This window comes from Anomalospiza imberbis, chromosome 6 (genome assembly GCF_031753505.1).
Source record: "Anomalospiza imberbis isolate Cuckoo-Finch-1a 21T00152 chromosome 6, ASM3175350v1, whole genome shotgun sequence".
Taxonomy (NCBI): Eukaryota; Metazoa; Chordata; class Aves; order Passeriformes; family Viduidae; genus Anomalospiza; species Anomalospiza imberbis.
This window is the reverse complement of record NC_089686.1, coordinates 8,302,180-8,372,802: the sequence shown is the minus strand read 5'-3', so window position 1 is coordinate 8,372,802 and position 70,623 is coordinate 8,302,180. Positions and strand designations below refer to the sequence as shown.

The 70,623-nt window shown below is 42.1% G+C and overlaps 4 protein-coding genes, 2 long non-coding RNA genes and 1 pseudogene across 12 annotated transcripts in view; 3 read left to right on the top strand and 4 right to left on the bottom strand.

Annotated features, from left to right (window-relative positions):
• Window positions 1–6,153, top strand: part of CLBA1 (clathrin binding box of aftiphilin containing 1) — a 9,927-nt gene extending 3,774 nt beyond the window's left edge. For both annotated transcript variants that reach the window (XM_068192228.1, XM_068192229.1), the window contains exons 3-6: window positions 1,066–1,214; window positions 2,954–3,083; window positions 4,859–4,972; window positions 5,960–6,153. In XM_068192228.1, the coding sequence (XP_068048329.1) occupies window positions 1,066–1,214; window positions 2,954–3,083; window positions 4,859–4,972; window positions 5,960–6,127 (561 nt within the window). In that variant the 3' untranslated portion in view covers window positions 6,128–6,153. The remainder of the gene's footprint in view (window positions 1–1,065; window positions 1,215–2,953; window positions 3,084–4,858; window positions 4,973–5,959) is intronic.
• Window positions 6,154–11,907: 5,754 nt separating this feature from the next.
• LOC137475196 (SERTA domain-containing protein 2-like) lies at window positions 11,908–26,223 on the bottom strand. Of its 4 annotated transcripts, none has more exons than XM_068192231.1 (4): window positions 26,067–26,212; window positions 24,139–24,237; window positions 23,030–23,148; window positions 11,908–15,472 (listed from the first exon to the last, which is right to left on the bottom strand). In XM_068192231.1, exon 4 carries the CDS (start codon window positions 15,466–15,468, stop codon window positions 14,617–14,619), a length of 852 nt encoding a protein of 283 aa, XP_068048332.1. In that variant the 5' UTR covers window positions 15,469–15,472; window positions 23,030–23,148; window positions 24,139–24,237; window positions 26,067–26,212; the 3' UTR covers window positions 11,908–14,616. The 4 variants fall into 4 exon arrangements, with proteins under 4 accessions (XP_068048332.1, XP_068048334.1, XP_068048333.1 ...); XM_068192233.1 differs by lacking the exon at window positions 26,067–26,212 and adding an exon at window positions 24,436–24,964; XM_068192232.1 differs by lacking the exon at window positions 24,139–24,237 and having other exon boundaries at window positions 26,067–26,223.
• Window positions 26,224–32,472: 6,249 nt separating this feature from the next.
• Window positions 32,473–47,632, bottom strand: CDCA4 (cell division cycle associated 4). Of its 3 annotated transcripts, XM_068192226.1 has the most exons (4): window positions 41,148–41,359; window positions 40,325–40,470; window positions 37,610–37,690; window positions 32,473–35,318 (listed from the first exon to the last, which is right to left on the bottom strand). In XM_068192226.1, the coding sequence occupies exons 3-4, from the start codon at window positions 37,646–37,648 to the stop codon at window positions 34,563–34,565; spliced, it is 795 nt and encodes a 264-aa protein (XP_068048327.1). In that variant the 5' UTR covers window positions 37,649–37,690; window positions 40,325–40,470; window positions 41,148–41,359; the 3' UTR covers window positions 32,473–34,562. The 3 variants fall into 3 exon arrangements, with proteins under 3 accessions (XP_068048327.1, XP_068048325.1, XP_068048326.1); XM_068192224.1 differs by lacking the exons at window positions 40,325–40,470; window positions 41,148–41,359 and adding an exon at window positions 47,608–47,632; XM_068192225.1 differs by lacking the exon at window positions 40,325–40,470 and having other exon boundaries at window positions 41,148–41,358.
• LOC137476505 (SHC SH2 domain-binding protein 1 pseudogene) lies at window positions 42,565–44,146 on the bottom strand (annotated as a pseudogene).
• A 2,937-nt stretch (window positions 47,633–50,569) lies between the features above and the next one.
• Window positions 50,570–52,880, top strand: LOC137476616 (uncharacterized). Its single transcript, XR_011000461.1, has 2 exons — window positions 50,570–51,413; window positions 51,499–52,880. It is a non-coding gene; the product is annotated as an uncharacterized lncRNA (long non-coding RNA).
• A 4,258-nt stretch (window positions 52,881–57,138) lies between these two features.
• On the top strand, window positions 57,139–58,716 carry LOC137475193 (uncharacterized). The gene is made up of 2 exons (XR_010999737.1): window positions 57,139–57,686; window positions 57,748–58,716. It is a non-coding gene; the product is annotated as an uncharacterized lncRNA (long non-coding RNA).
• Window positions 58,128–60,445, bottom strand: GPR132 (G protein-coupled receptor 132). The gene is made up of 3 exons (XM_068192223.1): window positions 60,224–60,445; window positions 60,148–60,161; window positions 58,128–59,241 (listed from the first exon to the last, which is right to left on the bottom strand). Exons 1-3 carry the CDS (start codon window positions 60,278–60,280, stop codon window positions 58,128–58,130), a joined length of 1,185 nt encoding a protein of 394 aa, XP_068048324.1. The 5' UTR covers window positions 60,281–60,445.
• Between the last annotated feature and the right edge of the window lie 10,178 nt (window positions 60,446–70,623).

Below are 70,623 nucleotides of genomic sequence, written 5' to 3'. Positions count from 1 at the left end.
CTTGAAGCATGGTCAGAAGTGCAGAAGCCTTCTACCAGCTCTGTTGATTTTGCCTAGTTATCCTTAGATACTCTCTCAGTACTCACCCCACCTGTCTGAGTTCAGTGTAATGAGACTGTGGAAATATTTCAGCTGTTTGAATTACAATTAAATGAAACTATAGAAGTATGGAGTATCCATGCTTAGGGTTTTCAGACTAAATTGTTGATTGCTGGGCAAAAATCCCAAACTGACTGGTTCCATTCTTGAGTTTTCACACAGTGTTGCTGCTCCTGCATTTCAGTCCCTGGGCAGGGTGGTGTAGTTAATTAATTTGCTTTTATTTGTAAAATTGCAGTAATTCCTTCCTTGAAGGAATAAAAGGATACAGCTTCTGAACCAGATGGCATGCCCCTAGGATAGGATGTAAATTATGCATGTTTTCCCTTGTATATGTATTTCTTAGTTGTCAGATAACCCTACTTACGAGTGGTTACTTCCACTGGGCCTGTCTGGATCCCTTCTGTGTAGTGGTCAGTCCTCCAAACCTTCTGCTCCTCATTGCTTGAGGAGGAGCAAGGATTTAAATCTGGCTCTGATTTTTAACATAGTCTGGTGCAAATGCAAGGATTTAGAAACATCCTCACCCCATCTTTTTTGCAGACTTGCACAGTGCAAGTACTTATTGGTAACTGTAGCATTTGGCAGGTGTGTTACATTTGAATTAGGAGTGTTTGAGTTAGCAAAACAAGCTGTTGAATTGATACATCAGATTTGACCTGGACTGAAATAGCTGAGCAGAAGGAGGAGACCCAAGTGTTAAATATGCAAGTCTGTGACTGAGAACCTGGGAAGTTAAAGACTAAGATTCATCAGAAACTCTGGGACTCTTGCTTTCTCTGATTCTAGGTACTCAAAATACTGAAATATGAGCTCATTCCCTCTGCTATTAATATTAATATAAATATAAATTCTAAAAACAATAAAACAATCTCTAAAATTATTGTAGTCTTTGGACTAGGTCCTTCATGAACTATGGGGTTGGCTTGTATGATGAATGTAATAAAAATCTCTTTTTTTTTCTAGGAAGACCACAACTATGAGGAGATATTTAAGTTGGGCTTTCCAGAAATCTTTGTACCACAATCCAGAGAGTGCATAAGAAGCTTAGAGCAAGTTCTTGATTCAAATGATGAAGATGTTTGGATTCCTGAACTTTTGAAGAATCAACTTTGGTAATGAGTTTAGATTAACAGTTAAAAAAAAAAAAAAAAAAAAAAAGTTTCTCATCAATTACACTTTGTTTATAATTTAGAAATTTAGTTGTGCACTTTAAAACCTTTTTAGTACTAGGCCTTTCAGTGTACAGATCTTACCAGTTTTGTAGCACGTTGTTAAAGGAAATGGATGGTGTTTTAGCCATTGGAAAACAATGAAGGGGATATATCAAAATTACAAATTCCTGCTTAGGGTTTTTCCTGCTGTTGGTGTGCCTCCTTATGACTAAGCCTCTGGAATGCCAGAACCCAACAGGCAGCCTGTTCTTCCTGTTTGCTTGTCCTTTCTTTACAGCACATCCCACTTATTTCTTCATCATTGGAGGCTGCTGTTTCTACTAACAACTTGCTTTTTTTTTTTCCTTCCCCCCTCAGTTTTCCCGGTTGGTAAGAACTTCTCATGCTTAACCAGATGTGCTTCAGAACCTGTGGTGCATCTGGCTTCTTTCCTGGGCTATGTTAATAGCAATTAGTGTGATTAACTAAGCTTTCTCTTGCAACAGCTGGAACACTTCTAGCTCTGTTATATGTTTTTTAAGGATCAGCAGCTTCACAGCAGTTACTGAGCAGTGTTGCAGTTATTTTTTTCATAACTTGGAGGCTTTGTGTCTAGAATGCAGTGTCAGACCCTACTTGAGAAATGTGCTAAGACTCAGAAGAAACATAGGTAAAACTTTTAATGTGGGCACCCTTCCAGCCAAGTTTCCTCCATATGTGTTATATTTTAATCAACATCAAACTTTTGGAGAAATATAATGGTAAAGGGGGCTGCACTATTACAGCAGAGTGCCAGGTAAAAACAAAACTTTCCTAATCTACTGTGATGAGTAACTAAGGTCAATGACAACTACAAACTAGGTAAAGCCCAGCTGAATTTTTATATGTGATCAATGCATTGTAAGAATCCAAAGTACCACGTCAAGGGAGCTCTCTCCTCGCTGCTTCAGCAGTGAGTGCCTTTGGCTTGTTTGGTAGAACAGGTGCTGCAGGGGTGAGGTGTGATCTATGGGTTGGAGAAAACTTGAGAGACAGAAAAGGCAAAGTGCAGAACTAACAGGGCTGAACTCTGCCCACATTTCACAGAAACAACTGAACACTGCGAGCTGTTGTCATGTAGCAGTCTCTGAGATGGGCTCCTAATGCCCTTCTTATCTGAGGAGCACAACACTTTGCTGTAACCCTGTTCTTTTAAAAGTTTTAAAGTTCTTCTAAAAGTTTTCTATATCTTCTGATGTTTACATATTTCTACTAGAGTTTCTCACACACTGTCATGTAAATAATGATTGTTTTACATTCTTCTTTGTGGGAGGAGAAAATTGATGAACTGTTTGACCAGTGTGGTTGGAGAGGTGACAATTTCATCCTCCAATCCACTGTCACTTTTAGAATTCTCTATATTATGAGGTCAGAAATAAAGTTCCCTCCTTTTACTTCCTTTTACTCTTTTAATCTTAGAAGTATACATCAATTATTTCGTGTCGTAGTACGACACTTCTGCTGACTTACTGCTTGCACTAATTGTCATGCCAGCTCATTAGTGCATTGGGCTGGTAGTTTGGACAAGTGTAGAAAGAATTTTATGACAAGTTTCTTGTTAGATCAAGGTTAATATACAGCTGTATGTGGTGAAAATAACTGTTGCATATGTTCACTGGAAATCTCAGCTGAAAACCTGAAAAGTGTGTTTTGTTTCCTAGCATGGATTCTGGAAAGGTATGGAGAGCACTCAGAGACTTTGATAATACCCCCAGCTCAAGACATCCCTGGAGTAAATCTCATTGCCAAGAAAACCTCTTGAGAGTTCTCGGAGTAGATGCAAATCAAAAGGTAATTGAACAATGGTTTTCCATTCTGCCAGCATAAACACTGAGTTGGGAATCTGATCTTCTGTAAGCTGTACATGCAGATGCACGAGGGACTAGATCCGTGTGAGTCACAAGGTTTTTATTTTAACAGGGAGCTTTTTAAGACAATAGCTTGGTGTTTTCTCATCTTCATGTGTAAGTAACTATGAAATTGTGCAGGATCACACTTTTGTTGTCTTTACAGTGGAGTCTGCCTGACACAGTTCCCTGTTGTTAGGTGGTACACCCAGCTTTGGTAGAGAGGTAGAAGTAGCTTCCAGGTGGTAGAGATGGAGAATCAGCTCCCTGGTGTGCGTGCAGTAGGATTGTTTACTTTTTTTGCTCAGAGTGCAAGAAAACTGCTAGCCTCTAATATCTATATTCACTTTCTGTTAAGTGAAAATCAGATCTGAATCAGAAAGGATGTTACAGTAATTACTGGGTGATTTTACTGTGAAGAAACTGAAAGTGTGTTCAACTTCCCCTTTCCTCACATTATTCCTGTCTGGTTTTGTGAGCCTTAAGGGAGAGTATGTTCCAAATTGGATTGAAACCAAACCAGCAGTGTTGAAAGATCTCAAATAGAAATGTCTCTGTTTAACAATCTCTTGTTTTGAGAAGGTACAGGTGTCAGGGATGGTTTAGAATTCAGTTATTTACCTGGGATTAATTAGTCACATATAATTTTCTGAAGTAACTATTTCAACTGATTATTTGAATGCTGAAGCATGGGGTTGGCAAGGTAATAATTTTAGGGGCTTATTTGACTTTTTATGCAAGTTATATGCAAACAGAAGGATGGTGCTGAAGGTAAAAACCTATTTTCCACTTGAAAAATCACTTTGTAGAACTGCAATTTAACAGAAAAAGAATCAGACACATTTCTCTAACATAGCTAAACTCCCATTCTGTTCCTTTCTTGCCCCCCAGCATTAAATCAATGCCCAGGCAGCTCAAACTTACATCATTACTTCTTCTCTATTACTGGAAAACTGTATTGCTTTTAACAATACTGATTAAGAGGCATTTCTCAGCAATGCCTTGGTGCTAATTAAGGCTAATACTAATTGGAAATTAGTTTTTTTATTAAAAATGCTTTTTTATTAATTGAAGTCACAGATTCATGTATGTAGCTGATGCCTTGAGGGACTACCTGGAACAGAGGCTAGACAGAGTTAGAGAATGAAGAAGGTATTTATTAAAATGATTTCAAAGGATACTCCTTGGGCAGTGCAAAGCCTTGCAGAGGCTACACCCAAGATGGACAATAGTCATCAGTTTTCTTAGATGGATATAAGTTTGGTCTGTTTGCATATCAGATGTTAATTGTCCAATTATAGCTTCAGGTAATGAAGTCACATTCCCCAGGTTTGCTTCTCTCCCCAATTCACTTTTATTTATACTTTTTGGGCCTGTGGCTGTGTTGATGACCTTGGTTCTCAGGCCTAAAAGGATTGTTTAGTCTGACCAAAATGTGAAGAAAGCTAACTAGCATTCTATACAGAGTTCAGAGTTGTACACTAATGTAGTACAGAATCTGAAAAATACAAAAGCTAAAATGTAAGGCATCATTTGTAGAACTGGTTCTGCCATAAAATTGTTTTAATGCAAAGGGAGACACATGATGAAACACAGCTTCAGAAAGTAAAATTTAGTGGTTGTTATTTGAGGGAAACTTCTCTTTATGTAGTATGCATTGAAATCAGAGAGAAATACATAAACAAATTAATAAATAAAATGTGAATTATGTTTTTTTAGGACATTTCAGAAAACCAAGCTGATATTTTTGAAGAATCAAATGTCAAAGACAATGAGGACTTCAGATTTGATGGATTCAGTGTTAATGACTGCAAAGCATTGATCCAGACCAAGGTAAGGATTGCTCTGGAAGGGAGCACTTCAGAGAACTACGGAGGGTATTTATCATGTTGCTCCCTGCTGTTCCAGCACGTGTTCTCATGTAACCGTTTGGTGCTGGTATAACTTTTGGCTGTGCAGTTGGATTTTGGTCTTTGAAACCTCTCTTACTGCTTCAGAAAAGATACCTTGGCACTGGTTTGTTTCTTGTTGTAGCAATGCAAGTTGGAAGGAAAATTGTGTCATTCTCCATTGCTGTAAAACACCTCAGTCACCTCAGTCTGTTTTTTAGCAAGGTATTTTGGAGGGATAATACTTAACCCAAGGTCCCTTCCTCAGTGCAGAATAAAACTGAGCAGCTGTTGTCACTGTAGAGACAGATAGTTTGAGACACTTTCATTGCTCTGTTTTGTTCTATTTAATGGCTTGGACAGTGAGGGTGTATAAATGTTCTGGGAACCTTGTACATAAGAGATGATAGGCTGGAGAATTCAGAACTAAAACTTAAAAGGACTGTGCAGCTTATTCCTTCATAATTCAGTTCTGCTTTCTTCAGTGAGTATGTGATAGAGGGATCACAGTGGCTGAATCACACTGGAAATGTGTAAAATACAGGGACAGAGTTTAGATAAAGGGGAAGTGGTTTGAGGTAGATAAGGAATAAAAGAAAAAAGAACTGTGGTACAAAATTAAGGTAGAAGAACAATATTTTTCTGGGATAGCCTTTTAAGAGAAAGAAAAAATCCTGCAGCTTGGTGTCTCAAAGAAAAATTCATTAAAAAACATAGGTTGCTATTTCGAATTTAAAGTAAGTAAAATGTTACAAGGGGATGTTTTCCATTCATCTTCATATTTATGTCCTTTTTTACCCTCTAAAAATTTTAAAATAAATTTTTAAAATATTATTTTAATGAAAATTTATAAAAATTAGGTTGGCATATGCAAAGTGATTAACCTCCTATAGGATGGAAAAAATTAACTAAGTTTTTCTTTTTCACTCAGCTTTCTGTGCCACCGGACTCCAGACATGGTCACCTTTTCACCTGTAACCTCTTTTTGAAGACCACATCATCAAATGAAAACACACAGTGTATAACAATCCCAAGGAAGAAACAGATTTTTTCTACACACAACCTAAAAATGAAATTTTTCAGTAGTGATGTTTGTTGAACTAAATGCAATTTTTAGCCTTTTTTCCCCCTTTTTTTTTGAACGGAATGTAGTTTGCTTTCATTTTGTTACTGACTTGGTACTATAGACCACAGACGTTCTTTAGGAAAGTGACATAATGCTGTATATGAGGGACCTAAGGCCATGTTATTAGAAGATATTTCTGTAGAGGAATTTCTGAGAGAAATGGGTCACGATCTGGATGTCCGTGATTTATATGTTCAGAGTGAAGGTTGAGCTACCCCAGCCTAGGCCTCAGATGTGGGCCTGGGCGAGGCCTTGCAGCCTGTGGCGCGGTTAAGAATAAGTTTGTGGCGCAGTCAGAAATTATGTTAAGCTATAACACAATTTACTGAGCTATCTAGGTGTGAATTAGTATAGGTCTGCAGTGTGAAACTTTAGCCACCTTAAGACAGGAACAAACCATGTTTGCTTGCAAGTGAGAGTGTGCTCACAATTGTGAACTATCTAGAAGAGTAAAAAACTACAGTCTGTAAACAATAAAGGGAGAATGTCGGATTAACCATATTGGTTTGGATCTGCGTTTGTTCCTGTCCAGCTCACCTTTTTGGTTTTGGTCCCTGCATCATATTTCTCCTGTTTAGTTGTGAAGTCAAATTTTGTAATTTTGCCCTGCTAAGTTTGCTGCAGAGTTGTGTCTCTTACAGTAAATGCTGCAGCTGCAACCACGCTTCAAGATAACTCTGGCGGACTCTCCTGAACTACTGACCTTTCAGACCTCAATGCCTCTTCAATCAAAACCCTTTTTCCCTGCCAAAATGTACACAAGTCTCAGGTGTGTTGTAATGTGCCTTGTCACCATCTCTCCTCATACTTGCTCCAGTTTGGATCAGCTGAGACCTGTGGCTTTGCTACTGCTGGGTGTGCTGAGAAGAGCCTTTCTTCATCTGGGGACTTTCAGTGGGGTTTAGCAGAATAAAAGTGTTTTAATTTCTGTCTGGTGAAGCCTGCTGTGGTGATAAGGGTGGAGGCAGCAAAATGCTTCATTCTGGGATTGATTTCTGGCTAAAATAAATCACCTTGTTGAAGCTGGTTGTCACAGGACACGTTGGGTCCATTCAGCCACACTTACACCATGCATACCCTGCTTGTAAAAGCTCATCAGTGTTGCAGTTCAGGACTTGAATAATGGTTTAAATTCCTCTTAATTTAAAATTTTATGGAAACTATTGACTGTTGCCCATCTTCCTGCATGCCTGAGTGCCGCAGGGGATGCACTTCACTGTCACTCAGGAGAATGTGTTGGTTCCCTGCCAACTGCAACAGCTTTATTTATTCATTGGCAGTAACTTTTACACAAGTTACTGATCTATTTGCTGCTCTGGCCACTCTGAATATGAAAATTGTATATGGCCTTTTGTTTTAAAGAGTTGCTAAGCATGGCAACTGATATTTTATGTGTTGAAAGCAGCGAACAAAGTTGGGTGTTCTGAAACTAAGTCAGTTAATTATTTAATTAGTTAGTTTAACACATTAGTTAATGATGTGCATACTCTGTTCTTAGAATTAAGAATACTATAAAGCACTGGCAGACTTCAACCCTTGATCTAGTAAACTGTTCAGCAGTGACATAACAGTTGCTGTAATAACTTCAGTAATGCTGATGATACCTCAGTGATCTTAGCATGGGATGAACTCTGTCCTGCTTACTCAGTAGATAGAACAGGGCATTTGGAAAAATGCTCTTTTAAAGTGGTTCTGCAGCTTCCCTGGCCCTGGAGGGAGTCCTGCAATGCCAAACTAGAAACTCCATCTGTATACAAGAACAGGATTAACTTTTTCAGTTAACCTAGATTTGAATTAATTTTCAGTTTCCCTTATATTCTTTCAGAGCTCATAAACCTGTATTAAATAGGTTGTAGTCATAAACTCACAAAATGTTAAATTGCCAGTAAATGGTAAATGAATAGTTGAGGTTAGTAATAAACATTATTAAAATAAATTATAATATTGAAATATTTAATAAGCATAATATATAATTTTTATGCTTTCAGACAAGCAGGGGCCTGCAGAGGGGCTTAAGGGGTCAGTTCATAGTGTGTGTAACATTCACTGATGCATCAGAGCCCTCTTTTCCTCTGGGCTTTCAACTTTGCCTTGGCTTTTGTGAGCACTGGATGAATGTATGGAAAAATGTTTTGCACTGTTACCCTGGGAGAAGGATGAATACGTCATCTTTCCCTCATATTAGCAGATTTTACAGCCCTGTCCAAGGTACAGAATGGAAAGAAAAAGGGGTTCAGCCCTTGTGATTCAGCAGGGAAACAAATTACTGGGGTTCCAAAGGTGATGGGCTCCACCTTCCAGGTTTTTCTCTTTTGGGCAGGTGCTTTGGGCCACCTGAGCCCTCACTACCTGTAAGCACTGGCTGCATAAGACAACTGAGGGACCTTGTAACTCCCATTTCCAATCTGAGATGAACAAATTCACCATTCCAGGGGAAAAGACTAGCAAAACTGGAACGACTAAGTGATTAAATTCAGCTTCGAGGTTGGGCAGTTCTGGTAACCCTCCAGCCCCCATGGGTATTTGGACACGACCGGCACATTTGGGGGTACCCACAAAGACAAAACTGGACTCTCTCAATTGACAAAAGATCAGGGGAACAAACCAAAGCGCAGCCAACCATTTTCAGGCACATTTCATAGCAATGAATGAATTCAGAATTCAGCCTCGCCTTCCGTGGTGATGTTGGGAAACGAGGGGTGCCGGAAGCGCCTCTGACGCATTCTGCACAAGCGGTGGCCGCTCTTTCCGTGAGTCATTTCCTCGTTCTGCTGTCCCTGGCAGCCAGCCCGGGGTGCCAGCACACGCCGTGTCCCCAAAGGCACGGCTGCACCAGAGGCACCCGGTGTCTGTGCTCTGGAAGTGGCACGCAGAGGAAATGTCACTCTGTACCTCAGCACGTTTTAAGCTACACGTTTCACCGTTTCTAATCTTAGTTACGAGTGCTCAGCTGTGAACTCCTGAGTTTTGATGAACTGAACATGTTACTGTACTCAGTGTTTGTGGAAAGCAAACACTGCAGACTTCTGACATTTGCTTAGGATTTTTAAAAGGTGACAAGGAGAGCAAGGCAGGAGTTCTGGACAGCAGCACTAGACAGGAATGCCTCTTTCTTCTGCTGGGATTAGAGGGAAAATATACCCACAGAACAAAGTTTTACAAAGTTCCAATCAGCAGTGTAACTACTGAAATGCTTCCTTTGTGGAAGGAACGCTGTAAACATTCTTCAGACAAAACCCCCTCAAACCATCTTCATTGTGAAAGACTGAAAATTTGACAATGCATATTCTAAAATGTGGAATTTAATTAATTATAAGAATTTTTAAAAGAGTCAAGAAAAAGAGGGGAGACAGACAGACTCCAGGATGATTTCTAACCATACTATAAGCCCACCATTGGTTGCTAATGCAGAGGCTGGAATGAAAAACAAATAATAAAAAAAAATTTTTGTAAAGATTTTTTTTTTTCAAAATGCAAGGTCATTGCAGGATTTAAAAGCACTCTGGTGTTTATTAATGATGAAAATTAGCTTTAATAGTTTAAAAAATGGGACTTCCTGGAGTATGCCTACTCCAATTAAGACAGCAAAGGGAATTGGGCTAAAACTGAGCCACCTGCAAATTAGTTGTGAACTCCCAAATTTCCCTGTGGATCCAAGTTTAACTTTCCATATCCACTCTGGAAGATTCAAAAGAGAAAAAGTTTTTGCTCCTTCTACTGAAATATATCTGAGAACCTCCTAAATTTCTTCCCACAGCACAGCTTGGATGCCAGAGCACAACCAGCTCGGCTTAGTGCTCTGCTGGGTGGGATAAGCAGGCCCTGATGAGGGAAAAATGTATGGAATGAAGTTGCAACATTTTTTTCTTTTTTCAGTCAAGGCAAGATGTCTGTGAATGCTGGGCAAATCCTGAAATGCCAAAAATCCTCCAGCTTCCCCAAACATCTACTTTGTTAACACACACTTCTATAGACACCCTTCTGCATCTTCAGAGCTCAATGCCTCACTTCTAACATTGATTTTGAGCAGCTCAAAAAATTAGTTTTGCTGCTAATTTATAACTGATCTTCCTCACAGAACTTATGGAAAGGTCATTTAATTTTGTGTATTTTACTGTAGCTTGTGCTGGAAAATTTGTCTTTTAAAGTGTCCCTTGCAGCACAGAGATTGCAGAGCTGGACAGAGCACTGCGGGTAGCACCCAGCCCTCCCCAGCCAGCTGTTTGAAGCAGCACTGCACTGAGCTCTGCTGCTCTGAATGCTTTTAAGTTCAGATCTTTCAGCGTGGCTAAAATCGATGCAAGTGTATGAAAGCCTACACCACTGAAAGCTTCAAAAATATTTTCTTAAAACACTGAACTGCAGCACACCCTCGAAAGGCAGTGCTGTCTGCTGCCACAGGCACAGGCTCAGCTCTGTGCTGCAGCATCCATAGCAGCTTCCTCAGGAATGAGTCACTCCAAGAGCTGATGGTGGTCATACCACCAGGTTTCTATGCAGTTCCTTCTAGACCTGTGCTTTTCACACTGTGGTCAGCAGGCTCCATGACAAAATGAAGTCTGTGAGCAGCAGCCAGTGCAGTCTCATCAGTGAAAGTTGTGCCTCAATCTGTATTATATGTTTTTTCCCTTAAAATTGAGGGAACTTGATGTAATTCTTAAAATGGCATATAAAGAGGTTTGTCTCTATTTAAACACCTAAAAATGAGGGGAAGTGACAATTCTGCCTCAATTCAAACCTTCAAAGTTCATTGCAGAAGGGTCAGGATCTCATTTTAGAGGTCTGTAACAGGAAGAGGATGGAAACCTCTAAACCCGAAGCTGCTGGTTTTATTTGTATAAGCAGCCTTTCACTAGCCCTGAGTGGCAGGGCTTTGGTCCAGCCTGACAAGCACACAGGTCTGAAGAGTCACCACTATGTGTGTCAAGGACACTTGTACGTGACACTTGCTTTGAGGCACAGCAACCCCTGAAGGGACACTGAGAACTGCAGGGGCTGGGAGCAGCTCACAGGGCACTGGAGACAAAGCCCAGAGGACAGCTCAGTGCTAAAATCCTGTGTCACCTGCTCCCAACAGGAATCCCCCCCTCCCCACTGGCTGGAAAAATGCCCTTGGTTACAAAGGGGATGTGAGAGTGTAGTGGTTTTCAGTGAAAACTAGAGCCAGAGCAAAGCTGCAGCTTAGGTATTCACAGCTGAAGTAGAGAAAACCTATGGATTGTGGTAAATGAGTGTAACATTATCAGATTCCAAATTCCAAACTGCAGACTCAGGCTCCCAAGCTGGGAGGATGAGATGCTGTGTAAGACAACGACCACTAAGCAATGGAGGAGCAAACACCATGAAAACCCCCAGACCTTATTCTTACTAATAGTCTGAATTATTACTGTTCTAGGCATAACTGCCCAGGAGTTTCAGTGTTCACAGTCCCTCTGTGGAGGCACCCAGCTCAAGCTGTGGTGCTTCCCTAAAGGAATCCATCCTTCAGGGTATGTGGAAACCTCCTGTAGAACCCTGTTATGGGGCCTGGCATGTGTAATTTCTGTACAGGTTTGTAAGGTGTTTATTATTTCTAGGGACAAAGGACGGGGGAGAAGGGGCACGTAGAGAAGGGAAAAGATACAAAGGCCTAGGGAAAACGCTGTGTCTTTGTGAGTGAAAGACCAAAGAAATGGTGGCAGGGTGCCATAGATTTTTTTTTTATGCTTTGTTTTTAAAACAGTCACAGACCGATGGCTCCAAAATACAACTGGTTTAAATGCAAAACTGTGGCTTTTATTTCCAAACATACAATAAATAGGTCCACCACAACTAGCCTCTAACTTCATTTTACATGGAAGGATTTTAAAATTAATTTGTGCATTTTTAAAAATTAAACTTCCCTTTGCACATAATTCCAAACATAACCGGACTGCATTACACACCAGCTCATGGTCTTGGCACTGTGACACAAGCAACCAATTAGAAACAGAGCTCTGTAGCCAGCACTTGTACAAAAATTGCATTTTGAATTGTTGATAAAAGATCTACCAACAATTAAATCTTTTGCTGCAGTATACAAAAAACTTTAGTACATAAATGTTGAAAAGCAAGTTGTCTTCTGTTTCTGTAGAGACTGCAAGGTAAGTGGATTTATTAAGTGTTCACTATTTGCTATATGATACAATTTTCATACCAAAATATCTTTACTGCATAGTAACATTCCATATTTTCAAATGCAAAAAGAGATTAGATGCAGTCTTTTTATTTTATCCCTCATCACTGAATTTAAAGACATTTTTAACCGCATCTCTGTTTCATCACAGTGCAGAAGGCCCTTAATAGTTCAAGGATTTATTCAATCATATTTTAATAAAAAAGTAGAGGCTGAGGAAAAGCCAGAGTAGTCTATACACAATGCACAATCTGTGTACATTCTGAAGCTGTACCTCTTCAAGAACTAGTTATACACTCTTCAAACAAATCCCTTTATCCAGCAATTCAAAATGCTTTAGATCAGAAGTTTTATATTAGAATCAATACAATATATGCATATAAATACATTTATACCCTTCAGTTGCTAAACCCAGATGGCTGCAAGGATGTGACCTGAAATGGTTCTCCATTGGCCTGGGATACCAAATTATGTCGGCAGCTAACTGTTAACCAAGAGAGTCACAGTAAAAAATTGAGATCTCTGCACAAGGTAGGTGTGCCACAGCATCAGTTAAGACTAGAAATACCAGGTGACACCCCGGCCCCTTCAACAGGGCCAGGATCTCAACTTCTGTGAGATGCAACACACAGGCAACATTTTTTCCCTCTGCCGACACTCTGTTCATAAAAAGTCTCAGCAGAACAACAACAACCCAAAAAATACAACAAACCAAAGCGAAGGTTTTACAACTGCAAGTTTCCAAGACAGGTGCTGCAGCTTTCAAGAACAAAGTAAAAGTTTTATAATTAAAAAAAGAAGGGAAAAAAAAAACCCAACAAAATCCAAACCAAAAAGCAATGTGCAAGTGTGAAACTCAGAAGACGATAGCAGGGATCGATCGAGACCTCGGTTCAGGCTGAAACACAGAACCCAAACTGCCTGATGGAAAACCAGTTCTCACTGCAAATCTCATCTCCAGCTGAGCAGGATGTTTGTGTATCTGCATAAAAACACCCCTGCACCACCCAGGACAGCCTGGGGCAGCAGCTCCGGGTTTCAAAGCCCAGGTGGCCTCAGCCCCTGGGAGGGACAGAGCCACCAGCACTGGCTCCCCACAGCCCCCCGGGTGCTCCAGGGCTGTCACAGCAGTGGGGGATGTGTTCTCAGTGTTCTCAGCTTGGCTTCTCAAAGGATGCAGAAATGTTGGCCGAGTATCCTCCAAAGGTGCTAGAGGTTTTAAGTTTGAAGCGTTTCTTCCCACAATGCCAGGTATACAAATGTTTATCTCTTTAAATAATATTGCACATAAAAATCATCTTAAAATTTGTAGTGAAAACAGGGTTGAAGGACAGTGTTTTCCAAAAGAGAATAAAAAGCTACCTGTACATAGTAAATTTTAATTTAAAGAACGCCAAGATTATTCAAAATCTAAGCACATAATACTGACAGAAAAATGTTAAATTGCACAATCTACATATAAATTAATTTGTAAATACTTAAAAGTTTTTAAACATTGAATACCCTTGATTTCACAAATCAGCTAGGTCACTGTCAAAGGATCAACTTAATGAGTTAGAAGTACTTTCCCCCAGAAAGAAACAGAAACAAAAAGATTTGCAGTCTCAGATGAAGCACTGGAAAGAGTTAAAGCATTTCAGCTCAGAGGTAGTGCTAAACACATCCAACTAGAAGTCCATTATATTTGAACTATGATGAAATAACGTAGTAAAATGTAGAAAGACTATAAAATTTACAAAAATAAATAGTTCTGAATGCTTTAGAAAATGCAAGAGACTTTGTTGGTAAGTGTCTTGATCTGCTTTTCTGACCAAAAGAAAGCAAAGCATGTCTCATTTTTAAAATATACCCATCTCTAAGAACGTGTCTACAATCCACACAATCTAACTCTGCAACTTGACAGATGCCAGCTTGGCATAGACTTTGATATTAAAAATAAAGTGGAGGCTTTGTAAAAGATCACCTCATAAGAAATTTGCTTTGCATGTAAATTCTTCTGTCAAATTAAAAATTGCACATAAAAAAGTTTATTGAAAGAGGCATGAGGGGTGATGAGGGTATGTGCCCATTGTTCTACATACACCCTGGAAGGAAAATGATGATTGCACAGTTCTGATAAATAATTTTTCTTTTTTAAAATCTGCCACTTTTTTGGTTTGTAAGTTTTGGAATTGGTTAGAAAATTCTACTATGGACAAATTATTATTTAGTTTGCTTTTTAAAGAATTCTTTACAACTATTCCAGTGGCTTTTATCCTGAAACCAAATGCAAGTGGCAGTCTAAAAGTATCTTTGGGTAAAACAAGTATCAGGATCCAACGAGAATTTCCATGATGTGGTCCAACTCACTCAGATCTGTTCTACATATCTGAATGTTGTTTGCTGAAGAAGAATTACAAGATGGGAAGGTTTTCAATGGTTCTTCTGTAGCAAGAGATGGTGATCTGGGCGGCATCAGGGGAGGGCAACAGAAGTCTGAATCATACATTGAAGTGTCAATATCTTCAAAAATGTCATCTATTGCCAAATCCTTCAAGTAACTGGTTGAATTTGAAATCTCAAAGGAACCAAACACACATTCAGATCCCTTCAAATCTTGTCTGTCATCTTCTAGTTTCAGACCAGTATTTTCTGGAAACTTTGGCTGGTCATCTCCAGTAGGAACCAGACAAGTAGGTGGGCTGATATCTTCTACAAAGTCTAAATCCTTCAGAATAGATGAAATAGCAGATGACATGTCGTCGTCTGAAACGATCAGCAGGCTGTTTTCAATCGGGTCTTCTACAGACCGCAGGTCACAGCAGTGAGACTCTTGCTGACCAACACCTGAAGGCAACTGAAGGGAAATCCCAGGTGACTCCATCCCTGTGTAGCCGTGAGAAGCAGGAGCAATGCCAGGGCAGATATTCACTGGCTGCTGGCTGCTCTCTTGTCTCATCTCCTCCTGAATCTGCCGCACGGTGTTGGCGATGAGCACGGAGCGGTGCAGGTTGGGCTCCACCAGCATTTTGTACGTCTGTAACTTGGTGAGGCACATGTTGAGCACCAGCTGCCTCTTGAGCGGGTAGGGCAGACCTCGACTGGAATCAAAGGCACTCGAGAGACCAGCCATGCTCTCCTCATAGTCACTCAGCTTGCGCTTTAGGCCTCTCCCCAACATGAACCTGCAAGACAAAAATCCTGAATTAACCCTGGGCAGGCCCAACAGACAATTCTGAAAACCCTGTAGTGTACAAGTTATTGGTTAGCTGAGACTTTTGATGTCACAGAACATCAAGAGATAGAAAGAAATCCAAAACAGTGGTACTTCCTTTGAAAATATGCACTTTCCAGCTATACTGTTTCACAGCAACCTTTTTCCTAAACAGAAAACATGGAAGAAGTATACTAACTCTTTTTTTAAAAAGCTATATACTTCTAAGTTTATCTGACTGTCCACATGAAATAAAATAGATGCTTGTATTAAGGATCAAACAATTCTAACGAATATTTCATCATTTCAATTTTAGCATTCATTCTTCGGTACAGCAGATAAGATTTCAAGCTAGTTTTCAACACACATTTTGATCTCATTAAAGCCATTCTAATGTCTTGCTCAGTATCTCTGAGAACATACACAGAATTCTATGTAGAGCTGATTGTTCTCTTTTTTTTCTTTGGTGACCCAAAACTGTTTTACAGCAAGACCAACAGCAGGGCCTCCCATGAGATCCTTAGATCCACTCCACGGCTTGGTAGTTTGGTTAAATGTGGGAGGAAATCTGGCTGGGCCACGGAGCTCACAGAGAGACAATGGGTTCACAACCTGCTACTGACTTCACACTAGGAACATCAGGCGGGAAGCTATCAAACAGCATTTTAAAAGTGACCGATTTTGGTAAAATTTTTAGGAAAAAAATAGAATTTAGTTGCTTTCATTCCGCTTTGTGTGCTCTTGCACTGAAATACAGTAGGTCTAGAACAATGTGGTAAAAAATCCCGTACACACAGATCTAAAATATAAGTGAGCTAAACAAATACCTGCTTGGGTACTTTGCAATTACCATCCCAAGTCTAAAGAGTTTTATAAGGGACAACAAGCCCTATGCAATCACTCATATAAACACAGAAAACGAGTACACTCTGCACAGAAAGCACTAGTAAAAATCTTAGTTACACACATCCTAAAGTGTCCACAAATACAGACACCTTGTTCCCAAACTATTAAAAAAAATTAAGCAATCATAAATTAGACACAAGCGGCAGATGAGGGGCAGATCCTTCACGCACAATGATCCAAACCCTGCATGCTGCTGAGGGCCTCCCAACTTCCTTTTCATGTGAGCACTGGATGCTGCCAGCAATAGCTCAGCTGATGGCCGCAGCTGCCAGCTGCTAGCCTGTTGCTAGACTTTTGGGGACAAGGAGAAGGCAGCAGGATAAAGCCTCTTTTACTTTCAGGATTTCTCCAGATTTGCAGGGCTCCATGACTACATCCATCTGCCCAGACAAGGCTGTTGGAGAACTCGGCTCCTCTGGAGGAACAGAAAGAAAGCAAGCAGTGCATCCTCCTCAGCAAGACACATGAGAGAAAACAGATAGCTGCTACAAGACTTTAGGTGTCAGACTTCTCACCAGTCGACACTTTTTTTTAAAAGGACATATCAGAATGAAATTCAACTTGTCCTAGGACTGCATTTTTACTTAGCAGGGAGTAGACTGGTCTATTTCCGTTCATTAACATAGTCACTCTTGAAACAGCAACAAACTTTAGTTACTTGTAATCTTACCACTTCTGCAACTTTTTAACTTTGCGACTCTGTTTTTCTCCAAAGTTTACTGCTAAAGTGCCATGGCACCAGCTGAATTTCTTTAAAAACCAGAAGGTGTCTGGAAGTGGTGTACCTGTTCACCTGGGTCATCATCCTACACTGATGATGCATCACTCTCCCTCTCCAGCATGCCATTAAGGGCAAACAGACCCAGCCAGTACCAAACACTCCAACACAACAAAATCAGAACAAATCTGGATACAAAGTTTAGGCACAAAATATAAAAGTATTCTGGGGAGGCAGTGTGTGTGTGTCAAGGATCCTCAAACTACTGACAATACTGTCAGTAACTGCTAATTTTTGACACAATCTATGGAAAATCACATTTATGCAGGACAAGTAGACTGCAGCTAAATATACCAACTCTCGCTGTGAAAACAATAATTTATGCAAATCATAAACTCACAATAAAATTCTGAACGCTCCATTTCAAGAAGCATTTAAGTGTTGTGTACTACCTCAAGCATTACCTCACAGCATCACTCTAAGAACAAAAATTATGCATCAAAACAGCTGTTTTTTCACTAAGCACCATCATTCCCATACACTGCATGCTAGTGGGGTTTGTTTGGTTTTCTCTCAATTAATTAAGCAGACCAAAATTTACACCCATAAGGGAATGAAGATATGACCACACAGAAAACAGCAATTCTGACATATCATACATTCAGAATGGTTTTGATAATTTACTGCTTTTAATATTTTTTTAAAATACACATTTATACTTTGTTAGACACACAGGACATACTATTCTTATCTCTTTGAATTATAAAAATGATGTCAATTCCTAACATCTCAAAAATGTGCTAGTATTTAAATTCTGTAAGCAAGCTTAAAGAGCAAGCAGACTATGATATGCAAGGACGTATAATTTCACAGAAACAACTTAATATGTTTTACTTTTCAATTCAATCTGTAGTATCGTTAGACTGAATACTTCATGCTCATATAGGCAGACACCCCTCTTTTCATACCTCAAATTTCCTTCATAAAATTTGTCCCAGAGCATTTTAGAAATATGTAACAATGCTTGAGCATGACAGCACTTGACTATAAAAATGAAGTGCAAGAAACACTATTTGCTCCAACTTCAAAATGTTTCTATTTAACATACTCCCCACTCCCAAGATGTGTTTTTAAAAAAAAAAAAATAGTACTACCCTACATTTTAGAAATTCCATCTAACATTGATTTATTTCCTAACAGGAAGGATCCCCTACTCTCCCTCCAGGAGCTAGATGACATCAGAGGTTACACAAAAATTTGGAAAAGGCTATATAAAAACCAGAGTACCATTGGTACAGTGGATTTAAAAATGACTAGTGTCATGGTTGCTACAGGAGACATTAAATTTCAGTTCTTGTCAAACCCACTCAGCTGCTGACCTACAAAAGACACAAAGCCCCTTTGTTAGCAGCTAATCTACATTTTATCAGGCCTTTTGCTTTACTTTCTAACACAAGAATTCTGATGGGATCAGATCCTTAACAAACAACTGTATATTTTCTAAGTAGCTTGTTCTTCTGTAGCACTGCGATTGACACCTCACCCCAAACCCAAAATTCAGCCAGTAGCTCTCTTTCAGAGCATTGCTTTGCAGCAGAAGATGCTGATGGCATTATTTAATTAGGCAATGCTTATTCCACTTCAATTTCTGGTAGTAAGGCAAACATGCAGCCGTGCACACACAAACCCCCAGTTGGCTGCTCAGACCAGGAGCAGTGTCAGCCCTCCCATCAGCTGACCCGAGGGCACAGCCAGCTCAGAGCAGCACAATCTGGGCACACGAAAGCACAGTCTCCAGAAACTGCACTCTCCTTACTCCAGCCTAATTCCAGGAACCTACTCACATCTCAAAAAACTGGGTCAACTAACAGGATTTTGGGATGTGCCAATCTGATAACTCTGTAATTTGTAGTTAATAAACTGAATAAAAATAAAAAGTTTATGCCAACTTCAAATGTGAGGTCTCCACACAGATGTTCAACTATAAAAGCAGCAAGCTCTAAGTCACCCTTTTCTTGAACTTGAAAAAGTTCCACAACAAAAATTTTTCTTATGTTCAGATGACCTATTTTAAAATCTTTTGTCATAAAAAAAAAACAAACAATGAGGAGCAATACATCTCAACTTTTTTCCTGGCATCTTCTCATCCTCTCTCATTATAGTAATGCAAACTGAGCCACGGGCCATTTATGGCAGAATGCTTTTTTAATTAAAATAATTTTTCAGATATAGAGAAAAGGAAGCAAAGTGAACTCAGAATTCGGGAGTGCCAAACTCTATTCACATCACTGAACTACAATGGAGTCTGTGTAGAAATTCTGCCCTGACACCATGTTCCTCAGTTCCTTCCAGTCCTCCATGGAGGACATTTCATTGCAACTCCTCCCTGCTAAGATGGGAAGAAGCATCCAAGCACTGTAACCCTACACCATACCAGGGTTTGAAAAAACTTGGGAGGGAAGAAGCACGTCTCTGGTTGGCAAATCCACACAATACCAAACAAACAGGCCTGGTCAGGGTGCAGTTACTGAGAAGAAACATTCCAGGCTACCAAGAAAAATTCACATTGCGACGTGTGGTGGACAATACAGAGCCCGTGCCACCATTTCAGCTCCATCTGTCACACGGTCTGACAGTGCAGCTGCCACTGACACATGGCTGAGAAGTACAGCTGGGAACACTCTCAAGGAATAATGCAACATGTGAAAACCCTCAATTACTTCTATCTGGGCAAACTACTATTAAAAACTTTTTTTGGAATATAAGGGAGAACTAAAGAGAAAAGTTAAACAATGTTTAGAACTAAGGACCTCACAGAGCTTTAATTTTCAGCAGAGAAGAGCTTCAAAAATAATGAGTGTATCAAACACAACTGCCACAGTTAGTACTGTCTGAATATGAACTTTTCATGCCCAAAACAAGCACTGCATTGAAGTACGCAACAGTTATTTATTTACCACTAAATATGTTTAAATAGCAAGATCATCAATAAAGTACCTGGCCTTCACTATCCAGGTAAAGATAACTGAATCCATAGTGGTTCCTTTTGGCTTTCCTTTTTAGAGTATTATTAAATTCAAACTTGCTTGATCCTTTCTGTACAGCCACACTGCTGTATTTTTCAGCCCAAGATTGTCTCAAAGTGAAATGCTACTTTTTTTTTAAAGGACAAAAATACCAGCTTTGCAGGTGTGTAAGCACCTCATGAGTGAAAGCTGCCTGTCCAGTTTGCAGTAATGTAACTTATGCGTTAAAATCAAAATTAAGAGACTCCTTGCTATTGTAATTTGGGCAATTCCCTTTCAAAGTCTCCTTTGTCTCGTAACTGTGGAACCCATGTAAGAGTAAAGACAAACTCTCTGGGCTGTAGACCTGTGTTAGTGACTGACCAAGGCTGGCTGATAACCTGGTGCTCTGCTCACCCCTCTCTTCATGGACACATCTCACAAGCACACATGTATCTGCAGGAAGTGCAAAGGAAGACAAACACCCCAACAGTTAGGGCTGTTCCCCAGAATTACTTGATGTATGCTGTACACTATTTTTAATGATAATCCTTCCCCTACCTGACAGACATTTTTAGGCAACACAACTTCACAAGCAGTTTTAATTAAGTGCTGGACTGGCTATTGGCTTGTATTTCACGTAGAAGAAAGTTACCAGGGAAATGGAAAGGCTGAAGGTGCAGTAACAGACACAGCACAAATCCCTTCCTCCCATCCAGGCTTAGGGCTGATCACTTGGACATGCCTTACATAACAGTGTAAGCTGTCAGAGCACACAGAACATCTCTGATCTGGGGTCCCCAGCAAGTGCTGGACATCCCCTCCCCACACTACATCTTGGCTGTTACCCTGAGCAAGTGAGGGAAGGACTAAATACCTTAGGAAACACCAAGTGAAAAAAAGTTTAGACCTGAAGATACTTCCAACTATACAAAAGTGTGTTTAATTCCATTGCCTCCCCACCCCCCCTTAGCCCTGCCCCAGTTTAGCCAAGATGAGTAACTGCTGGAGAAGGCACAAGTGACTAAAAGTGTGCATACAGGGAGGAGTGCAGTCCTACCAGCTTACTCCCATACCTAAAGTCCTATGCAACAACTTCTTCACAGGAGTCACAAATTACCAGAAAATGGCTGCTCAAAGAAAGAAGACATTATGTCAACTTTTTGGTCAACAAATCCTGAGCTACAACACTCCCACAGTCTGGTACAAAACAAGTGGAACACAGAACCAAGATATACTGCTGTTCAGACTCAAGAAACCCCAACAAAAACAACAAACAAACCCCAAAACAAACGCACACACAACAACTCTGAAAACAAAACAGAAAAAACACCACACCTAAGGATTTCCCCACATTTTGAAAGTAAGACTAGCCTGAATAGCATTCATTAGGTACAGGAAAGGAATGAGAGGAAGACTGAGTTTAGTACAGAATTATTCTTGAATTAATAATGTTCCCACTGTCATTCACTATGTGTGGAAATAGAAAATAAACCTGTATCATACACAAATATTTTTGGAGCTGAAATTATGTTTAGGAAGCACTTGGAAGTAAATTTTACTTTGATTTAAAAGTTAGTTTGAAAACCCTCACAACAACCTGTTTATGTTATGTCTACTGGGATCTGGAAAATTCCTGCACTTAAGGACATCTTTCTAAGTTCCTTACTCCCATTTCATTTCACAAAGCACTGATAAGAGCTTTGCTTTACAAACTATGGCAGCTGAGTTTCAGAACATGGCATTTCACTCTGGAGAAGGAACTCCTCTGTTAGGATCTGTACCTTCCACAGCTAAGAGAAGTGGGTTCCAGTGCTCAGTAGAGAGAAACTTCCACCCTTAAAAAACCCCAAACTAAAGCACTATCATTCTTGTCTGTCACTTGTATACCTTGTTCCACATTTGTTAATAAAGCTCATGTGTATACTTTCAATGAGAGTGTGTTTAGCAAGGTTTTTTAGGTATTTTGGGTGGATTTTTTTTTAATGGAAGAAGGGCCTGGAATAATTAAAAGTAAGAATCAATACTAGTTGGCAAAAGCTAATACATAATCAAGAGTTACTAAACCTAGAAACTCCCATAGTAAAACTAAACTATAATTAAATGAGAACGTAAGACTCATAAAGGAAACAAGAAAAACCAAACCACCATGGTTCCACCAAAGCATCTCACTGGAGAGACAAAAGATCATTAGAACTGCAAATGCAATGACAGACCTCTGCACAGCTTGTTCTACTCAGCTGAGCAGCTCTCCATCCCACATTTGCTTCAAACAGAAAAACTAGATGCATTTCCCTACATAACACTAACACACGTTTTAGGGTTACACGATCTAAAAGATCTACTAATAAAGGAAGTTACAGCTCATTAAATATTAAAAATTGGCATGCCCATACTTTAACAGAAAAAAATTGACCATTAACAGTAAAAGCAAACAAGAAAAAAAAGCACTCTTTTCCCGATAGAAGACTGTGCATTTATTATTTCACTAACCAAATCAGTAATCATTGAATTTTCTCTTGTAGTACACAACTGTACTTGAGTATCCAAAGTGCCACCTTCTCACAAGACAAAACTGCAACACTCAATTTTAGCAGCTGAAGAGTGGATCTTACCATAAGATTGGAGTCTTAGTAAAGCAATTTCCAAGAAGAATGTGATCTTAAGGTATTATGCTTTATTGCATTGTAATAATTCCCCCTTATCAAGGAAAAAATATTAATGGAAATTCAGAATACTCAAACCAAAGAGCTTTTACCTTGCTTTATATTATATATCCCATTTTTAAAAGATGTATTTCAGTTTACCATTCTAATCCACATATAACATCTGTAGCCGAGTAACAGAACATGCCCTATGCACATAAGACACAATTTCATAAAAACATACAAGTAGTTACCCTTAGAAAACAGAAAGGAGTCCAGGCAGGAAGATTCTGGATTTTGCATAAAGCGTGGTCATCCAAGAGTCTTGAACTATCCCAGAGGCCAAGCCATCCACCGAGGTAGGATGATGCGACTTAAGAGGAAAAACAAAACAAAATCAGAGTATTTAATTACTATGTGGTGGCTTTTAGTTTTTTTTAACCAGAAGCATTAAGCACACAATTCAACACAACTTTTTAAATTATTTGTGGTAAATTCTATAAAAGCAGATAAATGTGGGTTAAACCGCCTAAAATTCATGAATACACTGAAATAAGATGACGTAACAGTTTTACCTGGGAACACATAAAATGTGGAAATTATCTTTCATAAATGACTACTGCAGAATGCTGATCCTCTAAGCGTTAGGCTTTAGGATAAGGACTTGCACTGCTACTTCCTCAGGTTATTGAACATCAATTTACAATGTAATCATCTCCAAAATTACATAATCAGGAGAGAGACTACCATGCAGTGTGAAGAACTACATTTCAGAATTATCCCCTAATGCTTACAGGCTGCAAAAGCAGTTAGATTTTTCTTTAATTCCCCAACTTTCCTCTTTTTCAGCATACACAAAACCAGTATGAGAAGACAGCTGACAAGGTGTCCTACGATTGTGTCTAATGTTCAGTGTGGCACCATTTCCATCAAACCCCAGATACAGCAACATCTGCAGTATGGCTAGAGACCACATGGATTAAATCATAGATTAGCTCAAGGCATTGGTAACTGGGAAATGTGAAAAGGCTGAAGTGACAGTAAACTATGGGCTAGGCTAGGAAATGTGGAGGGAATCGAATGATCCATGCTCTTGAGGTCTCACCTCCACCTGGAGAACCAAACAGTTATGAATTCCAAGAAGTAAAGCCCTCGCAGGGGCTAACAGCCTGCAGCCAGGACTGGATGTGACATGCCTGTTTGTGCACATCACACACACAGACACCTGACCAGCCTCACAAATGCACCGCAGGAGCAAGGATCAGTACTAGCTTCACAAACACAGTCCTTCGTGATCAAAAATCAAGAGTTCATACATTACTTCACAAATCTTAAAATAATACATAGTGAAAGGCAGTCTTACATTCAGACAGACGGGCAAGTAAACGCCTACAGTTCATCTTACATAGCAACTCATAGCCTGATGCTACCAAAGGGCTCCTCCGCTTACAGAACCTCGGAACTGTAAAAATGCAGTAAAACAGCAGTAAAATGCCCGTGACCTAAGCAAGCCAAATCTAACCCACAGCAACAAACACGTTAACATCTCCCTCCTCCTCCTAGAAGCTGACTTCTTTCCCAGTATAATGATATCCATGCTATCTGTAAATAAATAGGAAAAAAAAAGCCCCAATCAAAGAGACAAATGAAGATTCATAACCTATTTGCTCTCAAACAGCAGGACTTCAGATGGTCACTATTGAGGTTCATTTAAAGTGTACTTGTCAGGTCACAGGGAGAGGTGTGCAGTCACTGCATTTTCTATACACTGAATATAAAAACACACGTTTTAGAGTTTTAGGATTCTTTAATGCTAAAACAACTTCACAAAACTAACAAGCATAGTAAAATGTTGAAAAGTTTTAGATTTCAGCACCTTAGCTAAAAAACCACAAACCCAACAACATCAGAAGCACTGAATAAAAAAACAGTACTGTTACTTGTGTTTTAGAAGTCCAATATTTTGCTAGAAGGAGATGAAGTCAAGAAGTTTTCGAATTTAATTTATTAGATACTTCAAAGGATTCCTGCAGAAGTAACTGTGGAGGTTTTGACTTTTGCCCTGTATGATTTCTGGGCACACTGGGTTAAGTGTCAGGAAGAAGTACAGAAGTAAGGTTATTAGGTTTAATTTTTACAATCTGCTAGGGAAAAAAAAAAAAAAAACAAACCCAACCATAGAAGACACAGTAGTTGCAAATCACTATGAATTACATCTCTAGTGGATTACTTTTTGTCTTCCTTTGCTAGTACGTATTTCGGGGTCACTTTAGAATTTTGAGACGACAGCATCATTTCAATGTTTATAGTATTTCCCACACTGCAGTTAACTGCCTGAACTACGCAATTTTAGCCACATCAAAAATAAAGTGGAAAACTACAGCATAAGGCTTCCACCTATGCTTTTAGAAACGAGCATTCCAACACAGTTTGAAAAATTCCAGGCCTAACTAGGGCAGAAATTATTAACTGCACCTATTTGCGAGCTTAATTTGCAATATGCATAGAGACCAATCTTATGCTCCTCCAGTCCTACCCACCTGCTCGTAGCCCCGACTAACACGCGTTTACCAAGCCAAACAAAACCTGCTATTTCAAAACGTGACTGCAGCTTATACATAGTCGCAACTACCGAGCGGCAGCGATCAGGAGTGCCAGGATGGAGCCGCTGGGATCCAGGGAAAGCCCTTTCCTGCCGCCCTCCCGCAGCCGCTCCCGCGGCTCCTGCCACCATTTGGCCTTTGTGGAAGGAGTGTCGGTGCTTCCTGCGGGCGTCCCGCCCCCGCCGCGGCCGTGGGCAGCGGTAACCAGAGACAACCTTGGGCTTCCCGAGCTGCGAAAAGTTACACTCCTCCCCCTTCCTCCGCCCGGCTCGCTCAGACCCCGGCCGGGCTAATTATAACTGCGCGAACAACTTCCACCGCCGGCCGCGCTCCGGGCGCTCCCCCCGCGCCCAGCCCGCCTCCCCGGGGCCGCCGCACCCGCACCCCGGCGCCGCTGTGCCCCCGGCCCCAGCCCGGCTCCCCGGAGCCGCCGTCTCTCCGCACCGCGCCGCCCCGGGGCCCGCCGTCCGCTCCACCTGTCCCCGCTGTCCCCTCCTCTCCCACCGCACCGCCGGGTGCCCCTCCACCTCTCACCGGCAGGGCCCCCCTCCCGCACCGTCGGGGCTCCCGCCGCCCCCGCCTCGGCCTCCCGCCGTGCCCCGCCGTCACCCCGCGACCGCCGCTACCCTCCCCCTGCCCCCGGCTGCCAGCCCCGCGCCCTCCCGCCGCCTCCCGACCGGCGCCTCACCTGGGAGCAGAGGAAGCCCCGTTCCTTCGCAGCCGGCCGCGCTCCCTCCCTTCGGCGGGGCTGGGACTCGGGCCGGGAGGAGGCGGAGGCAGCGCCACCCCCGCCGGGCCCCGGCAGCCGCCGCTCCGCCCTTCCCTCCGCCCGCGGCTCCCGCGGGGGGGCGCTGCGCGCGCCGCGCGCGCCAGCTGCCCGCCCTCCCATTGGCCGGCGGCCCTTTCAACCTGCCCGGCAACCATTTTCTGACTGGCCGGCGAGCCGGGGGGCGGGGCTACACTTGGTCCCGCGGCGCCGCCCAATGAGAGAGCGGGGGGGCGGGGCCGCGCGCCGGCCTCGCCCAATGGGGACGCGGGCGCCGCCGAGACCCGCGCTCCCCGGCGCGGCGCTCCGGGCGCGGCCCCGCCCGCGCGGCCGGGATGGCGGAGCGGCCGGGCCGGCCTCCGCACCGCACCGCACCGGGCTCCGCACCGGGCTCCGCACCGCTTCACCCGTCCGTGCGGCCCCGCTTTGTGCCATGAAACCACCGCGGGGCCGCCGGCCAGCCCGCACTCAAGCCCACAACCACCCCCGTTCCCCCCCCCCCCCCCTTTTTTTTTTTGGTGTAAACTCGCAGTCCGTCTGTGACCAAAACTACCAAATTTCGGTAAAAGGCACGCCCAGGGCCTCCACAGAGCAGCGTTCCTACAACGCCCCGGTGCCAGGGCGGTTGGGAAATGAGGCGCACACGTCTCCCGACCAGCCCTAGAGCTACGTCAAACATTGCACAATTCTCCCATGAATATTCACTTGATTTTTTTTTTTCTTCAAAGATGAGGTGGTTTTAGCCATGCTCAAACCTCATATTTGCTTTTCACGGGCATTTGCGTAATCAAGTTACATTGGCACGAGTGTTTGTACAAACCAGATTTCAAAATCTGACCTTGAAGTATTCATAAAGATCGATTTTGATCCTTTGTCGAACCCTGCCATGGGTTCGTTACCTGATGCATCCCCTAAAAGCTGCTTGATCTAAACCCATCTCTGGAAGAGCCAATCTCTAGGACATTAAAACCAAACAAAACTCAAGGACATTTTGCACAGAGGGGTTCCTACACTGACAGCAAGCACAGACCAAGTTCACACACAAGGTTCCATGTCGGGCTCATAAATACTACAGAAACATTTGCAATTTTCTGGCGGAGATACACTACAACTTCGATGAAGGATCAGCTGCTTTTTGTGATTATTCAGCAAAGGAGATTTTTTCTTTTAAACCCGCAGGTCCAACAGATTTTAACCCTTGTGTCTCCTGAGGGGCACTTGTGAAGGGGTAGGAGTGTGCAATGGGGACGAAGGGCAGAGAGACAGAAAGCTGGATCTGACAAGGGGATCGTCTCTCCAGGCCGCCTCTCTCCTGCAGCACAGTGCCCCCAATTCCTCAGCCACAGCTGTGCTCTGACCTCGCTGCTGGGGGTCACAGAGCACACAAGGGGAGCGAGTGCTGCCATGAGAAGCACTAATGAATCCTTTTTGACACGCTGCCGGAGCTGTGTCACCTCCCCAAATGGCTGAGGGGTGACACCCCGACCCCCATGGTCCATCTGCTGCACCAAGTGGAAGTGCAGGACCAGTGTCAGCACTGAGGGGGAGGAGTGGGCCAAACACCTTCCCCAGATCCCTTCCTTCCCACCACAAACTGTGGCTGAAGTGGAGGAGTAACTCTGAGATGTTCAGGATTCTTCTGTCTGCTAAAGTCAACCAGGGACAACCAGGAGTATTGCACCAGGACTGACCCCTGCCATATGCTGGGGATTATCTCCAAGGAATAGACACAGGACCGGCACACAAAGGTAGCTGGTGCAGAAGGGACCGATCTGGAACGATCTGGAATCATTATGCCTAATACAGAATATAAAGGGGTAGTTTAACTAGCAGTACCACCGAAGTGTCCCCATAGCTTGAGCCAAGATTAGGTTTTGTAGTCTTGATCCCTGTTGGCCAAAAGTCTGTGACCCCTGGGCAGCCCTGCAGCACCAGTACAGTCCTGGACAATTCTCTCTCTCCAGCTCAGTGCTTGAGCCTCTGGTACAGCCATTCTCCTCCAGTCCAGACCTCCCAGAAAGACACCAACACCAGGTCACCCTGCTCTCCTCACTCTTTCTTGAGTGATTAACCTAAGGTGATCAGCTTGGATTCATAGCTTAACTCTTGAAGAAGTTCATAGAAATGACACAAAATATGGTGATGATTCACAAAGGGTTTGGTCACTTTTTTGCTTGTGTTAACAGTGGGATTCACATAAAAGAACTGGAACCTCATTTAGCTTGGCAATATTTAATGTCTCATTTGCTAGAGAAGCCATGCTTGTCTCACGCAGTGAAGAATTCAGAGGGCTGAGCTCACATATAAGGTCTTTCTTGACAAAAATCTTCCTTTAAAAGGGGCTTACATTCTCAAATGAGGTCATGTTTTAGGAGTCTAATGCTCTCCCATTTTGACTTGAACTAAGCTTGAGGCAAACAGAGGACTGTATATGATTTTTAAATGATTTAAACAGGGCCTTTCAGTATGACTATACTCACTGCAGCAGGCCAGGATGCCATTCTCACGAACAGCATTTTTGCTTTTGCAGCAAGTTTCACATAAACCAGGAAAAAACACAACCCCCAAACCAATCAAGGTCTCTATATAACTCATCTGAAAGGAACACTGGGGGTTTGCTACTTCTTCTTACCTTCGTACTCAGCATCTATTAAAAAGCACAGTTCCAGGAAGAGAAGAACTAATGAAGACTGCTTTCCTATGGATTTATGCCTGTGATTAATTACTCTGTGTCTAAGGTAAGAGCTCTAATTGAAGCTAGTCTCATGCCTGGAAACTTATGTCTCTCCCTTATCTGGATTACTGGTTATCAGTACAGAATGCTGTTTTCTTCTGGTATCTCCACACTTGGAAATATTCTAAAAATGTAGTGACTGTGAGATCTGATGGATTTGATTGAAATGAATTGGCTATTCTAAAGTGGAATGGCAGAATGATCCTGTTATGGCATCCTTCCATAGGGAAGTGAGAAAGGCAGAGCACACTGCACTAAACCCTGGCTAATTTTACCACCTCTTCTTGGTGGTAAAACCTCTGTGAACAAACTATTCCTACACTTACTCAAGTTTATTAGAAAAAGCCCGACACAAGATGGTTATTACAAAACCTAACAACACCTTACTGAATATTTCTCAGAGTAGGAAATTAGCCACTGTTCTCTTTTGTCAAAAGAATCACAATTTACAAGAAAAAGAACTTTCCCCCTATATCTTTCAAACAAAGCAGAGACAAAAAAGCAAATGACAGTACTGAGCTCCAATTTAAACAATTAACCATTCAACAATTTTGTCTTAAACGTCAGTCAGCTCACTGGACACAAAATAATCCAGTACTTTCCAAGTCTAGCCTTTCTCTCAGTAATGATTTCAAACACAGAAAAGTGAATTTGTTACAAGCACTGGGGCTTTTTTCTTTCACATATTAAACTCTTTTGGGTTTTGAGTTTTTTATCAACATATCCACTCTTCCCTTGGAAGTCCTGTTTTGTGAGCTTGCACAACTCCAGGTTGAAGTTGCATTACTTTTTCTTGATTTCCTCTCCAAATCTTGTCTGTAAATGGAACGTGAAAAATAGTATAAACTGTTTCTTTCACTGGAGTACATCCTTGCACTTCCCACTCCTTGGGAAGGTCCATGGGGACTTCCAAATACAGCATACATGGGGATACAATTTCTGTTTAATTCTGGTTTTGCAAGAAGTCATGTAATCACCTGTATCTTCTATTACTCTTCCCTAAAAAGATGACAATTGAAATTACTCAAATGTTTCCCTAGCAATGCAAAGCAGCCGCTAGCATTAGGTTTTCCTGTTGACACGTTTGTCATGCATGAACATTTACCACAATAATTCTTCAGGTCATTAACCACTCATTTTGGGGGAATGTTGGCTAAGCAAATGAATGTTGGGTTTTTTTAAGAAAGAGCTACCATACAAACTTATGAAAATCATGTCAAATAATGAAATTTTTGTATTTTTCACTAGCTTTTTTTTTTTTCCAAAAAAGCACTACAAACTAAAAAAAGCACTAAAATAAGTCTCTTTCCTGACAAATTATTCGATAGGATTTCACCTCTCCATGAAAATTCCTTGGAAAAAAAGTAGGAAAACTCGACTCTCAACTTTGCAAGAGGCACCAAGAAAAGTTCAGACAATCCTTGCAAAACCTTGTATTTGATAAGCCAGACTGACAAAAGTACGTATGTTCCCAAGATGTTTATTTCATTTCTTTGAAACTTGGTGGCTTTGTTCTCTTAGTATTAGTCGGTGTGAAATAACACTCATTTAAGAACTGATGAACAAACAAAATTTGTCATCATCAGTCATGGGGTTTTTTTGCCTATGGGACCACATCTTAGGTCTGAGACACAAGTATATTTTCACTTTGAACAGAAGTAATTTTTGAAAGCATTTTTATTTGTCTTATCATAGATGTCAGAAAGCAAATGTGTTGGGTTTTTTTCATTCTAGCTTTTGACAGCTCAATTACGTATAAGGGAATATGGAATAAGTTGCAGGACTGTAAAGCAGTCACACAAATCAATATTCTGAGACACAAAAATTCCGTAATGGTCTCGTAATTACAATATTATACTATAGTCTCAGTCAATTTACAATAATGCCTTTTAAAATGCTTACTAAAGCAGCCCAGACATACGCAAGACTTCAAAAAAGTCTACGGACAGCTTTGAGAACAGGTAATTCCTGGTGAGTCTGAAGGCTCAGCTCATGTGTGAATCCCTAACCAGCTCCAGGCTGAAACCCTTCACTGCTGTGCCTCCAAGGCAGTCTGGTCAGGACAGGTGCTTTTTAAATTCAAAGACCTCATTCTCTCTTCATTGACCAAATTTGTCTTTTAGGCAAATATAGTCTGGTCGTAGAGACAGGCGATGTCTTTTGCTAGGCAAACTCCCAGAGCTGAGGCAGAGAGAGGGGGTTAAAAGAAACCACCAAACACCACACAAACAGAGAAGCAATAAGCAGACAAGCCATTGTTACAGCAGCCTGGATCCTTGCACTTCTTGCCTTTGCAGAATGCCTGAGCTCTGATTTTCTGGCAAGGGAAAAGGAGAAAGAAAACCACAGGCACGGAAGAAGGGGACAGATACTCAGTGCTACCTGCAAAGGAAGCAGATTGGATATTAGCTGTGTGCCTGACAGTGCTTTCTTTGCTGCAAGTCTACAGCCCAGTGCCATCAGCAGACCAACAGCCTTGTCTGACACACGACATTGATGCTGTGCAAGCTCCACAACTCTCCCCTAGGAGCACAAGAGAAAAAAGACTGCTAGGAGTGGCAGCAACATCTGTCAGAAGCCTTTCCTAATTTAAGAAGTTTATTTTTTTTAAATTTCCCATTTACATGTAGAAATTAATAAAATCCCCAAAATCCCCAGCAGCAAGTATCATCTCTCACCAGTTGTAGTAACAGCTCACTAAAGAAATGAGAATAGCAGTGAGAAAATAAAGTTTCTTTTTTTTTTTTTTTTTTTTTTAACCAGGAGAAGCGAAACATGAGAAGCTGAGTTAGACTGAGACACGTTATTAAAGCAATAAGGAGAGAAGCTGATTTTACAGACTGGTCTCTGCAAATTCAGACCAGTTGTAGGCACCCAACAGTTCTGGATGGTGACTGTGCAAGTTTCAGCAATACCATTTCTTATACCTGCTGAGCCAAGATACCAGGCTTGTAAGAGCACATAAGATTTGGCATAAGTTTTAAGAATGTCATAAAACAGGATATATAGATCTGTTTAAATGCTTAACTCCACAAATGCCTACTTACCTAACAGCTTTTCTGTTAAGCCAAGTAGACTCTATAAATTGTTTTAATTAGGCACAGCTTCCTCAGTAAAGGAATGCACTGAGCTAGATGCTTTTTACAGTAGTATAGAGTTATAAATACACACATGTGCATTTGACATACACAGTTTAACAGTTATGAACAAGTTATACTGATTCCTATCTGTAACATGTAGACTGATGCACACTAAGGAGGTGGGGAAGAGCATTTTTAAGATATCTTAAAATGAAATTGCTCATTTAATGAAAATGGAGGGTGTGGGGCAGAGGGGAACATGCACAGTTACTCAAACCTGTGGGTTTTCAACACAGTTCAGAGCAGTTTTGGCAAAGTTTCTCAGAGGAACAGAAGATATTTTAGTTATTCCAATCAATGCTGATGCTCCCTTTATAAAACTGAAACTGCCTGGCTCTGTTTTACCCTAAGGCATTTGCTCTCCAGTTCCATGGTTCACACACAGAAAAGCATCCAGAAAAATCACCTGCAGATTTATAATTTTTGAAAGAATTTCTGATATTACAACAAACACTACCAGATAAGCCAGCTTTATTTCACTGTGAGATACAACAGTTTTTATCTATATTTGGATCCTCCTGAATCAGCATTTATTGCTGCAATACCTATGAGTGATCTCTCAATTAAGACACGTAGCATGGGCTTCTCTGTGTTCCAGCTGTATCCTACAGACTGAACTTGCAAGTGCCTATATGCTATTTTGTCCTGTAGCATGAAGTTATTAATCAAAGTTTAACTACAGCAACTACAAGTTACCTTATGCCAAATTCAATACAAGAAAACATCTTCTAGTTCACTGAAGACTCACACCAAGTGCGTGGTTTTAGAACATGGAGCCAATACACTTTCAGCTGTCGAGTCTGCAAAATTTAGCTAAATGATACCTTTCCTCAAAGCAGATGATTCTAGAGCACGTAAGCTCAGTGGTCTCCTTATTCTTGAAGTGATACTCAAATGTTCTTAACACCCCTTTGGCACCCCCACCTCCAATCCCCATTCCAGGTCTGAGAATCTGCATCGTAGTTAAGGTCACTTATGGGAAGGCAGAGCCTGTCCACACAGCAAGGTTCTCTTTTCTTGTTCAGCACCTTGCTTGGCTCAGATCTACAGAAAACAACCACGTTACTGACAGATGTCTTCCCCTGGCACAGCCATGGCCAACACATTCTAGAAACCAATCCGTATTTTTCCCCTTCCCTGCGCTCTGCTAGCTTGGGGCTTTTCCCCAGTAGCAGCTTCTGATGGTAAACATTTGTTATTTTATAATAAAATCATAGGCTATACTCAAATTATCCCTTTCCCCCAAAAAAATCTCCGAGGAATAAGCTTAGTTATATACACTCTAAACTGAATATGCTGGAAGAAAACACCACCATCCATGTTGTATTACATTTTTTGTTATTAAAAAAAGCCAAGAGGAAACCCTTGGTAAGAGTGGAGCATATTAATTACGACAAGACATCATGACATACCAACCAGTAAGACTTAAAGGCCACTAATAACACTTTTTGTAGTAATTAGTGCAAGATAGTTATCCCATATAAACAAATATTTGATGGTAGACTTCAATGATAAACAATTCACTTGATGACATTTACATATAAATACACATAAATAAAAACCTGCATCATTTAGGTTTGTAGTTAACAAAAAGTATGGTCTGAAATGAATTAAATGTAGTTGTGTCTAGCTAGATCAAAACTCGTCCTATAATGATACTCAAGTATGTGGGGTATGAAAAGCATAAATGTACAATTCTCAATTTAGTAAAGCACTACTCTATAAAACAGAATCATGAAAACAGCTCTTACATTTTAATGCAAAGTATAAAATTGTATATTTACATTTACATACACTTTACTGAACTACATTGGGTAGCTCATGGTAAAAAACATCCCTTTTTGAAAATCTTGCAAAAAATACATCAACTGCTGATATGATCAAAAGTTACTAAGTTAGCAGCTGACATAACATCTGTAGTAAAAAATATATTTTAGGAAAATACCTGGAAAAATCTAAACACCAATAAGCACTTTAAAACTATTTTTGAAGTAAAAATTGTAGCAAAACCCAGAAGAAGCTAGCAAGGATAACAAGAACTGTTGCATACTGCTCTTTAAGAGCCATGTAGCGACTTAAAACAGAAGCAGCAGGTATGGTAGGAGTTTTGTGGTGTAACAAAGTGGAAACAGGAGGATAACAGGAAACCAGTTATCCAACTTCTCTCTCTGTTTATTACCATTTTTATGGGAGAAGTATAAGAAGATAAGAGAATCCCTCTCCCTGAGGATATCCTCCATCAAAGGCTAAAACAAATTGGTAAAAGGAACCCAATTTCAAGAGCCTTGGACCCCCAACATAGAAACATTTGCCATATGTACTTACAGTTCAGTGGACAATAAATCAGATTATTACACTACAAGTTGCAGGTTAACTTTAAGAGTTAACACTATTTTGCAATATGAAGTGCTTCTTAATGTATGTATCTATATAGTATATAGATATCTATAAAATACTCGTGCAGATTTGATAGAACAAACTGTGGAAATTGCTTTCTCAAGTCTTTTCTCCCATTAACAGATCTTTACCTCCACACAAGGAGGTTCAGGATTCAACAAGGATTTCCACAATATGATCAAGGTCATTAAGATCAGATTTACAATTAGAGTTAGAAGCTGTATTTGTTGAAGAAGAAAATGTTTCAAGGCTATCACAGTGTCCCATTTTTGTGTTGCTCATCATGCCAGTTAACATAGTATCAAGATCATAATAAGAATTGTCAACTTCTGAAAACAGATCTTCAACAGAATTAGGACTTTTGTTCTCCAGTGTCTCAAATATTTGATCTAAAGATTTTTGAAAGTTTCCTTTATTTTCTTGTGGATTCTCCATTTCCCACATGTTGCTCTGCAGGTTTCTTGGTGCTTGCACTGCAGAGGCTGTTGACATAGTTTCTGAACTTTCTTGTGCCTGATCACTCTCAAAGTCTTTATTGAAAGTACCGTAGGCTGGAACATGCTTTCCCTCAGCTTGATCCCTAGATGAACGACAGAGGATATCTGTTGAAACGAGACGATCCAGGGATGCCTGCCCTGTACTCTGTGCATTTATCATCTGCCAAGTCCCGTCTTGAGTCATTTCCTCTTGGATCTGCCGTACCGTGTTGGCTATAAGTACCGAACGACAAAGGTTGGGTTCGACCAGCATGTGACACAGCTGAAGTTTAACCAAGGACATATCTAAAAGTGATTGCCGCTGGAGATTATAGGAAGGAATAGCTTTAATACCAGCCAGAGTCCCTTCAATATCTTCTTCACCATCAAAACATTTTCTCTTTAATCCTCGCACAAACATTGTGTCCTGTTAAAAAAAACAAACGTATAAAAAAAAATAATGGACAACATAAACAGTTCAAGAGGGAGGAGGAAAAAAAAAGCACTAAAAAAGAGAACAGCGAACTTTAATCTTTTATTAAAAAGCAAATTCTTTAAAGATAGAAACATCAGAATTGTCATACCATGTTCTAGAATGGCCAGTGTGGTACAACAGGGGTCAGGAACATGTGGACCAGGTCCCAAAGGCGACATTCGGGAACCAGGGGTGAGCAGGTCCACAAGGCATGGCATCGGAGAGAGGCAGGGGCTCCCAGCTCTTGGCTCCCATTAAGCTCTGCACTTGATGGAAGTCAGGAGCCACTGCCTCGCACAGAAGCAAACATCTCACCGGCTGTATTTCCCCTACTGGAGAGGCAGTTTCTCCTCGCTCCTCCCGAGTTTCTACTGGCATGCTTAACCTCTGATTTTGGAAATAAAAATACAACCTGGCACACCATCTTTGAAAGATCTGACCCTTCCAGAACATTAATATGCCTAACAGAGTAACATGAAAAAAAAAACCCAAAAAAAACCCCATGGGCAGCACATGTGAAAAGATTAGCTTATTACAAAGAGAGTAGTATCTAGATTTGTTCCATGTAACTTGAGACACTCAGCAGAGGTGCCCAAAGCAGTTCTTCTGGTTCCCTTCCTTAGGTGAGTAAGTGAACCAAGTAATTCCAACAAGAACTGGGCAAGTCCAGTAAGGATAATCACAGTCATCCTCTGTATGGGCTTCTGTACTCCTTTCCCAGTTGACTGTAAGACAGGAAAATTCCTGTATTTGTAGCTTAGGTTCATCAGCTAAAAATACACAGGGTGCATGCAGGCTTTTCAGTATTCACACCCAAAATCATTTGCTGAATTCTACAAGGGGTAGCTCTCACGCACCAGCTCTTCTTCTGAATTGCACTAATTTTGACAACAGTGCCCCATGCAAATATTGCAGCTGGTCCCTTGGAATACAAAGTAACTTTTTTTAATGCAGTATATATCACTTCTTTAAGTCTTATAAAAATTGGGCTGCAAATGAAAGCTGATATCTGACCTTTAAATTTATGCTTCTTTCTTATTTTCCTTCTATGTCTTCTGTCCTTAGAATTCCTGTTTGCCCACTATTTGGGGGCTTTTTTCCAAATGAAACAGTCTTTCAACTAAAAGCTGATAAAACCAAAATACTATTGCAGTGTCTTTCTATATAACTACCCATTTTCCTTGATAAGCCCTAAACTCTGACTTGCTTTTCTGGTTGCTACGGTACATTCCACATATTTTCAAGGAATTCTCTCTCAGCTTTTTCAGAGACACTAAAAATCCACCAAAGGGCAACAACACTGTTCCTTTCAAAATACATTACATGCTTATCTGCTGTGAAAACCTGGGGATAGCACAGTAGCTAGATAAACACTTGGTCTGACTCTGTACAACATTTGTTACATTGCTGTATATATATCCATGAAATAACCTTTGTTGGGATTTGCCAACTCTTAAAAGATTTCTTTCCGCTGAAGGTACAAAACTCTTTAGAACTCATAATGTGCAGAGACTACAATATAGAATAAACTTCGTCTTGTAGTAATTTTTCATCTTAAAAGCTATCCATTTATTAACTATGTATTAAACACTTTGGACTTTTCTTCTAAAATTTTATCCTGACACCTAACATATTTGCATTACTCATATTAAATACTTGGTATTGGTGTTGCTCAATAGTTCCTTTTCCAGATTTTCAGACATTCCTGCAAACTTCCTATCAGAGGATATCCTATTTAATTATTCCTACACTTGTATGTACAGTAATTTCTGAACACACCCTTACCCCCCCATGTGAAATAACCTCTAGAAACATCTTTTGGGACTGTTTACAAATCATGCACGATCACATCATCAAACATTAAACACTTGCAGAGTTTGAAGCTTCTTTTATTTCAGCTTACATTCTTGTGAAGAGTAATTAAAACTTTAATTGAATGTTAACCTGGTTTCATACATCTATAATTTGGTATCTATATGCCTTCTAAGGCACACCAACAGAACAGAACACAGGAGAAAACCTGAAAACATCAATACATCACACACACTTGGGCACCTAGAAGCAGAGGAAAAACATTAATTGATTCTTAAAGGTAAACCTTTCATAGCATTCACTGATTTTTTTTCTAAAACTTGCTTTCAATTAGTATCTTACATCATAAAGCCAGTTCTTTGCCATCCTGTTCTCCTGCCTGCACAGAGTACCAGGTTACGGTTTCATTTAAGAAGCAAAAAGTGATGTACCAGGAATTGTGTTTGATGCAGTCCTTCCTCTTCTCCCATGCTACTGAGCAAGAGTCCATGCAGTAAAAGTGACAGCACCACCTGGCAAGCACAGGGAAGCAGGATGTCAGGCAGGGACAGGAGATGCAGAACAAGACAGTTTTGCTTCAGTATCTCTATCCTGTATGATGTGAGCATCATTCCCAGAAACACGAATAGTACTATTAAACCCAGTGCACAGTTAGAGCACAGATGGGATTTGGCCAACAGTACCCACAAAATCTGCAGCAGGAGGAAAATGCCAGTTTAATTCCAAGTCCTCAGCTATTGCCCTGACCTTTGGACCAGCCCCTCCCTTATGCCTACAGCTTTGTCATTTAAAAAGAAAACAAAAATTTTTAATATGAGCATTAAAGTGTACACAAACAAAAGGTAATAAAAGCAAGTCTTCCTTACTTTAATTACAAAACCATAGTTTTCACCTTTGCTGTACAAACCCATGTATATCTGTAGCATCTAGAGGAAATGAGGTGGCACAAACACAAAACTGTAACATAGCAAAACATGAGAGCATTTTCCTTTACAGCATAGAAACTTTATGACTAAGATTTACTTAGCAAGATGACAATAACAAAAGTAATGACAGTAATTAAACTGCTTTAACAATAAAGGCTGAGCTTTTAAAACCCATTTAAAGCATAATAAGATTTGAGATCTCAAATACAACTTCACATCACATGCAACAATTCCCTTAGCTACGGTGATGAAAAAGAATGCTGTTCCAACAGGCTACAAAAACTTTTATAATAAACTATGGAAACAATTCAGATACTTTTCTAGACATGTCTGTGCAGTACAAGACAGTTCTGTGTCTGCAGCTGAAGTGCATACCTGGAAAAGAAACAAATAAAGAGGATGCACATGGAGATCTGTTCTTATTTTCTGTTTTGTGCAGTAATAAACAATTTTTCAAAATTGCTTCTCTCAAATGGAGGGGGAAGAAGATGGATGACAAAGGACTTGGGGGTGAGAGTGCAGAAAATATGTCTTTCCTCAAGAAGCTGCATACTTGTTAAAATACCACAATGGAGAAAAAAAAACACCTTTAACATTCTCAAGCCAAAAACTTTTGACTTGATCCCAGATATTCAAACTAAATTATGTTATGTCATGGAAACTGTATTTCAAACAACTCATAGTCTCTTTCTTTATGGACTGAGCTCGCAGCAACTTTATAAACAGTGTCTTAAGGCATCTGAACTACAACTTCAGTCAGACACCATATCAAGTCAATAAACTATTTCTTATTTCTGGCAAACACTTTATGACACTATAAAAGTTCAGAAGTTTTTGCTCCCCAGGTACACTTTGAACACATTCTATAAATGAAAAGTGATCTCTTTGAGAGCCTGTGTCTGGTAACTATTTGAATCCCAAAATTTCTACTTTATTGGAGGGTAGGTGACAAGGGCATAAAAAAACATCCAACATCAAACACCCCCCACCTCCCTGCCAAGAACTACAGGTAAAGATGGTGCAGTCATGAGAAAAACAAGCTGAAATATTTTCTGAGGCTGTTTGGTATAACTGACAATTTTAGAGGGAGAGGCTGTGGCTGTTTGTCTCCCAAAATAAGGCACAATACAGGAGTGGACGCTGCTGTTGGTAAAAGAGCAATTATCACATCCACAAACTAAATGACAGGGGATGCTGGCAGACCAGTCCAGTCTGTAATCTATTAATGTACTACAGAAGGAAGGTTTTCCCATGCAATATAATAATGTGTAAAACCTTCTGCATGTGATTCCAGGTTCTTCCCTAGGTCAATACCCAAACCACATGGACCTCTGTTAGTATAAATTTGAAGAATATGTCCATCACAGCAGTCATTTATCTGGGTTCTATAAACTGGCATAGATGTGTACCTCAGCAACCAAGTTCTCAGTAAAAGCATATTAACTTCATAGCTATTATCAGATGCAATTAAAACTGTGCAAACAAATGACCTCCCACAGACTCCCCTACATTATCACCAATAAGCACTCATCTCAAGAGACTTCTAAATTTGAAACTTAATTAAAAACTAAGTATCTTTTCCTACTGATTTACCTACTAACATACTCAGAAAGGCATTAGCCATTGTGTAAAAACATTTTGGTACTTCAGAGGAAGACTGCTGCTGCTGCTTCAGAGTCAAGGTGTTCAAAATCCCCTGATAATTTCAAGCAGCACCTTTCTCTATCCAAGAGACAGCATCTGGACGAGCTGCATCATCTCCTTTCTTCTTCTGCTACCTCAGTGTCATGAGCCCAAACTTTGTGTATTCAACTAAGCTGCTGTTTGAAACAGCTATGCAGAAAAAATGTTGTCAAGGAGACAACAGCTAGCTGCACCATAGTGCACTAAGGGAAAAGGAGTTTTGTGGGTTTTGTTGTTTCACTTTTTTTAATAAATAATAGCATAGCATTATGTAATTAATTACAAGTTTTGCTTTTAGGATAAACAAAGTCTTCTTTACAAAAAAGGTGCTTGAAATTTGATTCAATTCTTATTAGAGCATCAACTTAAGACATTCCAAGTTCACACACAATTCAGACTCATATAGTGATATGCTGCCAAAGAGACAGTTAAGTACTTTAGGAAAAAACAAAAAGCTGCTTCCCACTAACTGGGGTAACAGAGAAGATAGGGAATTTCAGCAGAGCTTATCTTTAAGAGAAAGCAGACAAGACGTACCTAGGCCAGTGCTGGAGGCTCAGTGAAGCACAGTGCTGCTTTTTGTACAGCCGTAAGTACAGTGATGATGGTTAGCACGGGAAGGCAAGAAGGGGCCGTATCTCCCCTCTACCACTCTAATCCTCTCCACTCCAACACTGGCTTTTCTAAGAACCGTGGGAAGAAACCAAAGCTCTGTGTAACAGTGGAGAAAAAGACGGAAAAAGAGCTACTCCTCCTCTTTAGCCATGCACGTGTTTCCATACGGTGCTGTCGAGGTATAAGGTGGAATGCAGACACAGCAGAGGGACGGTAAGGCCAGAAGCATCGCTATTCAGACTGGAACAAAGGCCCCTATAAAGCACTGGGGTCTGCCCACCCCCGGGGCGTAGGGGCCTGGCAGGCACCTCTTTGGCACCCGAGAGATTTGGGAAGGGGTTCCAGCACACGGGGAAGGGCAGGCTGAGCAGATGGGACAGGAGCTCGTGGAAACGCAGGTAGGGGCCGGGAGCGCTGAGCGGGGGGAGCCCGCAGAGCCGGGGGGAGAGGCGGGACCGGGGCGGGGAGCGAGGGGGAGCTCCCCGCCAGTGGGAGGGCAGCGGAGTGCCCGGGAGAGGCGCGGAGGAAGAGGGAGCGGGGCTGCGGAAGGGACCGAGAGGAGGAGAAGTGCAGAACGGGCCCCCTGTCCCGCCCGCCCCGGCCCCCTCAGCGCTCCCGGCGGTTACTCATCGCCTCGCGCTCTCGCCGCCATTTTGAATCGATCCCGTCCCTTCCACGGGTTCCGCCGGCACCGGCTTCCCGCGGATCCGACCCAGCCCACCCCGACCCAGCCCACCGTACTCACCGCCTTGCCACTGCTGTCGCCGGCGCACGCCCGCGCAGGAACTCCCGCTCGGCTCCCGCCTCACCGTCCGCTCCGAGCCTGAGGGACGGGCGGGGCCAGCCGGCCCCGCCTTCCCCCGCCCGCCATCTTATTGTCAAAGCCCACAAAGGGACCCGCGGCCGCCGGGGGCGGGCCTTCCCCGGAGACCGCGCCCACCAGGGAGCGGCGGCGCCTGCTATTGGCTGCTGCCCAGCGTTGCAGGCGCCACTCGCCGCTGCGATTGGCTACAACGCCCGCCTGTCCCGCCCCTGGGCTCCGCCCCTGAAGGCGGTGGGGTTGCCATGGCAGCCGGGCCCTTCCCCTCGGCCGTGAGAGGCTGAGGGAGGCGGGGGCGGGGGCGAGGCGGGGCCGCCCCGATTTCAAATCGCAGCCAAGGCCCCGCGGTGCGTCTGGGCTCCCGGCCACGGGCTCCGGCGGGAACAGGTTCAGACCTGGCCGTGCTGCAGCCCGCGGGGAGCCCTGGCGGGGGAAGGGAGAGGGGTGAGGGAGCGTTGTGAGGGAGCGTTGGCCGCTCCGGTCCGGGCGCTCCCCGCCGTCAGGCGCCACTTCCCTCAGGGACGGGGATCCCGGGGGCTGCGCCCCGCGGGGGTGACAGGAGGCCTCAGCACTCCATTAGCAAGGCCTGTGGCATTTCCTGTTCGGGCCCGGCCGCCCAGCCCTAGGTCTCGCAGTCGGAGCCAGGAACCCGCGTGCTGGGGGCGGGGGGGATGTCTCACACCCCGCAGGCAGCCGCTGTCTGAACACGAGTCAGCAGTGAGTGCCCAGGTGGCCGAGAAGGCCGGTGGCATTCTGGCCTCTATAAAGGAATAGTGTGGCCAGCAGGACCAGGGAAGTGATCGTCCCCCTGTACTGGGCACACCTTGAGCACTGTGCCCTGTTCTGGGCCCCTCAATTCGAGAGCACTATTAAGGTGGCTGGAGTGTGTCCAGAGATGAGACCAGAGCTGGTGAAGAGTCTGGAGCACAAGTTTTATGAGAAACAGCTGAGGCAGCTTATGGGTGTTAATTCTGGCGAAGGGGAGGCTCAGGGGAGACCTTATCACTCCAATTTTCCTACAGGAGGGTGCAGCCATGTGGGGGTCGGGCTCTGCTCCCAGGGAACGAGTGACTGGGCAAGGGAGAACATAGCCTTAAGCTGTGCTGTTGGGAGTTTAGGCTGAACATTAATTTCCTCACAGAAGAGGTGATTAGGCACTGTAATGGGCTGCCCAGGGAGGTGGTGTAGTCACCGTCCCTGGAGGTGCTGGAGGAAGACTGGACGTGGCGCTTAGTGCCATGGTCTAGTTGACAAGGTCCTGTTGGACTCGATGATCTCAGAAGCCTTTTCCAACCTAACTGATTCTGTCCTGAAGCTGCCGCTGCCCTGCTCGGTGAAACCCCTCCCCAAACCTTGCCGCTGTGACCCCAGCCCGACGCAGCTGCACATCTGCAACCACTTAGGCCGCCCCAGCGTGTCTCGGTCGCTCTCCCGGCCGAGCAGCTACGTGCCGGCGGCTCCGGAGCAGCCCGGGGGAAGGAGGGGCGGCTGGCCCGGGCTGCCGGAGCGCCGCAGAGGCGGCAGCTGCCGCCTCCCGCCCCCGGGGCGCGGCGGGACGGGGAGGGGAAGGAACTGGAGAAAGGGTGGGATAGGCAGCCGGAGCTGGAGGATCGGCGAGGCTTGCAGCTGAGGTTCTTGCCGGAGAGGCTGGGAAACAGCAGAGATGTAGCGTCATACAGTAAAGCAGGAGGAAGTAACATTTCCATAGCAGAACAAGATCTACTTTTGGGACAAGACTCGGTCATCTCTTGTCACTTCATCTGACTCTTCTTTGTAGAAGTAGCCCCAAATTCATTTGCAATTTCGTAGTTGGCTTCAGTTTGCTCAGAAATGTCAGCTCTCTCCTGAAGCTGTGCATTCAGGCAATTGTTCGTACCTGAAGCCTGTACACAGGCTGGTCATCCCCCACCTGGGTGGGCTGTGTTCCCTTTTGTTCTGGCTGCTGAAGCATCCTTTACATCAGAGACCATCATTGATCTGACCTGGACTATACTATATCCTTTATTATTATGGATCACATTACTGAGCACGGTTACCTTGGGAATACCACAATACTCATCTAAGAAGTTGTCTGTAAGTATTCCCTCCTTGCAGCAGTACATACCATTGCTCAACAAAGTGCATGCACTACCTGGTTATATTTCCACACCATCACCCTTGGCATCACACAGATCTGACTTTTTCATTAATAGCCTGGCTGATGTCTGCACTATTATGCCTCTGGTTTCATGATGTAACACATGATTCTCCAGGGTGGTTTTCCCATGATGAATATTTAAAAGTCCCTTCAAAACTTCATGTAGCACTCACTTCAAACTGGAGATCCTTATGTTGGATTCTGTACAGTCAAGAAAGATGTCTCCTTTCTTTTGTTTATTTTACCACAATATAAAAGCATAGCCTTGGAGTTCAACTGAATCAGCACCGCAGAACAGGCCCTCTAGAATACGGTGACCAAAACAGATGATGACTGTGTCTGCTTCATAACAGGCATTTACAGCTGTCAGTGGATTATGGTGAAACTATATTTCTAGGTCTTTACCACAATCAGCTACAAGCCCAGAATCACACCATGCTCTCAGATGTCAGAAGGCAGCCTCAGTCAAGGCTCAACACATCACACAAAGTAATTCAAGTTATCTTCCTCCTTCTCCCTGTCCCAGTCCTCCAGATGCAATGGTAGAAGAGCCTGACACGCTCTACAGCTTGTGCTGTCTGGTAAAACTCTCCCAACTCATCACATAACCCCCAGCTCCCACACTGGTGTCCCTTAAGCTTCTAGGATCTTCTGCTTTCAGAGCTGAGCACTCCATATCAGCCCCCCCAACAAGAACCTCAAACACATTTGTATGCCAGATTTCCTGCCATCCGCATGGTGCAAAGACTTTGTCCAGGTACTCAGCTGTGAATTGTGTCACCTCCAAAGATTTGCAATGTTAAGAAAGAGTTTGGACCTTAGGTTCCGAGCCAGAGTCAGTTTCTTTCAGCTTGAGGTGGTGCCTCTGGAGAGGGATCCCAAACAAAGAAATCCCTGGGCCTTTATATCCCCACAGTCTGTGCACCTCATCTTCCTGTGCCCAATGGTGGTTTATGGTCTGGAGTCTTGTAACGCCTCATGGAATTCTTTCTCCATGTCCACGTGGGCAGGCCATTAATTGTTCTTATCCTCCATCCTGAGGCCCTTCAGGATCTCAACTCTTATCTGAAGATACCCAGTCTTTCTCTGTTTACTCCCCTGCTTAGCTCTCCATGCTGACAAAGTTCAAAGTTCCTTGACGCCAAGTTTTGAGCAGGACCCACTCATGCTAAACCGTCAGCAAGTTACAATAAAAATTTAACCCTAGACAATTAATTTCTAACATTGTAATCCCTTACATTCAGTCAGCCAAGATGTAATCCTGGTAATCTCTAAAATGCTGGTGAAACAAAAGATGGTCAGTGTGAAAAATATCTGGAAAAAGTACATTCCCACTGGGCACAGTCTTTCCTAAAGCAGTACCTGGTTTGTCACTCCAGAAGCCATCACTCCACACATTCAGCATATTCCTGGAGCAGACAGATCTCGGCTCTGCCACCTCGGCTGCTCCCGCAGGCCACCGGCTCCCACAGCTGGCGCAGCAGGGCCTGACCCTCCTCCCACCCGGCAGCCCCAGCTCAGCAGGAATTCAAATAGGTATTCCCACAACAAATCCTGCAAGAACCTTTGAGCCTCCGTGGAGGCCCCTTTCGAGGCAGTGTGGGGGCTGTTCCCTGAAGGATCACAGCTCGGAGAGTTCATTTGCATTGCTCTTTCTGGTGACAGCATCATCTGTATAGAGTAAGGTACTTAAGTCCCCTCTCCGTATCCTTTTTTCTTTTTTTTTTTTTTTCCTGTGTAGCTACAGTGAGAGGATCACGACATTTTTGTTTATGTTTTTTTCCCCCCCAATAACCTCTCCAGTGAAACTGGAGGATGTCTTATGGCTTAAGAACTACATCATCTAAGTTTCTGACTAAACCAGTGAAAGAAAAATTGTCAAAGATTCTCCATCTTCGTTAAAAATCTGAGAAGCTAGTGATGTCTCGTCATTTGTTTATTCTCAGCAGAAAGCAACTCTCACATCTCACATGTGTGAGGAACGAAACTTGAAAAGTCAAAATGGAAAAAGCTGGACAGATCTTTGCAAAACAATGCAGCCTGAAGTATTTACTAGAGGGCTGGAAAGAGCTGTCTGCAAAACTACCTGACAGGGGAAAATGGAGGTGAAGAAAGCAACTACATACAAAGAAAAGGAAAAAAAAGTGAGGGAATCATTGGCCAGGATCATCAGGAGAGCTACTATTACTTCTAGCATCAATCACTTATATTTTTTCCCCACATAGTCCTACTACAATACATCTTTCACAGTTCTAATTCTTTAAAATATCTAGTCTTTTCACAAGACCATATCCTAAAACTTATTGAAACTTGTTTGTAGTTCAATCTCTCTCAACAATATCTCTATTCTATAGCCGTCCTAAATCAACACACCTTATCTCAGTGTTTATATATACAAATGTACAAGATTGTGTGAAATTTCCATCAAGTTTTAAGAATTCTTTACAAATCCATTTCTCACAAGAGCATATACCCAAAGCTTCTAGACATTGGGAGGCATTGCACCTAGTGGGACACTGCAGAGCAGCCTGCCTGCTGAGGAAATGAGTAACATGGGTGACAGGGAAAAGGGTGCAAATCAGCTCAGCAGGTCTCTCCTTGGAAGTCGGGTCACCACTGACACGCAGCAAGATCTCCAGAGCGAGTGGAAGTTCTGAAGGGATTTAAAAGCACTGGCAGCCTGTATAAAATATGAATGGGATGCTCTCTTTGTCTGAAACAGGAGGCACCAGGGCTGGTGTAACAGGAGCAGGCATTGCCTCCATCTTTCCAAGCAGGTCCGAGGTGTAGATCCATCTTTAGCACATGGACGGAGTGATTTGAGCTGCAGCCCCAGCCTCCGAGCAGGAGGGCCGGGTCGAGCGGAGCTGCTGCCTTGAGCTCCCTTCCCTTGGCTGGGCAGCGGATGCCTCGTGCTCGGTGGAAGGACGGGCTTGGCTTCAGTCCCTGAGAGCTGCGTGCGCTCCAGCCGTGCCGCCTCCCCGAGCGGAGCATCCGCGGCTGCGGCAGCCGAGCCGGCAGCCAGCTCCGGCTCTCCCCATCCCGCCGCCCGCCTGCTCCGCCGGGAGCCCGGCCTGCCTCTTCCTCCGGCGGTGGCTGGTACCGGCTGGTGTGACCTGCGTGCCATGGGCGCTGGAAAGCAGCCACTGCTCCCTGCCGCCCAGCCCCCTTCCTTCCCGTCTGGAGCAAGCCTGTGCTGGGCTGTGCTTGATGCCTCGGGAGCTTTGCTGCTCCTTTCTCAAAGCTGCTCAGCCCCCTGCTGAGCTGGCCAGTCTTTCACACATTAGCTGTGACGGGAAGGCTGTTTAGAGCTGGATAATGTTTATAAAACCGCAGAAATTAACAGAAACGCAGTGTCCAGGAGCAGGGCTAACACTACCCTTTTAAAAGACAAAAAAACCCCTAACCCAACAAAACCAGACATGACTCAGCCCTGAACCGGAAGCTGTGAGCTGTCGCCAGTGCAGTGCTGTGCTCTGGCTGGTGACTCTTTTTGAGAGACAAGGTGTGTTAGCTCAAGCTCTGTGCATTACCAGCACAACTGCCTGTGGTTTGGAAGAGTTTTTTGGCTGTGATCCCACTGGTTCAGAACGGGGACAGAGCTTGCTTGCCTCTGCCTGCTAAAGACAACGTGGACTTGTTCTGAGTCTGTATTGTTTCTCTCATAATTACTGTTTGATTACAGCATTTAAGATATGTTTGTCTTTTTAATTTCGCTCTAGAGTAGGGCAGGAGGCCCACTCCTAGTACACATAGTTTCCTTTAAGCCCAACCTGGCAAATTCTGATTACTTCTGAGATAGGCAGGATAATGAATCAGTCCTGAGTGCTTCTGCAGACAGGCACATTCCTGCAGCAGAGCTCCCCTAAAAAATCCAGAGGCAGATGGAAAAACAGCTAAGGAGTAATTAAATGTGGCTGTTCCTCAAGAAACAAGCCTGTAGTAGCAGCTCAGCTGGGCCCCATAAGCCAGGTACAGGATAAAACTTCACTGCGTTCACTCTTGCAGCCACAGTGCGCTGAATGTAAGAGAAAGTGGTTTTGGGTCGTTGCAGTGTGCTAATGCGGGGATCACCAAAGGTGGCTGGAAGTTCTGCTCAGCCTTCAGCGAGGGTAGGCTTCTCCCTCACTGCTCTGAGCCTGGATGTTACTCCTGCCTGTAGGAGGGATTAAACAAAGAGCAGCGGGCTGGTGCCTGTAAAACAAACCAAAAGGTTTGTAGTAAGCGAGTGAACATTTGCGGGCTAACTGTAGCTTGATGTTGGATGATAATGATGCTGGCATCAAATGTCAGTGGCTTACAAAATGAGAATAGCATAGTCAGAGCACTCATCACCCCAGCTAATCCACGCAGCAGCTAATACATGTCTGAATATGGCAGTGTTGGCTCAGCTGGGGGTTTGAAAAACTGAGCAGTGGCGGTAGGCAGGTGATGGGAGGGGTGTGTGGCTGTCAGCACAACAATGGCAAAGCATTCTGTTCTTAGGCACAAATCTGTCTGCCTCAGGCCACCAGCCTCAGGCCTTGGGTTTTATGGCTGTGGGTATCTGATCTGTCTACTAGGAGGCCATGGGGATTAGGAGTGATGTGAGCCAAGAAATGAATTCTTTGTAAGAACTTGTACAGACTAAGATACTCTGTGAGTTTAAAGCAGCCCTGCTGTTTTTACCCAAGCCAGCTAGTGGCTTTATGGAACCAATAATAAATTGGTAAGGAGAGGTATTAGTATGTTTTGATTGTAGGAAATAGAGTGAAAACAGGACGCAGGGAAGCACTTAGGCTTGCAGTAATCCACTAACTCTCTTAGCTTGCCTGGCTAAAATGGTTTGGTTGGAGTTAAAGACCCCTCACAGGCCCTCATTGTTGAAGTTAGTGACCATGAGTTTCCTCTTACAGTGGAAAGGTACTGAAAGAAAGAGTGCCCTCATTACAGTATTTGTTTAATCTCTTGAACCAGGATGATGTGACAAAATAAAAGTAAAAAGCAGTGTTTTCAACAAGATCTACAGTTGCCAGCAAATTCAGAGAATGTGTTCTCCATGGCAGGTGAAAAGTGTATTGTAGTGGACATTGGCAGGAGGAACAAAGCCCAGATGATACCAAGTTAATGACAACAGGAACCTCTAATGACAAAGCACCATGCACTGGACCAAACAGCAAAAGTCCCCAAATGTTACACCAGCAGTCAGCAAAGATGGATTTTAAAGTGCTGAATGTTTGGGATTTTATTTTAAGGTAGCTCATTGTGATAGTTCAGGTTTACGTTTGTGAGGGACGAGATTGTTTTGTTGTTGCAAAAGTGCTGCCTTAGAAAGGATTTTTAATAACTAGAAAAACACATCTACTTCTTAATAGGGATTTTTTTAAAATGTGCATTTTGGATAATTGAATGCCATGTTATCTGGTGCTGCTTAAAATATGTGTTCTGTATCTAAGCATAAATACCATAAGCTATGACAGTTGCTATAGCAACTAAGCATCTACTATTAAATAGGACCCACAGGCTGAAAAACCATGTGCAGCCTGTCAGTACACAAGGTATTCCTTTCTTTCCAGCCAGCTAAGAACAGTATTTTCATCTCAGGAGCTAGTCTGTTTCTGATGAATGTGTTTGTGCTGGTCATGTGAAGATCTTTTCTCCCCCATCAGCTCTACCTTCCTTTGAAACAGCAGATACTGTAAGAACAAAATAGCCTGGAGTGGTTGCAGGCTGAAGAAGTTAATGAATAATTCCTTTTTTCATATATTTTTGAACATATATTAGAGTGTGGCTTTCAAATCTTTTAGTCCAGATTTGAGCTTGCACCTTTGCTGTTCTGCATCTTTTGATATTACAGTGTTTTGCTCTTGAAACCAGCCTTTCAGGAGGCACCATGCTGTTCCTACAAGCCGTGTCCTTGAAAATTACAGTATCAGTGGGAAACTAATTTCTGCAGTCATGGCAGACTGGAGAGTTTTAATTCAAAAGCACAGATAAAACTAACAAAACTTTCAGGAATATATGGTGTAGTTATTTATTTTAAAGCTTTCCTTAAAGTTGGTAAGCATTTGGACCATTAAATCTATGGGGGAAAAGTAGAAAAATAAGAACACTGAGTTTCATATGCAATAATAATTCTGGTAGTTGAGACTTTGGTAACAAGGTGTTGACAGCATTAGTTGTTTTACATTTTCCAAAGCAGAAATGTGATTTTCTTTAGACCCATCATAAATAACAAGGAGAATAAAATTAAGCATCAGTAAGAGAAATATGCTGGTTATAGAAATGAATGCTTTATCTGCAAATTTAAATGACCCTCTATGAGCCTTGAAGACTAGAAAGCGGCTGTGATGGCTTATTGGAGTGTTTGGATTGTTTCCAAATTTTATTTGAGAGTCTGATGAATCATTACGTTAAAAGGAAAATGTACTGTAGCCACAAATTATTGCTGATGTTGATTTGCTGGCGGCTTAGCAGATTCCATAGTCTGTAAAAATATAAATTATAGTAGGAACCAAACAATAACAGTTTAATAAGAGTATCAAAAAGTGAGGATAAGAAGTAGGTAAACTAAGGCATGAAAAGACATATTAAAAATGTGATTTTTTTTTTCCTAAGAGAGTGATTGCTAACACATGTGTGCCATGTGTTTAAAGGGTTAACCCAATCAGAAGCATGACTATGAACAGAGATAACAGCCTGTGAGCTGGTCTTGTTCTCTGCTCTGGTCCTGCACCTCGATGGGAATGACAGCCTTGACTTTTGTAGCAGTAAAGGAATGTTAACTCCTTTCTCCTGGTGGTCTGCCAGTAGCCAGTGGTTTCCCAGCAATCATTTCAACATGCCTCATATTAATGGACTAATAAATCTTTAATTGGCGTTACTTACAAATAGCACCAAATGCCAACAGACTTGGATAAAGTCGCAGGAGCTGCTGTGAGCAGTGGTGCAGGATGATGTGGAGAGAGGTTTGCCGAGGCAGAGAGGCAAGGTGGGGCTCATCAAAGAGTTGTTTAGAATTTGCTGGGTGTTTAGATACTGCATGGGGCTCAACTGAATGCCTTAGCTGGTCTGCCTGCCTCCTGCCACTTACATCCTCTTCGGGGAATCATGGACAGATCCTGGCGAGTTCCATCATCCTCCATTTTTTAAGGCAAGGGAATTGTCTCTTTCTCCCTGTGATTTCTCTATTTTGTTTTTATTTTTGTTTTTGTTTTGTTTTTGGTTTTGTTTTGTTTTTTTTTCTTGTTTCTCAGCTTGTTTGTAGCCGTCCTTTGAAAAACGTTGTGTTTCTGCCATATTTGGATAAATACTATAGCCTGATCTTGAGTCTGGCTCAACAGCTATTTGTATGGTGAGGATAAGCACACAAACACACTCCTCTGTACAGACTGTTCTACCTGGGAGCAGCACAAAGTCTTACAAATTATGTTTACAGGATGTGAACTTTAGGGATATAAGACGTAGTAATGTTTTTTTTCTTCCAGTGTGAGGTCCACCTTGCCCAGCAGGAAAAATAGGGTAGAGTCTGGTGCCCTCTTGTGACTACAGTGAACTACTCGAAAAACATTATACTCTGACTTAAAAACCGTTCAGAACTTGAATTACACTGGAAAACACAAAAAAATTTATCCTAAACAAAAGCTGGAAGTATAGAAAAGGGTGAATTAACCTCTCAGTGTTATTTCTGAGATTAAAATTCTACGTGGTTCAGAATAGAGGCAGTAGGGTCACAACTCATAGTTGACTGATATATTGAATATTTCAATGATATGTGGCTTTCATAAAAACTTTCCTTTATGCTATTCAATTAGATATGATACTGAAGGATGGACAAGTCAGGGTTATACATTAATATTGCCCTACATAATGGAAGATTATGCCCAAGCTACATTTCTAAATGAAAAACTCCACACATTCTCCAAATTCTGAGGGGTTGAAGTCATTATGATCTGAAACTATGGTCCAGCAAAAAAAGTTCAGATTCACATTTAATTTTCCACAGCCTTAAGGGAGAAGGAGGATGGCTGTTTTCATGGCTTTGGTTTAATTTCACATTGATTTATTTGTAATGGGTTTTAAGTATCTCCAGAGGTTAAAAAAAAAAAAAAAAAAGAAAAAAAAGAAAAAAAGATTACTTTCTGGGATTTTTTTGTACAGTGTTATTTTCTTATCTTGGAATTTAACTAAGAACTTGTTCTAGTATCTGGAACTGAATGCTAGGATGACAAAAAGAGAAACATTTAGTATAATTTCCAGTTTCCCCACTATCATGAGAGGGGAATATTTCTGCTCAGAAAAGGCAATGACTCATCCTTTAATAAAGCAAGAAGTGTCCACTCAGCCTCTCTAGGGAAAGCCCTGTGCTGAGTTATAAAATCACACACACCTTTGAATTCTAATTTTGTGTAAACTGAAGTGGTCCTCTGACTTTTAATTTCCCATCAAACCTTTCTGACTTTACAATCTGCCTGTATCTGTTTCACATCACTGTGTACAGAGGAAGATCCTCATTTGTGCTCTTCTTGTTTCTGATGAAACTTCAGATTTGTTCTTGGCCTGTCTAGAATCTCCTAACTTTTGCTGATGGGCCATTCCCACAAGTCAAGACTGCAAAATTTGGTGATACTCCTGAGTTCCCTTGCTGTTTAATGTATATTTTTTCTTCCCTTTTCGATATCACTCCATCCAATCCTGAGTTTAGTGTGAAAATTGTGCATTTGTTTCCTTTAGGACACAGCTGTACCTGCCAGTGATGCAGCAATGCACCATTCCACTGAAAGCCTTATTTTAGGAAGGATTTGAACAAAATAATTAGAGATAGTTAGAAACCATACATGCAGCTAAACGGAAAATTATAGGATTTTTTATACCTTATCAAATGTCCTGTATCAAACACATTGCCTCATCACCTATAAATGTCAAACATACAAGAATGAAAACTACATGTAGTGGGTAGTGTGAGCCTCATCTTGACTATATTTAAGAAAGGCAACACTCCCCTGCCCCCAGTTAATGAAATCAATAAATAATGGTGCTGTTGTCTCAAGTGTGTCAGACTCTCAGTGGCAGAGACTTCATCCCAGAAAACTGGTGCTAAGAAAGTGCTTCCAAACTCATGAAAGTAGTGTCAGGAAGGGAAGAGCTTAAGAGGCAGAGTCCACATGGATAGATCTTCAAGAACTAGGGATTTTAGAGATTATTGCTGGTGGCCTCCTGTGTACAGCACTGCAATAGTGCTAATGGAGTCTTCAATCCTCTGCCTAGACAGGTAGTATGAGCCTCGTGAGTGCTTGGTCCTGAGTGTTTCCAGTCTGGAAATCAACTCTGCAGATCAATATCACTCTTATCTTCTGAAAACAAGAAGACACCTCCAAACACCAGAAGGTCACAGTGAGGAAAACCCCAGCAAAATCCCCAAGGGTCTAATGCCCATGTTACCAGAAGGAGACACAACGTTAAAATGAAAGTCTGCGTATTTTTATTTCTGATGCCCCAGCATAAATAGAAGCAAATAAAGTACTTTGAATCTGAACCTGAAAGTGCTGACTAATTAGAATTTGTGCTTTAATATCTCCTATTTGCCTCCACGTTGTTCTCTGTTCCTTTGCAATAAGCTCTGAATATGCACAGACACACCTGCTCATACTTTCTAGTATCTCCTTCCAGGGCATGTATTTTAAACCAAGGAGCCAGACAATGCTCAAGGGAAGAAATGTCACATTTTACAGATGGGCAACTGTGATACAGGCTGCTGCATTTCTAAGTAGCTTTCTGAACATGGATATTTGCATATTTGTTCAGAACATCGGTGACTTAAAGTTTACAAGGTTTTTAAGGACTTTGTATATCATACAGCACCCTTTCCCCACAATATCTGTCTTCTCTTTGATTCTTCATCGCCCTCAAGAAAATATTTCAAGACAGACCTTTGAACATAGAGGGATGCTCTGTGATCATGGGCTGAAATGCACAGGCCCTGTCACTGACGGAGACTGCCAAACAGGATGGATCATTTCATGGTGCAGTGAGAGGTTGCTCTTGTAGACAATATTCATGTGATGTTTTGTAAAATTTTTACCACGTCTTATCATATCTCCTCAGCAGACTTTCTGTCTGAAAGGCTGGTTTTTGCTTCATTACCTCTGAGCTTTTCTTACAGGATAGAGTAAGAGAGTAAAGTCCTAGAAGTTATCAGTGATGTGAATTACAGATTAGACATAATCAGTTCAGAACCCTACCCTTTCTTACCAACAGCTCGTGATGGCAGCTACTAACAGCTATTACCAGGGTATTAGTATTAGTCCAGTTTGGGATAACATTTCTCTTTTTGTGCTTCACATTCTTGTCACTTTGAATCATGAGGCCGTGCTGCATCCCTGCTGCAAGTAGAAGCGCCCTCTCCTGTGCAGAGGTTTATTCTGCAGGGAAAGAGCGAGAGTAATGCCAGGCAAACCACCCCGTTTCAGCAGGCACTGAAGAGGTGGAGAGGACATCCTCTAGACCCGGTTGCAAAAGACATGCTGGGAGATCCAGCTCTGGGGATGCTAGCACCTCTATGCTTCCTTGTATGCCAGAGAGGTTAAAAAATTATTGCATCTCTCTGATGCAGTCCCCCCATTCTTATTTGCTACTGTTAGTTTGTGCTAGTTCGAAAATAAGACGGGCATTCCAAACTGTCAGGGAACTTTGGCATCATTCCACTGTACAGAGGAAGTTTCCTAGAAGACCAGTCCCACAGTGTGAGCTGTAGAATGACAATATCCTCACTCAGAAAAGCCATTGGGTTGTGGATATTTCTGAAAGCCTGGTTCTGAGTTAGATTTTATCACTCACTACCCAGCAGAAATTTGACATTAGGTTGTACATGAGAGCAGTCACAAGGTCACCAACTGCAGAAGAAACTTGTCACATGTAGAGAGTCTGAGTTCATTCCCATGGGGTTTTGCCAGCTTTGTAGCAAAATCATAGCAATCCTCTCTCAGCAAAAAAAAAAAATTAATACAGAACATGAAAACATTTCTTAGTCAGAAATAGAGTTTTAGAAGCGAGTTACCCTAAACATTTACTTTAAAAATTGCAGTCTTCAGATATAGCTTAAAATTGATGAATAAGCAAACAAATCACATATATTGTCTGCAAAAACTAGTCTGGCCAGCTCTAGTTCATAGCCAAAAGTTATTCACTTCATGTTTTATAGTCATACTTAAAATAATCAGCAATGAGCTTTTCTCCTGGGTACATTATAAATGTCTGAGACACATGTAAAAATAAAATAATGTTTTATTTATACAGTAGCCCACTCTTCTTTTAGTCAAATGATGGAAGTTATACCTGAGTAAATGCTGAATATAAAAGAGTGAATTTTTGCAATCCCACCCCCTTACACTAGTGAGCAGCTTACCTGCTCTGCACCTTATGTGTGGGGACCTGGCCATCTAAAGACCAAATCTGGAGGCACAGCCTTGGTTTGGTTCTGTACTCTCTCTAACTCATAGCTTGGACTGAGTTGGGAAAGCCAGATCCATATGGGTACAGGTCCAGGTGGCTGTGTTGAGAACTGCTGATCTGATGTAGCAGGTGAACCTTTCTTCACAGCACGAAGCAGTCCTTGTGGGCTCTCTGGTGGTTTCTCTGCAGGAGGAAAGGGTGGAAAGACCCACACAATCAATCCACCCCTCAGATCTGCTCTGAACAGAGAAGTGCCCTTTGCTGTGTATCTCACACTTGTGCCAGTCCTGAGACCTTTCCTTTGCCTGAGTGGCACTGTCAGACACTGTCTGACAAAAAATAGACTGTGTGCTTGATTGTCTGTGTTATCAGGCAAGAAATAGTCACTTTATCTGATGGGATATTTTAACAACATGGAATGTTGCTTGATGCCCTCACTCAGCCATAAAGCTGCTTTTCTGTTTATCCAAAGAAGTCAGCATTTGTAATTTTCTCATGTGGATACATTGCTTGGTACCACCCCCCTAGCCTCTTCAGTAATCTATCACAGAATATTTTAGTTTGGAAAGCACCTCTGGAGATTATCTAGGTAAATTTTTAAGTTAGATCATGGTGCACAAGTCTTTGTCACTTCTAAATCTTTTGTTTCAGAGTGTGTCTGAACAAAGAAACTCCAAGGATTTTCATTAAGAGAAGATGCATAATGACGTAGTAATTTAGAACAGCATGCAGCTTCACTAAGGCAGAAGAACTGCAACTCTTGCATCAGACCCTTATAATCCCTGGCCCCCACATATGTGGCACTGGGTTCCAGTGTTGGTTCACACAATTGTAGAATATCCTGAATCGGAAGCGACCTACAAGGATCATCAAGTCCAACTCCTGGGTCTGCGCAGGGCACCCAAGAATCACATAATGTACCTGAGAGCGTTGTCCAAATTCTTCTTGAACTCTCTCCTTGATGCTGTGTGACCACTTTCCTGGGGTGCCTGTTCCAGTGCCCAACCACCCTCTGGGTGAAGAACCTATTTCTCACATCTGACCTCAGTCTCCTCTGACTCAGCTTCGGGACATCCCTCAGGTCCTGTCCCTGTCACCAGAGAGAAGAGACCAGTGCCTGCTCCCCTGATTCCCACCATGAGAAAGCTGTAAACTATGATGAGGTCTCCCCTCAGTCTCCAGGCTGAACAGACCAAGTAACCTCAGACACTCCTCATATCCTCCCCTCCAGAGCTTTCACCATCCTCATGGCGCTTCTTTGGTTCGTCTTTAATAGCTTAATGTCATTTTTATATTGTGGTTCCTAAAACTGCACACAGGACTTGAGGTGAGGCTGCAGCAGCTCAGCGCAGAGTGGGACAATCCCCTCCCTCAACACTCACTTCTTATCAGAGGAAAATCATCAGAGATGTTTAAATTCATCGAGGTCAATAGCTAACTTACATCCATGTCAGTCAGTTCAGAAGCCTGTACCTCTGGTTTCTTCTAAACTCACTGCTATTATTCATTAAGGTTTGCTTTCAGACTATGAAAATCCTGAGGTCGGGGTGATTTGCATCTGCATCTTCAGAGATGAGTCACCAGTGCTCTGGCTGGCAGGGGCTGTCAGCAGCCATGTTCTGCTGCTGCTGCAGAATTCTTTAGCAATTGAAAGTTACAGATATTCAACGCCTTGCAGGTCTCTCCATGATACCTTTGAGAATTTGATCTCTGAGATGCATATAAAAATAGAAATCCAGATTTTTTAAATTAGCACCACAACAGAATTTCACATTCTTCCAAGAAACAATCTCCAATTTTGTATTATGCGGACTACTTTTGAGGACAAAACCATTTCACATATAAATACCAGAGGAGCCATTAAATAATTAAAAAATGAAATATATAATAAATGTAATAAATTGAGGATATATGATTTTGGCATGATGGTTCTTTACAAAAGTGTAAGAATATATAAGAATAAAACATAATATACAGAAATACCTATGGCAATTTTAAGATAATAAAAAGTATTGTATTTATATTGACTGGTTAATATTAATTCAATGCAGAAATGTCAATGTCAATAATAATTTCAACATGTCACAGAAATACAACAGCACAGATTAAATGGAATGATGCTATGAAACACTCTACAAACTCGTACTCCAACTGGTTCATGATCTGTCTGTTGAATCACATAAAAATTTGAAGAAGTTGTTTAGATAAACATTGCCAGATTTGTATCATTCTTATTTTTTTAATTCTTGTTTGAAGGCACAAGGAACTACTATCAACAAGTTATTCATAATAGAAGTGGCAGCAGCAACAGTGAAATTTGCCCCAGCATGTCTGAGGGAGTTCCCAGCTGTGGGGAGCAAGGACTGTGCTCTCCAGACTGCCAACCTTCCATACCATCTGTGAGCCTACCCATAGCTTCTACAGACTCCTACACAAATAAAAGTGGGATCAATATCAAAAGGGAAGGGTTAGCTTAGTCAGAAACTAAACACGAGTTCAACAAACATTTGGAGATGGCATAAAAGCAGTCCCTGACTCCACTTGGAAATGTATACATGTTTTGTATATTTCAGTGCATTCTAGGTCTGACTGCAAAACAAGTAAAATTTACTAATTGTAAACTATCAAGCATTAGAATTGTACATTTTAATAATTTCAGGGCAGTGCGGGATCTTGACTAATGCAGCAGCAGTACTGTTGGTCTGTTATCAGGCATTTTTTTTGCCATCTGATTCTCCTGGAATGTGTGATCCACCTGAAATCACATGCTAGAGTAGAAGGAAAATGTTCAAGGCTCTTGTTGAAAGACCTACTCATTTTTAATATTTTCCACTGGTTAACCACAAACATTAACAGCAGAGCACATGTATGAGAACTGGAACATGTGCCTCCTCATGGTAAGCATGAGGAGGTACATGTTCCTCTTCATGCTTACCATGAAGAGGAACAGAGGGTAAGAAGCAAAAATTTCAACATTAAGAATAGTACATTGTTTTCCTCAGCAGTGCTTTTAAAAATTTTGCTCAGAAGATAAAACTGGTTTTATTTCATATGACAAAAAGAGTCAGTCCAAAAGAAAAAAGCTTTTAAGATCCCATTTTGAGTCAAAGTAAATGACTTTGTTTATTCCATGAGTCCTCAGCAAAGCAGTAGTTTCATCAGTAATACTGGTGGGCAAAGTTTATTGTGGGAGACAAATAGAAATGTGAATTATTGCTCCCATAGTGCCCTCAAGGAGTTAATGACCCATGCAGAATATGCAAGATGATGTCAGCACATAAAAACTTGTGTCCTGCAGCTGGCATTGGGAACTTCTCATTTGTTCCAGCAGCTACCAGCTAGCTGCCACTTTCCTGGTCTCTGCCGCTGGTACAGGACTTCTGAATGTCAGATGAATCTGTTATTTCTTTGTTTTCTTTTCTTTGGGCCCGTTCCTCTGATTCTTTTGGCATTTCCAATTTTCTGTTGTCAGTATTGTGATCAGTGGATGAATTTAGCTTGGATGAGTTCCATCTCCATCTTCTCAGGCTCCTGTAACAATCTTTTCTGACGTTTTCACTGACCAGAACATAGATGATTGGATCAGCAACACCATTTGCAGTGCCTAAACACAGCAACACTGTAAAAATTGAATATATCTTATTTTCAAATGGACATGGGCAGTCCTGATGAAGCATAAAGTACATGGCTCTTATTATGAGCACCACATGATATGGAGCGAAGCAGATCAAGAAAATAACAATAATGGCAATAGCCACATACTTCACTTTGGCTTTCTGGCGACAAGTCAAGCTGCTGCTTCTTTTTATAGCTTGGAAAATTTTGTAGTTTGTAAAAATCAGGATTGTGAAGGGTATGGCAAATCCAAACAGGAATCTAGCAAAGCTGAAAGAAGCCAATAATATGTCAAGGGGCACTGTCTCAAAGCAGGTTTTCACCTCTGTACAGTTTTGCTTATCTTCCATGTAAAATACTGGAGTGTGGATTCCTGCAACCACAGCAAAGAGAAAACAGACTATTATGGTGGCCTTTTTCTGTTCTCTTCTCCCCCTTGATTCCAGAGAATACACCAGTGCCACGTAACGATCCACAGAGATGCAGCACAAAAGCAGAATGCTGATGTAGATATTGCAGAAAAAGATGAATCCTGTTATTCTGCAAGCAGTGTCACCCATGGTCCACTTGTGCCCGTTTTGCACATAGATAATCCAGAGAGGCAAGGTACTTAAATACATCAGATCACACAGTGATAAACTGAAAATGTAGATGGCAACTACTTTATTCCTTTGGATTTGTACAAATGTAAGAAGAGAAGTTAAGCAATTTGCTGGAAGGCCTATAGCAAAAACGATGCTGTAAACAGCAACCAGAAGTGTCTGACTCTCTTGATAAGGAAGTTCTGGGCAAGTGGAGTTACAATTTTCGTGTAGACAACGTTCCATTATTCTTTTTTGCAGATGAAATTTCCTGAGAATCAGAAGACAAGGTGGAAAGTTAGCATTGTATCACTTAAAAATATGTCAGTAAAGTTTATGGTGCCATAGGTGCCAACTTGACACATCAGTGGAGCAAGTGGGATGGGGGAGGATTGAAAGGTTCCTCCTCAGACATGAACTGAAAAAGAGAGGGTCACATCCCTCCACCTCTGAGAGTTGGACTAGGTTCTGGTACTATGTAGAAGCTCTCTCAAGGGGGATCTAAAGTTTTGTCCCTGGACATAAAATTATCCATCTCCTTTTTGTCAGTTTGCATTCTAAAATCATACTGTAAATGCTAAAACTGCCATCATTCCTCATGCCAAGTATCACCTACACCCAAAATCTCACATGGGGATCAGCCTACAAAAATAAGGCAGATGAATATGAAGTTGTAGACTAGCTTAGACATATTTGAAAAAAAAAAAAAAGCTGAGTTCAGTATTGTCCCATCTTCAGAATGACTGGATATTCTCCTTTCTGCAGTCAATGATGGTGCAGGGCAGGAAGCAGTAGAGGAGATCTGTGGACACATGTCTCCCCAATGTTTGTTTGTTTGTCTTGCCTCCTCCCCTCTCACTTTTGCTCCAAGTCTCCTTTCCATGCTCAGCACCCATGAGGGAGCCTCAGGAAGGAGATGCCTGGGACTTTCTAAGCTACCTGCCTGGAGCAGGCATTTTTCCTTGGTGTGTGGCACATGGACTAAGCCACTGGGGTGAGGCTGACCAAAGAGACCTTCACCGTAAACACTGTCAGCTGCCAAGCGCGACGCCTCAGCTGACCAAGTGCAGCCATGGGCATGGACTTACACTTCAAAAGAAAATCAGGTGCTGAAAGACTGTCCTGAAGCTTTGGCCTGTCAGCTTGGGAGCTTGTATCCTTCCCAGCAGGAGTGCTCTAAGCCCCAGCCCAATATAAGGAAGGAGGAGAGGAGGCCACCCATTTACTCCACTCCTCACCTTCTCCAGGCTCTCTGCCCTGTCCAGGGAAGAGGCTTCTTCCACTGGCCACTGCATCCACCCCCAGTTCAGAGCCTCACTTGCCTCCACTCAGTTCTCCAGGCTTGCAGAGAGGTTTCTCCCTCAAACTGAAGATCACAAAGCAGCACTCAGCAGACAATTTATGACATTTCTTCTGGTGACATTTCTTTTGTGTTGACACACCCTTAATAGGAAGGAAGTAACACCACAATCTACTCTGTGACTAAAGTCAACTTCTCTGTGCCTCTACAACCCTCTTCAACTGAAAGCACATTCCTATCTTCTCAGACCTTTAGAGTTTAATAGTTTGATGCTTGGCTCAGCCCAGACGATTCCCAGTTCTGTCTTCCTCTGGGATGTTGAGGCTAACCTGCATCTGAAATATTAATTCAAATGAAAAACAGTAATAATTACACAGTTGAAAAAAACTAGGTGCCATTTTCTATTAGTATTTGTGATGGTCAGTTTTGGTTTGAACACCAGAACTCAAGAGATTTATCACACCCAGCAATTTTCAAGCATTTATAAAGGGTAAAACATTGTGATGATGACAAGGATGAGCAATATCCAAGAGCGCATTTGTGAGATACAAACTGTTCCAATGAGTTATCTTTGCTGCCCTGTATGCTTCAGTTGAGCAAAGCCTCTCCAAAGCAGCTGTTTTCACCTTTTTGTGGCCTATCCTCATGTACTAGGTCTCACCAATCATAAGTGTTACAGTAGGTACTGGCTGTGTTTTGCATCAGAGGTTCAATGTATTTTTGTCAGCACTCTGAGGCTTCTTGCTCTGTGAGAGTCACTGCACGGGACAAAAACTGAAGTTGTCCTGAGCATGATTCTCACTTTCAAGATATGCAAAACATCTCATCTTCCAGGACAGAGAGATCGTGAAACACCTGAGCACAAATCACTGGAAGATGGGGTAATCCTCTAAAATTGGCTGCATGCCTGCTCTGTATTTACACTCTCCAATTTCTAATATTCTTATACTGTCTCCATGCTGTTAGACAACTGTTAGAAACTGTTAGACACTCCATACTCCTAAAATGCAGTGGCTCCTGCTTCTCATTTGGGCCAGTTGCATTAATCTTTTCTCAAGAAAAGTCTTTTCAGTAACACTGAAGCATAAAAAAAAAAGGGAAATTAAAACAAGCAGGAAAGCAAAAGGCTTTACTTTTTTTTTGTTATTTGTGTATGAACTACTCATATGAAACTGTTTAAATTTCCAAAGGAGAAGTTGGAGTGATAAAAATAGCTGCTATTAGAAAAAGTAAAAAAAAGAAAATTACAGACATGGTTACAAGGAAGAGAAGGATAAGTCAAAGAAAGCATAATAGTTGGACAGAGGCTGGTTGAAAGTCTTTGGAGTAACTCACCTGAGATACACAGGGACAGAAGAAAAAAAAAGACACAGTGAAATTCAGAACATGAGTAGATGAGCAAAGCACATTAATTAATATATATTTTATTTTCTAATATTTTTCTGATCATCCATCTCTTCCAGGGATTACTGTTAGAGCCAAAAGTTTTGAGGCATTTATGTGGATATCAGGAATGATGTGAAATTACTGCTATGAGAGTTAAAATGAAAACAAACTTTCCCTTCAGACTTTCCTTCCTGTCTCCAATATCGGTAGAGGAAAGCAACCTGCGTGTCTCAAAGCATAAATCAGCCTTCAGTGAAAGAGGACCTGAGTTTCTCTTGAGGGATTTTGTGTGCTTTCCCTAGTAGAATGTGGTGCTGGAAGAATTTGACACAACGATTTGACACAATGGCAGTTGGACACTCAAATCTATATTGAAACACATCAGTTCCCAGATGTGACATTTATGCCACCTACAGTGCTTGTCACCAGCAATGTCACCCCTCCAACGTCTCAACCTGGGCTTCTCCTCATGCAGAACTTACACTACCTGCCTGTAAATGATCAACAAATAAACTTTTGTGTCTCTTAGCTTGAAACTAAGAAATTGCTGTGGATTATTTGCTCTGCTGTTCTTGAAAGAAGGAAAAATGTTTACGGTGTCTTTGAATAGAAACAGATCATGGCCCATATGCCCAGCAAGTCAGTGAACTACTTTTTTTTTTTTTTTCATTATTAATAAACAAATTACTAAATGAAGTCACTCCTATAAGCTAATTTCAGCATAAAAAGGAGAAACTGTCATGGCTCCACCTGCTTACCCATCAGACCAATCATTTTTACCAACACACACAACACAGTGGTATTCAAAGCTGTATAATTTGAAATTTGAACATAAACCCATGTATTTTCAAGCAACTTCATTTCAAATTTGAACATAAAATCTTTTGACACTATATATTTTCAAACTTCTGTTTAGAAAAAAAGTGTTTTAATGCTATCCTGGGAATCCAGCCTGAGCACAACTCTATCCTAAAATATCTTTCTTCCACTGGTGAAGCTGGTAACCCCTCTCTTGCCTAGTGCTGGTTAAAACAAGTTTCAGCATTTGTAGGCTGAAAGCAGCAAGACCCTGGGATTAGTTATACAACCTTTATATTTAATTCTATATTGCAGATATGAGCTATAATGCAGATATATACAGTCTTATAAAGTTATTAAAATGAAGATAATAATAAATATAAAAATAGAGCAGATATATGGTAAAAGAGAGAAGTTATTAATCAATTGCCTTTCATGAGGGGAGGGGCTCAGCAGTCTTTCCTGAGGAGGGAAAGATACTTGATTTACCTCAAGATAACCCTGTTCATAGATGTGAACTCTCAATGACTGTAGATTTTTAAATACCTAAGTGCAGGTTTTTACATAAATCCATACATCCACTTCTGTCTACCCACAATCTAGATTAGCACACAATTAGTGTGCTAATTTGCTAAAATGAGCAGCTGTAGTATTACTAAGGGGAACTGTCATAATTCAGGTTTGACAAAGGCCCACTTTTAAAAAGTGACCCTTCCCTAAAGTGGGTATCCTGGTGCCATGCTACCTGGAGAGGGACTGCACAGGAGAGAAGAATGTATGGTGGGAGGGAGAGAAATGTTGACAAAAGATCCTTGTACTGGGTTTAAGACCACATTATTCAATGTATATAAAACATAAAAGCAGGTAAAACTGCTTCAACATTGTAGGATGGGGAAGTCCACAGGTGAAAAACAGACCCCAAAATCCACCTGTACTAAGGGACTTTGTTGTCGTGGTTCAAAGGCTGTGAGTCAGGATTTTGAAACTTCAGATCTAGCAAAGTTTCTCAGTCCTCCCTGAGAGCATCAGAGTGCAGCTATTTCAGGGCAGATTTACTCCCTGGTACCCACCAGCTTGTGTGGAAAAGATCCCAGAGCCAGAGGAATGGCTCCAAGGCCAGGAGAAGCATCAGGAAGCCCAGAAAAGCTGTCATAAATTTGAGGCTAAACTGTAAATCCTGTTAAGTCAAAAGGCTGAGGTAAATGGAGGTGTTGGAGCAGTGGCAGTGAAAGTGAGCAACTGAGAGCAGCTCTGCTTCACACCTGAAACCACCAAGCACTCCAGCCCAATGACTCCCTAAAGCTATTGCAGCTTAATTGGTGGCCTTGACATTGGGGGCTAATTGTATATAGCTTCTGTTAACGAAGTGGCTCATTTGGAAACCCAGCTGACCAAACTTTCCTCCTGGCTTGTGCTGGAACTACAAAGTTTTAGAGGAAGAGGATGAGAGTGGTGATTCCCATTCCTCTCTCCTGCATCAGGGTGCTCAAGGATGCTGAAACATGGCCAAGTGCCAGCAGATTTGGCACTAAAGGCATACAAGTGGATGGATACTGCTCTGCATTGCCAAAAGAGCAGGCTGGGATGTTGGAGAACAGGCTGGGATATCAGGGAACAGGATGTTTTAACAAGGTGAGGAGGTCTGGCTATGCTGACACACTGTTAGAGATGAATGTGTTTTATTGCCAGGTTTAAGGAAAATCTGACTCCTTATTCTTGGCCTCCAGGCCTTCAAACAGGAGACTCCTGCCAAACCTTTGGCACCTGCAGTTAGCAACACACTAAGAGCCATAGAAAGGCCCAGTCCAGGGCCATGTCCACCCCAAACTACTGTGACTCAAAATCATCTCTGGGGTAGAAACTGTTCAGGTGGAGTTGCTGAGCATATTCATAACCAAACACATCTGATCAAACTCCCAAATCCACAAGCGTCCTGCACTGACACCTTCACTGCAGTCATTACAGTCCCAGGGATCACAGGCTCTTTCTGCATCCCCAAAATGTGTTTGTCTTTCATCCCTGATAAACCCCCCAGTCAGAGCATGGCTTAACTGTGCTGCAAAGAGTGAGCACAGATAGGATGGCTTCTCTTTCCAGGAGTGGGAAAATGTGAAGATAGTGTTGAGCTTTGACCTTGTGACAGTAGATTATCTCTCCCTGACAGAGGTCTTGGCCCTGCCCTTGTGTGTCTGTATGGAAGCTGCTGTGGTGGATCCCCATCAGTACTAAAGATGATGCTGGGGAAAAACAGAGCAAAGAGTTGCCAAAATAATTTAATGATCTGTCAGACCTGGGCTCACTGACATAATGGCTACTACTGACTAGTCTAGGTAGTTTAATCTTAAAATTGTTTTGCTTTTGTCTAAAGTGGATGTCTCTGAGCAAGTAGGATTTGTAAAGCCTTGCAAAAACCACAGTGCCTTTTTTACTTGAAACAATCCTATTTTTAACAGTGCTCTGAACTTAGACACAAGTATTTCCTCCTTCTCCATTTATCATGAAACACAATTTATTTGTTTCTTTTTGTCCTCTGATTTGCTCTCAAATAATTGGAGAACTTCCATTTTCCTTTTTGACATTTAGGTCACCTCCTGTAGCTACCTCACCATACCAACAGCAGGGCTTTCCCCTTAAGACTAGTGATACCAAAAAAACTGTGACGCTCAAAGATTCCTCTTTGCATGTATGCATGCCTCTGACAACTCTGTGAGCACACTCACTTCTGCTAAATCTGTGGTGGTTTGTCTGAATCCTCATTTCTGATCTCTTCTGGCTCTTTATACGTCTACCACAATGAGGATCTCATTCTTTGTTGGCAACTTAGGGTCGACTCTGGAAGTTATTAGTGTGAAAATCCCAGTTAGTAGATATTTCCCAAAACATCCTGACACTTGACAGCAAAATTATTTGTGTGATCATGGCGAGGCTGTAAGATCAGTATCTTCCAAGAGGCTTGGGAAATGCTGAACCTGAAAGAGCCATCTGCACTTTCAGGCAGAAATATGTACAGATGGGGTGCCCAATTCAAACTTTAAATTTCTTTAAATATAGTGTCCTGTGCACAGAACTTTGGAAAACTTCTCAGAAGAAAATCAGTCTTGCCCATTGTGTACTAATGAGCAGAATAAGTGCTTGGGTTTTTTTTTTTTTTTTTCTCCTTTGTTTTGGGTTTTTTTGTTCGCCCCCACTCCCCTCTTCCCCACAATGAAGTTACCGGAAGTTAAAGAGCTCCTGGTTTAGAGGCAGCAGCAGCTCTAAATGGGATTATGAGAAGGACAGGTTTAAAATAAACCCAGATAGTCTTTGGAAAAGTAGTCAACTCTGAAAATATTTGACCAAAAAAAAAAAAGTTAATTTAAACTCCAGTTAGCCTCCACCTCCCTGAGTGCCAGAGATCAGCAGTGCTGTGTGAATAAAAGGTGGAGAAAAAGAAGGAATGTAGTGTATCCAATTAGTCTTTATAGGCTAGCAGGTAAACTTGACAATTAAATGCCTGCCTTGCTTTTCCAGCATAGTAAGGATGAGAGGAAAGGCTGGATGTGAATTCTCCTGAAAAGAAACCCAGCATTCATATTGCTATTATAATTCTGTATTCATGGCTCATGCACTGCAGTAATAGCTAAAGCTCACCTCACAGCAACCTCTATTCTGCCAAAATCCTTCAATCCTAATAACCATCTATCCCTGAATGGAACTAAAGTCGATTTCTAAGAGAAATATGTTTTTTATAGGAAATGGAATTCATAAGGAAGACAGGTAGGAGGAGCTGCATCAACTGCAATTAATTAATACAGACCCAGCAACTACATCAGTCACAAGGAGATTTAGACTACGGTAAGGCATCAACACAATCTGCATTTCTTGAGCACAGACACGGCATGGAGAAACAGTGACCAAAACAGAACAAAGGAAAATGCTGCTAAATAGAAGCAATGCCTTGACACAGAGATGGAACACTTACCTTTTTTTTTTTTTTTTTTCCCTTTTTTCTCCCTGTTTTTTGCAGAGGAGACGATGGAGTGCTCCAGCTCGTGCTGTGCTCAGAGGCTGCTCTGACAGAGCTGCAGGAAGTAGCAGACGATACCACGTGCAGCCCCAAGTACTGTGAGCTAAAAGAGGTTCTGTGGGCACAGCTTCATCGGAGTCCCCAAAAGTGTGTCACTTTTAGTTGGCTGTGCACAGAAAGCAGAGGCTGCGCAGTGCCAGCAGAGAACCTAGGAGGAGAAGCAGCCTTAAAAATGAAGTGTTTGCTGCCAAATTCTGTCACTAGTGCAGGGGTGAGAGATTGCTTTTGTGACTGCCAGACTCTGGTTTGGGCTCCTGTTCTGGATGTGCACCTAAATCACTGCAAACATGCCCCAGAGAGACAACTGCCCCAAACCCTGTGGCTCCTCCGGGGCAGAGCACCTGCAGGAGGTGCTGATTCCTACAGTGGAGGAAATTCCCACTCTGGGAATGAACTCACCTGAATATGTGTGAATTGGCTGGGTATTGAAAAGTGGGAAACAGTATTAGAGCCCAATAAACGATGTGGTGATAGAAGGGAGAGCCTATTCTGGTGCCAGCTGGGATAGAGAAGGCTGAGAATGCTAAAGAAGATTTGATGATGGTTTAAACACCTTCTAGAAGAAGAATTGAGTTGCAGAAGTTCCTTAATAGTGAAGAGCATTGATAAGAAGGAGCATATGATCTTTACCAAGTGCCCTAGTTCAGGCTTTATGTGAAGGTGGAAGAAGATCCCAATGTTACATTGCCAGCCTAGACCTTGTTTGTGAGACCTATTCCATGTATTTTTGCAGATGCTGTGTGTCACTCAAAGCCAGTTATGACCAGATTTATTAAGTTTTCAGGCAACTTCTCCATCAACTCCTACCAGTTCCACTTGCAGTGAGGTGCTTACAGGACCCCATGAGGGTCTGTCAGTGCTTGCAGACTGCTGAGGGCTAAGGTGGGGCAGGAAGGAGCTGTAGGGTAGCAACCTAAGGCAAGCAGAGAACTGAATTTACTTTTGGTGTCTGTATTGAAAGTAAAACATTTTTTTTTCTGAAAATTAAAGAAATGCTTGGTATGTACTTTCATTCTGTTGGGGAAAAGTTACTTTGTTTCTGTTCTGGTGAAGGTTTCTGGAGATGGGTCCTTCTCCAGAGCAAGAAGAACAATTCTGTAAAGAGCAATTTATTCTCAGGAACCAGAAGGAATTGGGGAAAAAAGAGGCTGAAGCTGGTTTCCATCTGTGGAGGAGAATAGGTGAAATTTCTGTCTGTACCAGCTCAGCTTGACTGGACATATTGCTGGAACCTGTCTGTGCACTGCCTCAAACGTGTGATTTCTTGTTCCTTCTTTGCGTAGAAATCAAGCCCAAAGGAAAACACAATGAAGGAATAATGTTTCTGAGATGACTGCAGCTGATCTGTCTCTGTATTTGTCTTTCATTCAGATATGTGGGATAGAGAAGAGCAGAGTGCTCTCAGATCTGAAGAACTGGAGTTTTCACAGAGACCAGGGGGCTCCTCTGTGGTATTTGTGATGTACCAGCTCACGGTTCCCATTTGGCTGCAATCAGCTGTGGGGTCAAATACCTGCCTGATTGTTTTCTCCCTATGTTTGGTTTAGGATAGTCAGAGACACATTTGCATTTTCCAGCTGGATTTAGTGATGAAACTTTGAAAATTGCATGGTCCTCCATAGGGAAATGAAAGATGAGATATCTCTGTGCCCTTGAATCTTCCAGTCAGACTTGAAAAATATTACTATTTATCTTCTTCCTCATGCTTCTCTCAGTAGTACAGCCCCAATTGACATCATCCACAACCATTCCCCTGCAAGATGAAGACTGATACAAGATTTCATGTTGGAAGATGCTTTCAAAAGCTTTTGACAAGGTCTTCTGTGACTGGAGATGAACACCAAGCTAGACCTCCTGTGGGTGGCAGAACCAAACCAAATGTTTCAAGTAAGTTTGCTCTGTTTTTGGTAGAGATAATACAAGCAGTACAGCAATATATATTTTGGTCTGAGCTGCATTGTACTGATATCTCACCTTGTCAGTAAAAAAAAGATCAGATGAAGAACCATTTAAAGCAGAGGCAGAAACTCTCTGGCCAAATCCAATTGAAGTAAATGGAAATGTTTCTTTTAACTTCAGTGAGTTCAGATTGGGCATTTTGAGAATATTTCTTTCTGCAATTTAATTTCTGGGTGCTATTTAGCTAGTTGCCTTTAGGTTGCATGTTCAAGCAAGGTAAGCTGCGTAAGTGATGTCTTCATAATTTTCCTGCTGAGGTACAGTGACTGTCCAAACAATAAGAGAGAAAAGGGTCCAGCCCTGTTTTAACTCAGTTCTATATAACACAGATATATATATTTTTTTTAATTTTCACAGCACTATGATAGAGAAATTGCTTATGTACCACTGATCAGTGAACAGAAATAACTGAGGAAGACTGATGAGATCCAATGTGTTTGAAAGACTTTTAGACTTGAGTTTTTCACCCCCCCTTTTCTTTCATTTAGAAACTATCAAGAGAAAAACAGGTAAGATATATCTCTGTTCCACTGTGTATGAAAATGCTCTGTGTTAATGTTATCTTCCCCTGGTTGTGCCCAACAAGAACCTATAAATGGAGGAAATGTCAGATCATCTGCATCTCCTTTCTCCACCTGAAACTGAATACAGAGTTTGGTCATATCTTGCAAAAGATTACCCAGGAAGACAATTTTGTATATCTTTTTTTGTATAATCTTTATAATATTTTTTACCTTTTTGTAGGTAACCAAGGTTCTTTTTTATTTGGAAAAAGATAGAATATGGCTTTAAATTTGCAGCAGGGGGAGTGAGGAAATGAAAACAGTATCTTGAAGTACAGGTCTTAGTAGGAAAAAGCCAAATGTCTGTCTCTTCTTCTGGTACCAGGCGGTGCACTGAATGGGAACAGAGCTGCAGACCTGTCTGGGGAGTGCAACATATACAGGATGTAAAAAAGGACTTTCTTAATCATAAGCAAGGCAGGAAAGTGCCCAAGAATCTCTAGGACAGCAGTGTTCAGGGGCTAAGAAGCACTGAGCACTGAATTCCGCTCTGTGCTCCTGTGGCCAAAGCACTGTATGAGTGCCCCTGCACTGGTGTGGTCCACAACTGTGCCCAGCAGAGAATCTCAGCAGCTTGTGGTTCAAATTTGAGCTGTCTGTGACAGTGACTGTGATGCTGTTGGTCTGGGAGAGGGACAAAAGCTGGCCACGCTGCTTTTTCAGTCTGTATCAGGACCAACCACAGGTTGGATCCCTCACAGAATGTGTTAAAACACTGCTAAAAACAAAGCTCAGCTTCCTCCCAGCCACTTCCTACCTGCAGAGTCTTTCCCTAACACACGAGGTGCAAATACGTGCCACCCTGGCAGCCAGGCCAGCTGAGTAGTAAAACCACTGAGCTGAGCCCAGCACAGAGTTTACAGATTTCTGTCTGACCTTGCATGCCCAATCCATAGTGTGCAGTCTGCAGGGAATGCAGACAAGTCCTGCTGCTGGAAATGAAAAACACAAGGCTGTCAGTTCCTAAGATTTTTGATCCAGTGGCTTTCTTACAGTGATGGGTGGGATGACACAGTCAGATTCCTGCTGCTTAGTCAGGCTGCATAAATACTTGCATTTCATGTCTGTGTTGGAAAGCCCTCCTGCTTTAAGTTTGCCTGGTTTTGTGAGTGGTGTGTAGAAATGTGGCAGTTCTCCTTTTTCACTGGTGTAGTGAGGTACTGTGTGCCTCAGGGGTGGAAATCCACTAAGTTGAATGACTGATCATGCCTTCATCAAGGAAAGGTCTCTCATTCTGAAGAGAAAAGCTCTTTCTGTGTTTGACAGTCCTACCCTGTCACATGCTGGGATTGATATGGTCCCTGTCAGGAGCTTGCTGGCAGAGCACAGCTGGTTGTCACACAGAGCTTCTGAGAGACCTTTGGCACCACTGACTCTTCTGAGGCAACAACAGCTTTATCCTCTGAGTGGTAAGAGTGGAGAGGTGCCACTCTGTGCCTTAGGGTCCTTGGGACGAGGTGGGGTTATATCCAACAGCTTCTTTGGGACACCCTGCTGCCAGTGGTGTGGCCAAAGCTGAGACAGCGAGTGTGCTGCTTCAGCTCAGGGAATTTGGCTCCAAACTTT

Bases quoted from the DNA above. Each gene is read 5' to 3' on its own strand.
- LOC137475196 (XM_068192232.1), bottom strand. From the start codon at position 15,468: ATGTTGGGGAGAGGCCTAAAGCGCAAGCTGAGTGACTATGAGGAGAGC.
- CDCA4 (XM_068192224.1), bottom strand. From the start codon at position 37,648: ATGGGAGAAGAGGAAGGACTGCATCAAACACAATTCCTG. The intron at 35,319-37,609 runs GTACATCACTTT...TTTTTTTAACAG, and splicing joins TGCATCAAACACAATTCCTG to GACACAATGTTTGTGCGAGG.
- GPR132 (XM_068192223.1), bottom strand. From the start codon at position 60,280: ATGCAGTGGCCAGTGGAAGAAGCCTCTTCCCTGGACAGGGCAGAGAGC.